The 68,143-nt window shown below is 35.7% G+C and overlaps 3 protein-coding genes across 7 annotated transcripts; all 3 read right to left on the bottom strand.

Annotated features, from left to right (window-relative positions):
• Positions 1-18,642: 18,642 nt before the first annotated feature.
• Positions 18,643-23,557, bottom strand: MYB4 (myb domain protein 4). Of its 4 annotated transcripts, XM_088223238.1 has the most exons (5): positions 23,417-23,557; positions 22,977-23,295; positions 22,725-22,847; positions 19,393-19,647; positions 18,643-19,278 (listed from the first exon to the last, which is right to left on the bottom strand). In XM_088223238.1, the coding sequence occupies exons 3-5, from the start codon at positions 22,739-22,741 to the stop codon at positions 18,681-18,683; spliced, it is 870 nt and encodes a 289-aa protein (XP_088079364.1). In that variant the 5' UTR covers positions 22,742-22,847; positions 22,977-23,295; positions 23,417-23,557; the 3' UTR covers positions 18,643-18,680. The 4 variants fall into 4 exon arrangements, with proteins under 4 accessions (XP_088079364.1, XP_088079363.1, XP_021900319.1 ...); XM_088223237.1 differs by having other exon boundaries at positions 22,977-23,466; XM_022044627.2 differs by lacking the exons at positions 22,977-23,295; positions 23,417-23,557 and having other exon boundaries at positions 22,721-22,863.
• A 46-nt stretch (positions 23,558-23,603) lies between these two features.
• Positions 23,604-29,083, bottom strand: APX3 (ascorbate peroxidase 3). The gene is made up of 9 exons (XM_088223239.1): positions 28,865-29,083; positions 28,598-28,722; positions 27,869-27,918; positions 26,624-26,689; positions 26,496-26,544; positions 25,153-25,235; positions 24,984-25,063; positions 24,778-24,880; positions 23,604-24,040 (listed from the first exon to the last, which is right to left on the bottom strand). The coding sequence occupies exons 1-9, from the start codon at positions 28,975-28,977 to the stop codon at positions 23,846-23,848; spliced, it is 864 nt and encodes a 287-aa protein (XP_088079365.1). The 5' UTR covers positions 28,978-29,083; the 3' UTR covers positions 23,604-23,845.
• Positions 29,084-29,842: 759 nt separating this feature from the next.
• LOC110816431 (synaptotagmin-1-like) lies at positions 29,843-44,547 on the bottom strand. Of its 2 annotated transcripts, none has more exons than XM_022044624.2 (12): positions 44,049-44,547; positions 43,303-43,401; positions 43,156-43,206; positions 42,926-43,049; positions 41,496-41,614; positions 41,292-41,393; positions 40,380-40,454; positions 39,288-39,364; positions 38,949-39,195; positions 38,519-38,869; positions 37,969-38,100; positions 29,843-30,247 (listed from the first exon to the last, which is right to left on the bottom strand). In XM_022044624.2, the coding sequence occupies exons 1-12, from the start codon at positions 44,157-44,159 to the stop codon at positions 30,116-30,118; spliced, it is 1,620 nt and encodes a 539-aa protein (XP_021900316.2). In that variant the 5' UTR covers positions 44,160-44,547; the 3' UTR covers positions 29,843-30,115. The 2 variants fall into 2 exon arrangements, with proteins under 2 accessions (XP_021900316.2, XP_088078049.1); XM_088221923.1 differs by lacking the exon at positions 44,049-44,547 and adding an exon at positions 43,757-43,847.
• Positions 44,548-68,143: the final 23,596 nt, after the last annotated feature.

A 68,143-nucleotide genomic window follows, 5' to 3' on the forward strand; every position in this document is an offset into this window, starting at 1 on the left:
TAGAAATATTGTACGAAACCGAAAACAAAAAGGGGCTCATTGGAGGTGGTTGTGTATTTTGTCTACAGTGGTGTCATCAGCTTTACTCGCGATTTCTAGCTCACCCACTGTTTTTTACTCTGATTTGACCATGGGGGTGCTTGGAATCAAATTTCGAGTAGATATGAGAATTTTTATCTTTCTTGGCGGTCGGAGGTGGCTCTGGTGCAGCGACAGTTGGTGATCGGCTCCTTTCTCTGGTGATTGGTTCTTCTTCTTTGGCAGTAGGCTAGCGGCTAGGGTTTGGGTTCAGTGTGATCCAAAATATTTATACTCGTCTCGTGTTAATCTAGACTGTTCATTGTGTTTGATCTCAACGTCCGATCGTATTTAAAGAAGAAATGAATCTGGATAATTCATCGCGATTTGATCTTGACCGTCCGACCGCGTTTAAAGAAGAAACGAATTTAAGCTATTCATTGTGTTTGATCGCGATTGTCCGATCACACTTGAGGAGGAAACGAATTTGGACCGTCCATGTGTGCGGGAATGCTTATGGGTCGTTCGATCGTGAGGCACGTGGATCACTAACGTGGCCTCCCACATGGCACCAAGTCAGCATGCTTTGCCATGCGGCGTGCTCTGATTCGTTGAAACTTCTGACTGGGCAGTCCTACATGGCAAAATTTTTCTTAATTACATTCTGACTCCCAGTTTCTAATTTTTTTTTTCAAAAATACCATTTGAATCCAAATTTTCACATTTTTTTAAAAAAATTTGTTTTCAATTTCATCTTCAACCTATTTTTTTATAATTCCACATTAAATTAAAATTTTTTAACTTTAAATATTGATTCTTATACATTTTTAGAATGTTACATTTTATATGCAAAATTGAGTAAGTGTGAGTTCTGCCTCGAGCAGACTACCTTACTAAGGCACATCATATCAAGGGATGGAGTGTTAGTGAACCGCGAAAAAGTTGAGGCAGTGCTTGGTTGGAAGAAATTGACATTGGTCAAAGAGATTCGTAGCTTTCTGGGAATGACAAGTTATTACCGCAGGTTTGTAGAAGGATTCTCTAGCTTACCTTCTCCTTTGGCTTGGCCCACAAAGAAGAACGTCAAGTTTGAGTAGAACGAGGACTGTGAAATGAGTTTGTCATAACTAAAGAAACAGTTGACTACTGCACCCGTGTTGGCCTTACTGAGTGGTACAGGTGAATATACAGTTTATAGTGATGCCTCATACCTGGGATTGGGTTGTGTTTTGATGCAATATGGGAAGGTCATAGCCTATGGGTCCAGACAGTTGAAAAGTCATGAAAAAAACTACCCTACCCACGACTTAGAACTTGCTGTGTTTATCCACTCCTTGAAGACTTAGTGTCATTACTTGTATGGGGAGACTTTTCAAATATATAATGACCATAAGAGCTTGAAATATATATTCACTCAAAAGGATCTCAACATGCATAAGAAACGATGGATAGAACTCTTCAAGAACTACAATTATAACATTTTATATCACCCGGACAATAGCAATGTGATAACCGATGCACTCAGCAGAAAAAGTGCAGGTATGTTAGCTCACCTAATGATTTTAGAATACAGGGTAATAGGGGCCGCACAACATATACGACTTCAGGACCTGAAGAGTTACATGTTTGGCCCACCTGACTGTTTAACCTGAGTTGATCCAGAGAATAAAGGAAGTCTAATCCACTGATTTCACCCTTGCATCTCTTAGGAAAGATGCAGAACATGGAGTAAATTCAGAATTTCGAGTCTCTACTGATGGGTTGCTCAGATTTCAGGATAGGGTGTGTGTTCCATGTGACAATGAGCTGAAAAATAACATCATGATAGAGGCTCATAGCTTAAAGTTTGTTAGGCATCCCAAAAGCACTAAAATATATCAAAGTATGCGACTCCAATTTTGGTAGAATGGGATAAAAAGAGAAGTAACCGACTTTATTTCCAAGTGTCTAGTGTGTCAGCAGGTCAAGACAGAGCATCAACGCCCAGACGACCTACTTCAGTCATTACCAATTCCGGAGTAGAAGTGGGAACACATCACGAAAGATTTCGTGACAGGATTGGCTAGAGCACACTCGGGATATGATGTCATTTGGATAATTATTGATCGGCTCACTAAGTCTTCTCACTTCTTGGCCATCAAGATGACCAATTCCTTAGACAAGGTAGTAAGAATGTATATCCAGGAGATAGTTAGGTTACATGGAGTGCTAGTGACAGTAGTATCTGATAGGGACTCCAGGTTCATTTCTCGGTTTTGGTCTAGTTTTCAGCAAGCCATGGGAACAAAACTGTCTTTTAGTACCGCATTCCACCCTCAGACTGGTGGACAATCAGAAAGGACAATTCGCATACTGGAGGATATGCTCTGAGCTTGTGTTCTTGACTTTGGGGGCCATTGGGATGATTGTTTACCCTTAATAGAGTTCGCCTACAATAACGGCTACCAAGTAAGTATCGGCATGGCTCCGTATGATGCGTTATATGGCTGTCAATGCAGATTTTCAATATGTTAGGAAGAGGTGGGTGATAGAAAATTATTCAGTCTATATCTTGTAGAGGAGACTACAGCCAAAATAGTTAATATCAAGAAGAACATCCAAACGACTCAGGGCAGACAGAAGAGTTATGCGGACACCCGGATGAGGAATTTAGAATTTGAGAAATGTGATATAGTGTTCCTCAATATCACCCCTTTTAAGGAAAGCAGTAGATTTGGCAAGAGAGGGAAACTAAATCCCTGATTTATTGGTCCATTTGAGATCTTAGACATAATTGGTATTACTGCCTATAGACTGACACTACCTCCAAAACTATCCAGAGTCCATAATGTATTTTATGTATCCATGCTACACAAGTATAACTCGAACCCCTTTCACATCTTGGCCCACTAACCCCTTTCACTCTAGGAGAATTTGTCCTATGAGGAGACACTGGTGGGCATTATAGACCGAAAGAGCAGACTACTTCGTAATCGAAAAATTCCCTTCGTTATAGTCCTATGGCAGAATCACACACAGAGATAGGCCACATAGGATATAGAATCAGACTTTAGAGCTCAGTATCCCCAACTGTTTAATTGAGTAAGAGGGAAACAAATTTGAGGAGTTAAATTTCTTTTAAGAGGGGAGAGTTGTAATACCCGGGTTCAGAATCTGGCTCGAGATTAATTTTAACATTTTAAATATATAAAAAAATTATTTTTAAATTAATTTATTTTAATTTTTGTTGAATTTATAAAAAAGAAGTTAGGGATGAAATTGAAAATAATTTTGGGAAAAGGGGGTGAAAATTTATGTTCGGATGGTGTTTTTGAAAAAAAAATAAAAAACTGAGGGTCCGAGTGCAAATAAAAAATATTTTACTACGTAGGACCGCTCAATCAACAACTTCGACGAACCAGAGCACATCGCGTGGCAAGGCACGCTGACGCTGGTGCCACGCGGGTGTTCCGCGTGCTCTGCAGGCAATTCATGTGTCTCGCGATCGAATAACACAAGATCGATTCCACGCGCGTGGAAGGTCTAGATTTGTTTCCTATTTAAACGTGATTGGACTGTTGAGGTCAAATCATGATGAACGGTCTAGATTTATTTCCTCCTTAAATGCAATCGGACGGTCGAGATCAAATATGATGAACGGTCTAGATTCGTTTCTTCTTTAGGTGCGATCAAACGATCGAGATCAAACGAGATGAATGGTCAGGACTAACGCGAGATGAGTATAAATATTTCGCATCACACTGAACCCAAACCCTAATCACCAGCCTCCCACTGGAGAAGAAGAACTAGTCACCGGAGAAGGGAGCTGACCGCTGACCGCCGCCACACCGGAGCCACCTCTGATCGCTAAAAAAGGTAAAACTTCTCCTACCCACTTGAAATTCAATTCCAAGCACCTCTGTGACCATATCGGAGAAAAATGAAGGGCGAGTAAGCTAGAAACCACGGGTAAAGCCCGGTGGCGCTGTCGCGGACAAAATCCGCAACTTCCTCTGATGAGCCCCTTCTCGATTCCCATTTCACGTTATTTTTCTACCGTTGTGTTCACTGTTCTATTTTCTACAGGTTAACTAAAAAAGTCTTAGCGGTAAGTTTCTGTTTTCTAATTTTTTTGGCCAACTAAAATCTCCTAACGTCTTTTTTCACAGGGATATGTATAAAGGCAGCTGAAACTGGCCAAAACTGGCTAGGCCAAAGTGAACCGCCGCTGTGGGCGGCAGCGCCGTGTTGGGACCAATTTTGGATTCCTGGGGTATTTCTAGGTATGTAACAAGTATTTTGGATTTCATATGGATAATTCAGAAAATTCGGTACCCATCAGAAAGCATAATAGACATCATGATGAAATATCGATCTGGGTAAAGATCTCTCACCATTTTCTCTGTTACGGTAAATTGAAGCTTAATAATTAATAATTGTATATTTTTATGAAAAATTAGAGAACCTTAAAAATAATTACAGGTCCCTAGTGGAGGCAGAACCAGTTAGTTCACAGTCATTTCAATTTCTTGTTTATTTTTATGTATTGCGTATATTTGTTTACTATTATATTGTACATAACTTAATTGGTAGTTTTTAGGGTCTTTTGGTTATTTTTCTATTTATTTCCCGTGGATTATGTGTCGGTATTCCGATCATTGGTTATTTGGCCGTATTAAACTATATTATTGTTTAAGTGAATGGTGAGTATAAAATGAGATATGGTTATTACATGGTTGATTGTTATACTGATGGAAATCTGTATGAAAAGACTTGTTAGGTATCCGAAAAAGGGCGGACATACCCGGTACATAGGGAACCTTATTGTGAACGTTACCTCAGTCGGACGGGGCTAGAAAGTTCCTTACCAGTAAGGTTTGAGAGATATAATTCACATTCATACCGGACGGGGTATCAAGGTGGTGGAATATTTGGCATCCATTACTGGATAGGATATGGGGACGACTGGTTAATTGTTTAATTGAATATTAGATTCATGAGTAGGAGAACATCTCTCCTACTCGTGAATAAATGGTTGAGAAAGACTTATTACACAAATATGAAATAAATGATTTTCTTTATAGTAAATGAATTTACATTAAATTAAGGCTCTATAGACTATTTTTCTTATTTTTACCATTCTTCAGTTTTTCGTATCTGTGATTAGTGTGATATTCTTACTGGGTTAGTGTAGCTCACCCTTCAATTAATTATTTCAGATCAAGAGGACTAAGATTTATATCCCGATCAACAAGGGAGTTGTGAATAGTTCACCACTCGGGCTCCCTTCAAGAGCTAGTAAAGATCGTCATAGGATTGCTTAGTTATTTGTCTTTCATTTATTTTTTTTTTATTTTCATTTGTTCTTTTAGAATGGATATTATCGTAATTTATTGGTCATTCTAAAGTATTGTGTAAAGAATGTAAATCATAACTCTATTATTTCACTATCGCATTTAATTTATAACTTTATTTCTATTTAAGTTTCGAGCCTTTACATTATAACGTGTTGATATTAGCAAAGAATTTTATAATTTTAGTAAAATTAAAATATTAATTTGACAATTGTATTGTTTTAAAGTATTCAAATCGGTTCTTATATTATTATTTTGTTACAATTTTGATTCTTATATTTTTTAAAAAAATTAATTTAATTCGTAATTGTTAATACATTAGTATGATAGTGGATGTGCCACATGAATATGGATTGAATACATAGTACATTTTTATTTGATCAATATTCATATTAGATGTTATGTATTCAATAATATGTCAAAAGAATCATAACTCTGAGTGAAATCATTTATGTGATTTAAGTATTTTTTTTGTTTTATATTTTTAAGTTTTAATTTCTTAAAAAATTATATTTTTCACCTCACAGTGTCACATTTTTAAATATGTAGCATCCGACACAAACATTAACCCAGCCGGAATACTACATACGTTAAATATAGATTCACGTAATATTTTTATTAATAGTGGTCAGTATACGTTAATGATCAAGAATTAAATTATAAATTTTATAAAATTACACGAATAAAATTGTAAAAAAAGAAAGCACATAAACAATTTAAATATTTTAAAATAATAAAAGAATTAGTATTTTGACCATTTAAATAATAATACTATAATATTTGAAAACAATGCGTTAATTATTTAATAATTCCTCAAAAAAAGTATTTAATTAATAGATGAAGGATGTTGAAAGGAAGTGGAAAATAAAAGAAGATCAAAACAAAGAGGACCCAGATATTGGTAGGAATTCAAGTATTATTAAAAAAATAAGGGATACCAATAAGAATTATTTGTTTGACCCTATAATACACATATATTGATAGAGATATGAGAAATTATTAATTGTAATTATTATAATAACCCACAAATTTATATTCTCCTATTATTCTCTCTTTCTCTCTCTCTATATATATATATATATGTGTGTGTGTGTGTGTGTATACATATACATATATATATATATATCCTTTAAGAGTAAGAGAGAGAGAGAGGGGGAAGAAAACAAATATAAAATAAAATAAAAATCTTATGGAAGCTTCTAATGTCTCCACCTAACACCTTTAGAAAAAGGAAAAAGAAAAGGAGTGAATTGTTGAAAAGTGAAGCTCTTTTTTATCAAAAGCAGCTACCACCCATGTGTTCTTTGGCTCTTTTTTTTTTTTTTTTTTTTTTTTTTAATTTAGAGATTAAATTAAATATATCATATATATATATATACATTTATTAATATCACCTTATTTACATTTTAGATTCAATTAAACAAAACTTAGAATTGTTTTTCTAATTTTGATTCAATTATATATAGTTTAAACTATATAATATTTTATAATTATTTCTTTAACAGATAAAAATATAATTCCGCTACTATAGTCTGAGTTGAAGATTTACAATATAGTTTAATTCTAACTCCAAAATTAAATGAATTTATCATATTATATATGACTTTATTCATACATGAGAAAAATAATAAATAAATTTACAATATAATTCTTATAAATAATTTTCCTTGGAGAAAATTCGTGCTTAATTTGTTATAATTATTGAAATTTGGCAGTGGGTGCTTAATAGATTAATTAATTAATTAATTCTAATTAGTTTACCGTCTGGATTAATATAAACCTACCGTTCTGAAAACCCACCTTTTGTCCAATCCAAACCTAATTACCAAAATTATATAAATCAATCATTAAGTTCTTGATTTGAGATATTCGTAGAACTGAGAATTTTAAATTTTACTTTAACCTCTTTATATATATTGATTAATCTTCTAATTTAGACATTAATTATTTTTATAATTAATTTAGAATTCAATTTTATATCGGGCAGTTAAACTATGAAGTGATCATGATTATAATAAAAGGGTACATGTCGTAATTGATGATATACCTAGGTATTGTTAACAACTTGCAAATATAACATACCTTAATATATATATATATATATATAGTCTTACATAAACATTGTTTATTTAATTATTTTAATCGTGATTAACAAAGAACTTGCTGATGATCAGCACATAATTAACTAATAATTAAGACTAATCCTATGACTTATTTTTTTCTTTTCAATTTTTCCTCTACCAACCAAATGACATGAAAATTTAGTTCAAATTTAAGATTGAAATAATTCAACGAACTAAATTATAAGTCCTTGGAATTTCATAAAATTCTAGAAGAGTTTTCAATTTTTTTAAAGAAACTTTGAAATGTCTAATTAATCTTAATTAAAAATCTTACTATAATTATATATTTCGATTTTCATACACTATTATTTTTAACTTTAGTGTTTGTATACATACACCCGTTTCTTAAAGTCCATTTATTTTTTATTTTATAACTTATTTTGAAATAATAATAATAATATTATTATGTAAAGTATATTGATTTTTTTTTTTTAATTTTAAGTGCAAAAAATCATTCCCAATTAGGTAATCTTTTTTTAGTATATTAATTTAATCAACTTCGCGGATCAAATCAGGCTTTGTTCAATGAACTTAATGAATAAATATAATTACAATGTGAATTATAATTAAATATACATGTTTCTAGAACTGATTTACGTCTCAATGTTTCACATTACAATTTTTGGGTTTTCCATAAAAGTCAAATAATATATATATATATATCCTCGTTGAAATTCATAGTTGAAATATTCAAACTTAAGCTACTCATATAATGTTTCTTTTTTTTAATCTTTCACTAAATCTTTAATTTACTACTTAATTAATTTCTTTTAGATAATTAATTAGCTAGGCTTAGTTTACTAGTTATGTTTCCTCTATAAAAAATAAAAGAAGAATTGATCATGATAATTATTAATTAAAATATATATTCTATAAAATTTTAGATGTTATCCATTCAAATTTTAATATACAAAAATAAGATTAATGTGATAATTTTATAACGATATACATATATTACGAATGTAACACCCGGCCCGAAATTTAGACTCGGGATAATTTAATAAAAATGAAATAAATTTTTTTAAAAATTAATTTTAATTTTTTTAAATTTTTGAAAAAAAAAATGAGTTTTGGATGCATTTAAAAACATTTTAAAAAATTAGAGTTAAAATAGAAATAAGGAAGGACCTAATTGAAAAGAAATATGAAAAAATAGAATAAAAATGAAAATAAAATTTGGCCACGTGGACTGCCACGTCAGTAGCATGGTCGATCAACGTGTGTCATGTGGCAGACACATGGACACGCGTCCGCGCGAGAAGCCATGCGAACGATCCGCGTGCTAGCAGATCTAACGACCCAGATCTCTTCCTGCATGCACAGACGGCTCAGATCTATTTTTTCTTCAAGCACGATCGAACAACTAGATTTGATCAGATCGTACGGCTCAATTAGTTTCCCAAATAAGAGTGATCCAACAACGGTGAGTGGGCCACGCGTGCCTGTACGGACGGCCTAGATCTTCTCCCGCGCGCACGGACGACTCATATCCATTTTTTCTTCAAGCATGATCGAACAACTAGATTTGATCAAATCATACGACCAATTACTTTTCCAAATAAGAGTGATCCAACAGTAGTGAGTGGGCCACGCGTGCCTGCACGGACGGTCCATATCTATGTGAAACAGATATAAAAGCATCTCATCCCCAAAACCCTACTCCTAACGACACCTAAGCTTGTCGGAGAAGAAGAAGAAGGGTGGTCGGAAAGAAAACTGACCATTGTCGCCATCACACCGGAGCCATTGCCGACACCAAAAAGATAAAATTTTCTTCCCTTTTTGTTCGGAATTTGATTTCAAACCTCTCCACACCCATATTAGGGCCTAAAATTCAAAAGGGAAGTCGAAAACCAAGAGTGGAGCTCGGCCGAGCTGCCGCGTCTGCAACCCAAAAACCGCTCTGGTGAGCCATTTCCCATTTCCCGTTCTTTTCTATTTTTCTACCGTTGTGCTCCTAATCATTTTCTGGTGTAGGTCGACTGAAAGGAACTCCTGACCGCGAGAGAGGAACGACAGAGCTGCCGTAATGGAAAGCTCCTCCGTCGGTAATGCCTCAGGTTTTTTTTTTTTTGGCCAACAGAGGTTGCCTAACCTAGTTTTATGTAGGTTTTATGCAAAACCAACTAAAACCAATCGAAAATGGCTAGGTTGAGAGGAGATGCCACCGTGGGTGTCGGACCGGCGCTAGAGCACGGCGCCGCCGCTGTGCTAGAACCCTAAACCAGCCGAAAAATTTTAAAATGCTTACACTGGTCAGTGTATAATAGCCCTAGTTGTGTTACCTGTTTATTCTATACTGCCTAAATTGCTATTATTTATTGATTTTAATTATTTTTTCGCTTATTGATTGTTTAGCTATTATTCTCACCAGTTGACTAGTTTGAAGTAAATGCTTTAATCTCATTTTCTTAATTATTTGTATTGTCTTCTTACGTGTCGTACTATTGATATGTAAATATGAAATGATTGTGTGTAATTAGTGGTTGGTTAATGACGTGAATATGTGCATAAAAAGCTTATTGGGTATCATGAAAAAAGGTGTACAAACCCAGTACATAGGAAAAATTCTACTGTAGATATTACCTCAGTCGAACGGGGCTGAGAAGTCTTATACTGGAAGGGATTGGAAGGTATAGTTCACCCTCATTCTGGATTGGGTATTGAGGTGGAGGTACATTTAGCGCCCATTACTAGACGAGGTATAAGGACAGCCAGTTAATTGATAAAATTGGATATTGGATCCACACTTAAGAAGAACCCCTATGGACCCCTAGAGGTACCGATAAGTAGGTAAAAATTCAAAAAGGTGAGTATGAAACTAACATTATGTTTTTACATTAAATGAATTCACTTTTTTAAAAAAAGAGTAAATGGCTCCATTGGTCGTTTTGTGATTTTTAACAACCTTTGATTTTCCGTATTGGTATTAAGTGTTGACATTCTTACTAGGCTAGTATAGCTTATTCCTTTTATTTAACCATTTCAGATCATGAAAACCAAGATCTAGATCCTGAACCACAGAAAAGTTGTAACTAAGAGTTGCCTCTCGCATCCCATCAGAGTTGTCTTGTGCAGCGAAGGTTAACCCTATAGGATTTTAGTTTTTTTTTCTATTTATATTATTTTAACTCCCAAAAAGGGGACATCTTCGTAAGCATATTGGGCATCCTGATTTACTGTGCAAGAAATGTAAATCCTAAATTAATAATTACTTCTGCAATTATTTTACTAATTCAAAATCTTTATTTTCATTAAGTTTTGGGCATTTACAATTGGTATCAGAGTCGCATTCCTCAAAACTATTCATTGCACAAAGGTTAGAATCATTCAATACAACTCGACACTCAACACTTCCTTGTGAAATGCAGGTACAAAGACATAAGAAGAGGGATGCCCCCACTGAAAAGACCAGCTCAAGATGGGTCACTTCGAGAGGAATCGATCGACTCTTCGAGATGCTGGAGAGACTTATTTCTACCCAAGAGGCCAGGGAAGAGAAGAGGGAGCTACCTGACCCTCCACCTCTGCCATAGTATGAGCCACTCCTGCAACGGGTAGATCCAATGCCATCTCAGTACAACCCTACTCCTATACTGTATCATCTGACACTGCCGTAGTACAATACAGTGTCCCCACTATATAATCAAGTACCGTTACAGGGTCACCCAGTCCTTACCAAGCATAATCTAGTTCCTCTTCAATAGGACCCAGTTCCATCCGTGATGGACCCAAACTACATTGAGAGGTACAAGAGACTTAACTCATCTACTTTTGTAGGGGTATCCACTTTTAAATAAGCTGAGTACCGGTTGGCAGAGAGAGAAGGTCTTCGTAACTCTCGGAGTGGTTCCCGAACAAAAGGTCATATTTGCTACTTACATGCTCATAGGTGAGGCAAGTCGTTGGTGGCAACTGAAGCATGCCACCTTATCCATTTCGGTCACTTGGGAACAGTTATTGGCAGCTTTTAATGCAGAGTATCTTTTAAAACACCTTCGATATTTGAAGGAGATAGAGCACACCTAGTCCAAGGTGATATAATAGTGTCTGAGTATACCCAAAAATTTCTGGAGTTGGATTGATACTCTCTTGAGAGCATGATGGACAAAGGCAAAAATATAAGGAAGTTTGAGTGGGGCAACTGTCCTGAGATTAGACATCAAATATACATATTCGAGCTTAACACCTACTCAACAATTCTGGACAAGACACAACTAATAGAGAGGAAGCTCCGCATCTTTCCTCTAGCAGTGGGCAATTTCAAGCCCCCGGTTCCACATCGCAGGCCAACACCTACTACACCGATTCAACAAAATAAAATACTTAGGCTTGCGACTCAATCCTTCATCAGGCCCTAACAACAGGATGCAACAGGACTTACCAGCACTATGATAAGGATCATGGGGATTGACCCAGCTATTACCTCAACAATACCTGCTGCATACGTGAAAGTGCCCAGTATTACGCGAGAGAGTGTCTGCATAATCAGAATAAGGTCAGACCTCCAATCTAGGGCAGGGCCTATACCCTCACCCAACATGATACTGAAGCCAATGCAGACGTAATACAGGATACGTACACTATCTGTAATCATCTTGTACATGTTTTAATTGATACTAGTGCTTCATATTCTTTCGTTTCGTATGCGTTTACAAAAAAAATTGAATGTGTTATCTAAAAACCTTAATTCTGTGTTGTTTATGTCTATACCTAGGAATGTGACACTATTAGAGAATGTCAGATGCAAAGCTTGTATTGTAGAAATAGCGGGTAGAAAATTGAGTGTAGACATGATAGCACTAGACATGGGGAATTTTGATGTAATTCTAGGAATGAACTGGTTAGCAGCATATCACACTACCGTGGATTATTTTTATAAGAAGCTTGTATTCAACCTTCCTAACAAAGAGCCCTTCACAAATTAATAAAAGTTTTAGATATTATTCCCTTATAATAACTGCATTGTTTATCTGATGCTTTAACCTAGTTATTCTTTTATATTTTAGGCAAGCCTAAGAAAAAATTTTGCATTCAAGAGATTTCTATGGTCTGAAATTTTTCGTACATATTCCCTGATGAACTATCAGGACTGCTGGTGGATAGAGAAGTTGAATTCATTAAAGATCTTCAGTCTAGAACTCAGTCTATTTCATATACCTCTTATCGAATGAGTCGTGTTGAGATAGAAGAATTGAGGAAACAGATCAAAGAATTGTAGAATAATGGGTTCATCTGACATAATATATCTTCTTAGGGTGCTGGAATCACGTTCGCAAAGAAAGGTGATGGATTCTTGAGGTTGTGTATTAACTACAAGGGATTGAACATGGTCACAATCAAGAACAAGTACCCATTCTCCAGAATCGATGATCTTTTCGACCAGTTACAGGATACTCAGATTTTCTCCAAGATTGACTTGCGTTCAGGCTACCATCAGGGGATATCCTCAATACGGCTTTTAAAACCTGGTATGGGCACTATGAGTTCCTAATAATATTATTCGGCTTAACAAATACACCTGCCATTTTCATGGACTTGATGAACAGAGTCGTCAGGCAGTTCTTGGATTGGTTTGTCATAGTGTTCATTAATGATATCCTGGTCTATTTAAAGAACAGTGAGGAACACGCTCAGCATCTTGCTCAGGTTTTACAGATTCTCAAGAAAAAAAAACTACATGCAAAACTGAGCAAGTGTGGATTTTAGTTTGAGCAGACTATTTTTTTAGGGCACATAATATCAAAGGATGAGGTATCAGTGAATTCTGAAAAGGTTAAGGCAATAATGGGTTGGGAGAAGTTGACTTGGGTTAAGGAAGTTCAAAGCTTTTTGGGTATGACAGGTTATTACCGCAAGTTTGTAGAAGGGTTTTTAAGTCTAGCTAGCCCCCTAACCTGACTTACGAAAAAGAACGCCAAGTTTAAGTGGAATGATGAATATGAAACGAGCTTTACAGAGCTCAAGAAGCGACTGACTATAGCGTCAGTTTTAACTCTGCCAAATGGGATATGTGGGTATTCAGTATACAGTGATGCTTTTTACCTAAGATTGGGTTGCATTCTGATGCAACACAGAAAGTTCATAGCCTATGGGTCTAGATAGTTGAGAGATCATGAAAAGAATTATCTCATCAATGACTTGGAATTTGTCGCTATTATCCATGCATCAGAGAACTAGTGCCACTACTTGTATAGGGAGACGTTTGAGAATTATACAGATCATAAGAGCTCAAAGCATATATTCACATAGAAGGATCTCAACATGCGTCAGAGGCATTGGATAGAGCTCCTCAAGGACTACAATTGTAAGATCTTATATCACTCAAAGAAGGGTAATGTGGTGGCCAACACTCTTAGTAGAAAAAGTGCAGGTATGTTGGCTCACATAATAGTTTCTTGAATGTAGGATAATAAAGGCTGCATAGTAGATACAACTTCAGGATTTGAAAATACTCACATGTTTGGCTCATCTAACTGTCCAACCCGAATTGAGTCAAAGAATAAAGGAAGTCCAACTGACTGATCCCACTCTAGTAGCTCTTAGAAAAGATACAAAACAGGGTGTAAATCCATAATTTCGAGTCTCTGCCGATGGGTTGCTCAGGTTCTAAGACATGGTATATATTCTAAATGATAGTGAAATAAAATATGATATCATAATAGAGGTTCATAATTCAAAGTTCACCATGCATCCCGGAAGTATTAAGATATACCAAAGCATGCAATCTTGATTCTAATAGAGCATGATGAAAAGGAAAATTATCGATTTCATCTCTAAGTGCCTTGTATATCAGCAGGTTAAGGTTATGCATCAACGCCCAGGCAAGCTACTTCAACCATTACTAATCCTGGAGTGAAAATGGGAATATATCATTATAAATTCTGTAATAGGGTGTTGCCTAAGGCACGTTCAGGGCATGATGCAATCTGGATAATTATTGATTGACTCATCAGGTCCTCTCATTTCTTGGCCATCAAAATGACCGACCCTTTAGACAAGTTAGTAGGAATTTATATCCAGAAGATAGTTAGACTACATGGAGTCCTGGTGATAGTGGTATCAGACAGGGACCTCAGATTCATCTCTCATTTTTTGTCAAGTTTTCAGTAAGTAATGGAAATAAAACTATCCCTTAGCATATCATTCCACTCTCAAATAGATGGATAATCAGAATGAACTGTTCGTATACTGGAGGATATGCTTAAGGTTTGTGTTCTAAATTTCGAAAGAAATTAGGACGATCACCTATCCCTGATAGAGTTCGCTTACACGTCCACATGGGCGATCCGCGTGCCAAAAGATCCAACGGCCCAAATCTCCTCCCGCACGCACAGATGACCCAGATCTGTTTCTCCTTTATACACAATTGAACGACTATATTTGATTAGATCGTGCGGTCTAGATTAATTTTTCAAATAAGAGTGATCCAACGACGATGAGTAAATCACGTCACGGACGGCCGGGATCGACACGAAATAGGTATAAAAGCATCTCATCCCCAAAACCCTAACTTTATCTGCACCTGAGCTCGCTGGAGAAAAAGTAGAAGGGTGATCAGAAAGAAAATCGACCGCCATCGCCGCCACCTCGGAGCCACTGCCGATGCCAAAAAGGTAAAATTTTCTTCCTTTTTGTTCGAAATTCGATTTCGAATCTCCCTACACCCATATCTGAGCCTAAAAGCCAAAAGGGAAGCCAAAAATTGAGAGTGGGGCTCGACCGAGCCGCTGCAATCTCGACCCAAAAATCGCTCTAGTGAGCCATTTTCCATTTCTTGTTCCCTTCAATTTTCCTACCGTTGTGTTCCTAATTTTTTTTTCTGGTGTAGGTCGACTGAAGGGAACCCCTGGCCGTGAGAGAGGAATGGCGGAGCCGCTGTACTAGAAAGCTCCTCTGCCAATAATGCCTCAAATTTTTCCTTTTCCAGTTAACAGAGGTCGTCTAACCTCATTTTTTACAGATTTTCGTGTAAAACCAACTAAAATCGGCCGAAAACGGCTAGGTCAAGAGGAGACACCGCTGTGGGTGGTAGAGTCGGCTCTGGAGCATGGCGGTGCCGCCGTGCTGAAACCCTAAACTGGCTGAAAAAATTTAAAATGCTTATTTTTTTTTTACCTTTTTGAGGTATTTTAGAATACGTGACGTGTATTTTTTATTTTCGTAGAAAAAATTCAAGAAATTCGAGAACTGCTAGGAAGTGTAGTGAAAGAGACAGTGTTTAGAACACCGATTCGGAGTAAGAAATTTTCACCATTTTCTCTTGTTACGATACATTAAAGTTTAATAATTAATAACAGTGTATTTTTTTGTAAAAATTAAAAATCACTAATTAATTGAATACAGATCACCAATAGAGCCAGTAACTGGTTAGTATGTAATTGCCCTAGCTATGCTGCTTGTTTATTCCTATACTACCTAAATTGTTATTATTTATTGATTTTAATTATTTTCTCGCTTATTGATTACTAAGTTGTCATTCTCACCAATTGACTAATCTGAAGTAAATGTCCTAATCTCATTTTCTTAATTGTTTGTATTGTTTGCTTACATATAGTACTATTGATATGAAAATGTGAAATGATTGCGTGTAATTGGTGGCTAGTTAATGACGTGAATTTATGCATAAAAGGCTTATCGAGTATCATGAAAAAGGGTTTATGAACTCAGTACATAAGAAAAATTATATCATAGATATTAACTCAGTTGAACGGGACTGAGAAGTCTCATATCGAAAGATGTTGGAAGGTATAGTTCACCTTCATACTGGACGAGGTATTAGGGCAATGATACATTTGACACCTATTACCGGACGGGTTATGGGGATGATTGGTTAATTGATAAAATTTTATATTGAGTCCACGCTTAGGGAAAACCTCTATGAACTCCCAGAGGTACCGGTAAGTAGGTAAAAATATAATATTTATTATTATTTTTCCTTTAAATATTGTAATAAATTGCTATCCTTATTATTGCCTTCATAAGCCAATTTTAAAAACTCAAAAAAGTGAATATGAAACTAACGTTACGTTTTTACATTAAATAAATTCACTTTTTTAAAAAAAGAGTAAATGGCTTCCGTGGTCATTTTGTTATTTTTATCAATATTTGATTTTTTGTATCGGTGTTAAGTGTTGATATTCTTACTGGTTTAGTGTAACTCATCTCCCTTATTTAATCATTTTAGATTAGAAAGATCAAGATTTTGATCCTGAACTGCAAGAAGGTTGTGACTAAGAGTAGTCGTCCGCATCCCATTATAGTTGCCCAGCTTAGGTTAACCTTATATGATTTTAGTTTTTTTTTTGTTTCTATTATTTTAACTCCCAAAAGGAGGACATTCTCAAAATTCTATTGGACATTCTGATTTATTGTGTAAGCAATGTAAATTCTAAATTAATAATTGCTTCCGCTATTATTTTACTAATTCAATATCTTCATTTCCATTAAATTTTAGGCCTTTACAATGTAGAGATAAAATTGTAAATATTATCATCTCAAATTGTAAAATATAAAAATAGAGTTAATATGATGATAAAATAATAATTATTTAATTGAATTTTTTAAACATAAAAATAGAATTTAATTTTGATAATTTTTAAATACAAAAATAATTTTAATAATATATATAATAATTATTTATTAAAAATTTTTAAATGTAAAAATAAAATTTAATTTTGAATTAATTATAATTTATATATTATATAATTAATTTATACAAACATACTTCGTGTGTAATACAAAATAAACATCATATAATAACAAAAAGCAAACTAAAGTTAAGACAATGTCAAAAGCAAAAAGACAAAATTTTAAATAAGAGGAAAATGTATATATAAGATAAAATTAATAAAATTATAATTTATTTTTAGTTATTGTTAAATAATCTACCAAAACTCCAGGATACATGCATGTATATATATGGTGTTATATATAAAATATAGTACAAAAGGTGAAAGAAACAAATGATATTATTAGGGTTCTCATATCTATAAACATGAAGTTGGTTGGCTCATGGCTTGGTTAATTAATGTTGGTTTGGTAGAGTATGGACAGTTGTTAATTAGTTTCCTCACACATTTATATACATATGGTGTATGTATAGATGTATAAATAAATACGTACGTATGTATGTATATATACGTGTATTGTGCCTTTATTAGGGGGTGGAAGAGATAGGTTACCCACCAGGTCACCACACCGTTGTCCTGGTTTCTCCTCCTCTCACAACTTATCCCTTAATGATTCTAATTTTATAAATTAAAATCAACTCTATCTCTCTCTGGAGCATATATATATATATATATATATATATATACACACACACACACACACATATATAATATGCGAGACAAATCCCAAAGGAATCTAAAATGTGAAACAAAAATTTACAAAACGAAATTAAAAAAAGGAGAAGAAATTAATGTTCCAAGACTAATTAATAAGTTCTTGTTGTTGTCATCATCACACGGATCAGCTCATGACGATACAGATTCATATATACAGTATAGTATATCTTTTAAAAAGATTAAAATTAAACATGTAATAACTTTGACTTTCAAATAGGGGACATGTTGAAATATATATATATATATTCATCCAGAAATTATAATAATTATATATATGTTTTTATATCAGTTTTACTAATTATTTACGTTTGATAAAATGTAATAAAAACCCATTATTTATTTTTTTTAAAATTGAAACTACATAGGAAAAAAAAAAATCTCTTTGTGGCAATAAATACATGTAAGGTGTACTTTTAAATTACTACAATATATTTAAAAATTATAAAAAGTGCAAATACTTATGTGGTCTTATTATACTCGATAACTAATAATTCTATTCTAATAAAAGGGTATTGAGTGTGCTATTGTATGTATATGTTTATGTCAAATTAAAAAATTTAACAAAAATTTGAATTATATAATTGAACTTTAGACTTGACCCATGAGTAAATACTTGTATATACATATATAACTGATATGCTATGTGTGGCATATATAGCATGTATGTATAATAATCATACAATTATATATGAGAAAGTACATCAGCAATATTAACAGAGATTTTTTGACTAATAGCAATCCTTTTTTTTTTGTTTTCTTTTTTTACTCATTTGTCTCATCATTCTGTGCAGCTACACTTGATAATAATAAAACTAAAAATTAAAAGAAAACATGAAGGATTTGATTTGATCTAATTTTCATTTCATCTCCATTAAACCTCTGTAATCCAAAACACCAGTTTTCAACCCTAAGAAATCATAACCTGTAATATTACTACTATTACTTCCCGGACTGCTTGTTCCATTCCCGCTAATTACAATCCCCATACTGCAACTACAATCCTTGCTGTTCTGCAATCCCAAACTGCAAGCAAAACAATGCGGAAACCTCTCTGCAACTGCTCCCCTCATCTTCAATGGCGGCTGATGTTGATCGTAAGACGGGAAATTTTGGTACGGGGGACTAATTCTGAGCTCCAAGTTCAAGTCTGGACACCTTTCTTGAACTGGGTTTCCTTCTTCTTTACAAATAAACCCAGTGCTCGTACTGTTGCTGCAAGACTTCTCCTTTTGATCTTCTTGATTATAATTATTACTGTTACCCGCGGCGAAGCATATTGTGGTCGCCGTCGTCGTCGCCGTCGTAGTCAAATCTTGAGAAGTAGTCTCATTAATTGACCGGTGAGTTGCAGGGTCGATCCCTCTGTTCAGAAGCTTTCTTCTTATATGTGTGTTCCAGTAGTTCTTTATCTCATTATCTGTTCTTCCCGGTAATCTCCCGGCTATAAGAGACCATCTGGAATTAAAAAAAAAAAAAAGGAAAATAAACGAACTTTCCTGGTTGCAAAACAGGAAAATAGAAAAAAAAAAAAAAAAGAAAGAAACAGAACATGTTGTTTAAGTAACTTACTTGTTACCAAGGAGGCTATGGAGTTTGATAATGAGCTCATCTTCTTCCTCGGTGAAATTGCCACGTTTAAGGTCAGGCCTTAAGTAGTTGATCCAACGGAGTCTGCAACTTTTCCCACATCGAAGAAGACCGGCGGCTTTAGGAAGCGATCGCCAGCAACCTTCGCCGTGAGCCTTGATATAAGCTATGAGACGATCGTCTTCTTCCTTGGTCCATGCTCCTTTATTCGTGTGAGCTTTTTCACAGCATGGAGACCTTCCCATTTGATGTATACAGGTATAGAGAATATATCAGTCTATATACAAACTACTACCCAACTACTCTACTTGCTATACCTCTCTCTAGATACATGTATGTATGTGTATATATATATATATATATAAATAAATGGGTGTTGTCTGTGTTTTTTAGTGTTCTAATCCAGTTTGAGAAGAAAAGGAATGGAGGGGTTTTGTTTCTTGTGTGTGTTTGCTGGAGTATTAAGGCCGGTCCCCTGTTAGAACTTGAGGTCTGGCTTTATATAGGCCTTTGACTATCATATATACATATTATATATATATATATATATATATAGAGAGAGAGAGAGAGAGAGAGAGAGAGAGAGAGAGAAAGTGAGAGAAAAGCGTAATGACGCTAATGGCTTCTAGATGCGAGTTGGTGAGACAGGTTAGAGGGGAGTGGCTGGTAGGCTCTCTCTCCATGATATTAGCATCAATCATAGTAATAAGTTAAAGGGTACATTAAGTATAGGTGACCTTCAGGTAGGTGTGAAGTAATGTATTAAAGTATATCTATATATCTATACATATAAATATATATAGTCAAGGCAATATGTGATCTTCTTTTTCTTTTTTTAATTTTTTTTCTTCTTACTTTTCTTTTTCTTTTCTGATTAGCTATATACTAAACTACTTCAATAATTAGATTAATAATTAAGTTCAGTTACCTCTCAAAATCCTCCCCAACTCACTAGACAACATATACCAGAATCCATTTCACAAAAACCCTTTTAAATTAATCAATTCTATCACCTCCTCTCTCTCTCTCTCTCTATATATACATATATATGTATATATATATTATATTTATATAAAGAAATATCACGTTGTTGGAACTAACACCTTAAGGGGTGTGGGGTTTCCAGGAAGGTCTACTGACCCTCAATATTTTAAGGCTAATCATGTTTGAACTTAAATGTATATATAATTCTGCATCTGGGTGAGATTTTACTTGCCACTAAATTCTATTATATTATATTATATTGTATATCAATTAATTTTCTATTTTTTTGGACAATTTAAAATCTTGAATCTCAAGTAACATGTCCCAGATATTCGGTTGATGATACAAATAATACTTTTTATGAGAATTGAAACGGCTATTATATATTTACATGGTGTTAGTTAACCCTGTTTTATTCTTGAAGTTAACACAATTTTCTTATACATATTCCTAATTAAAAGCTTCTTAGGTCATGCCTTTCGGGAAAGAAAAAAAAGCTCCATAGGTCATCAGTGGCATGTATATATATATATTAATAACTGATAACTTAACAATTGATATATTTTTCTTTATATAATACCTTATATTCGAATCAGACTATACTCTCATATGTTTTTCTATTTAAAGATTATTTATATTGTGTTATAGTTGATTGCATATTAATTAATTAATGATTTTATTTATTCTTCACTTTAAAAAATCAAATTCAAATAGTTAAAATATGGAATCTATCCTAAAAAAGGTGAATATTTTTAGATTTCACAGTGGTAAATATCAATAAGTAGAGTCTTTACCTACAATTACTATATTTATACATATAGGTAATTTTATCCTTAGGATATTTGTCATTTATTTCTTTATGAGATTTAAATGTATTAAAATTACTGTAATTTTTAGAATTTTATAATAAATTTATCTCATGCCATCTTGTCAACTAAACCATATATATTTTATGTATTTTTGAAAAAAAAAACTGCTTTTTCCATTAGATTTTCTAAAATTTATTATTCCACTTGAACAAATTTAATGATATATACATGGAAACAGATACCACAAAGATATCACAAATGTAAGGGATACATTCTTGTAGCATATATAGATATGCCTAAAGAGATGATGAAGATCCATGGTTTTATGAGAGAAAAAGTGAGTACTATTGTTAATTTAGTAAGTTAGTTGTGGTGGGCTAATGCGAAAAGGAAATATAATGTCGAAAAACAAGTGGGTTCTTTTTTCTTTTTTGGTGAATTCTTGGGTGTAAGTATGGAGATGGTAGTTGTGGTTCTTTATTCAATTGGTACACCAGAGAGTGTGTGAGAGGAGGGAGAGGGCTTCTAGAAGGGTTGGAGGTTGGGATTTAAGGAGGAGGATAGAAAAGGGAAGAGCATCAAAGGAAAAATTAAAAAATAAAGAAAGATTAATGAGTGTAGTTGCGGTTGTATGTGGGCTTTGGTTCACCTTCCACTTTTATTTTTTTATTTTTATTTTTTATTTTAATAGGGTTTTTAATTTTAACCTTGTGGTGTAAGTATAGGCAACAAAAGAAAAAGGGGGTAGGGGGTTAGGGATGTAGAGGTTGATTCACTCTTTTTGTTGTTATCTTCTTCTCTTCCCCCAATTTTGCCTTGTATTATTTGCTACCCACCACCACACATCCCTCTTTTTCTCTCTCTCTCTCTCTCTCTCTCTCTCTCATCATGAATTTCAAGTGGATGGTAAGAGTTAAAGATGATGGGCAGAGGTTGTTTTCCAACAGACAGAGAGAGGAAGGAAGTAGAGAGGTCCACTTGTGTAATTATCTGTGAATTTCACCTACTTTCTTTCCCTCCTCTTTTCACCTTTCACACTGTTCTTTGCACCTATACTTCAACTGTGGCCTCACTTTGATGTTGAACTATAAAAACCCGTTCTAGATTTTTATTCTCAAAGATACTCTTTCTTTTTATCTCTCTTTTTGTTGGCAAAAAATCCAGCTAAGTTTATTCATATGGACAACAATAAACCAGTTTCAATTAGGTTTTACTTTAGTATTTCGGTAGTATTATATATCTGAAATGTTTTGTGACACCTAATAATTTTATTACTTACTATATAAGATAACCGAAGTACTATAAATGATTAGGAAGTTAGTGCATAAATATGGCAACTCTGAAGCATTCTATATTTTACCCGAAAAGCCAGTGCTATCCTATCCATAGTGTGCTAGGAGAAGGAAAGGTGGTAGATGAGTTATGGTGGTCTGGCCTAAATGCCAAGCCATGATTTACCTACATAGACGTAACAAAAACCAACCAAGCACATAGATTATGATATATCAAACATGTACCTACACATATTTACTGATCATGGCTCTCCTGTTGCAATCAATCAGTTGAGTCTTTTTTATTTTTCCTTCTCTTTTTGCAATACATCAATAGGACTGCTTGTACCTAAGTTCAAATTGATGACTTCGCCTACAAAAACACAAACACAAGCACATTAGATAAGAATAAAATACTTTGGATGAGGTGGAAACTAACCAAAATCATATAATTAAGTGATTGCTTAAGGCGCTCAACTATGGCTAAGGATTGGCAAATTACCAGGATGAGGTATTGATGATAGCCAGCACAGCAACATCTGTAAGCATGTGCTTAGGTATTGAACAAGACTCGTGGGATTGTCCTAAATGAAAATACTCTCTCCTCTTTTCTTTACCTACCTCTTTTTTCTTTAGCTGTCCTCCCCATGTGGGTCTCTTTCCCTTTAACCTTAGCGCAAGGTCGGTTTCAGTGACCCACAACGAGGATAAATGAAGCTTCAAATTTGGTTGCTTGCTTCAAATAATTTCCACCTTGGTATTTGGACTCTCTTGTGCTGCTGATGGAGACACCCACTTCAGATCTTTTTTACCTAGTCATTCTTTTCAAAAGCTCTACAGTGAGAATAGCCAAGTAGAACTACAAACTAGAAGGCAATATTAATCAACATCTATTGACATTGCTTACTACAAAAAAACCAATACACAAGTTAGATAATTTACACTGAAACAGTAATTAGTATCTTGATGATCTCTGTAAAATAGCCTTCAATTGCATCTAGAAAAATATATCTTCCCCTGAAACTCCAATTGCATGGCTGTGGAGTCCATATCCATAATCAGTGTACAGAACAAATAAATAAGCTAAACACAATTCAGATAGCGGAAGTTATGTCATTCCAAATTCAGGTGGAGAAAACAGACTTTTATTTTTATCTTTCTGTTCAGACGACAATCTTCAGTACTGTCTATGGATCTTTAAATGTATCCTACTGTTTCTTTAGGTAGAAGTAGTGCCAATAGGATATAAACAATGTGTCTGAGAAAAGAAACACTATGTGGCACATGGCTAGAGTGGCACATGGCTGGAGAGGACAAAGTAGATTCAACTAATTATTATGGTACTATATGCAGCATTCAAGTTGGGTCTTTTCACTTCATTCTTTTGCGAACTTCATAGAAGTAGCTTAAAATCACCACGGCAGCAGCCACTGCAACTCCAACAGCACTTTGTGCCAATATGATACTATCCGAAGTTCCCTTGGAACCAGAGGATCTGGGACTAAATCCAAGTTCCGAAAGTTTCTTATGTGATTCTGCATAATCTCTGTAGAATGCATCCTCATCCTGACACATGGAATTAATTAAGAAGAATAAATAAATGAAAATATTATTTGAGATAATTCTGGAATGAGGAAAGAAAAAAGGAACAAGAATAAAATTGATTGGGTCTTGTAAAAGCATTATGCCACATGGTAGTTGGCAACTGACTGCATACTTTTGACCCAATTGTGCTTTATATTGGGAGCAAGCATGAAGCAACGATTTGAATGATGGCTCAAGCATTATCATCCTATTGGCACACTTGAAAGCTGAAACAAGACCCAACTAATAAACAAGGGCATCCAAACTATTGACTAAATGTTGTTTTGAAACAAAGTCAGGGAAACATCTGAAAAAAATCTAAATGTCTTGATATTATCATAAAACTTATAAGACAACAACTGGTGGGCCCAGGTCTGGTAGGTCAAATCAAAACTTTGAATCCAAAAACACATGTTTGAATGATGGTTCAACATGAATCCACAAATACCTCTAGTATTGCAAAGGTAGGGCGTACCAAAGCGCTTGTAATGAGAACAATGTGCATTGTGGAAAACTTATTATGAAATGCCACTGCTTATTAAGCAGGCAAACAAGTCAAAGAGATGATTCAGTCTAGAAACTATGTACTCCTCAGAGTGGCGCCATGCATAAAATGTGGGGAGGAGAGATTCAGTCTAGAAACTATGTACTCCTCAGAGTGGCGCCATGCATAAAATGTGGGGAGGAGAGCATTTACTCACGCTAAACTTCCATTTTACCTTTGCATAGAGCTCTACATAACGGCGGAATTCAGGAATATCCAATAAAGCATTGTCAGTTGGGAGTTTCAACAGCCCATCTGATTCACCTTTCAGCAATTCCCTGGTAAAACCATATAATATAATTTGATTAAGTTATAAGGAAAGACAGGCTCATGAAAGAAAATGTGATCACTTTTCAAGGGAAGCTTCAGATTCAGTCTTACGCAAAGTATGAGTTGTCAAACTTCAGAGGCTCCTTGGTCCAAGGGCCATCAAAACCTGACCTCTCTGGATGAGCCCTTCCCTGCAGATTCATAATCAATACTTAAAGAATGTTTATAGTGTTCCTTTATTAATTGCCAAGAAACCATGAAAATAGAAAGAGGGATTTACAAGAGTATGGCCCCCTGAAAGTGCAACAATATCCTTGTCAGACAGACCCATTCGGTAAAACACCTCTCTGAGATGCGGTACACCTACAACCAAATTCACAAGAGAAAAATGGAAAGTATAAGACCAACATGATACCATCAACAACATAAATACATGACAATGCCCACCCTTCAAACAATTCACTCGAGTCATGAGACTCCCACAAACAAGTTTATAGAGAAAAGGAGAGGAAAGCAGACATTCTTTTATCACCAAAACCAAACAAATGAAGACTTGAAAATTAAAGCAAACCTCAGTTCAGCTTTTACAGGTTTTTAAGAGCACTCCGTGTTGTCTTGCAACCTTTTTATGGCAGCACTAAGAAACTATAAGAATGAGAAAAAGATATTATAGGTTCCTTGTTTGCTTATCTCTTTCTTTTATCTATTTTTTTATTTTTGCACTCCATGTTGTCTTGCAATCTTTTTATGGCTGTACTAAGAAATTACAAGAGTGCTTGAGAAAAAGATACTATAGTTTCCTTCTTAGAAGAGATATTATAGGTTCCATGTTTGCTTATCTCTTTCTTTTATTTATTTATTTATTTTTCTTGAAGATAACTCTTTATTTATTATTATTTTTTTTTTTGTGATCAGAATTTTGTCTTTACAAAGATCAAACCCAGATCAAAAAGTTCCATTCAGAGAACTTGGAAGCATCAACTATCCCATAGGCTTGCGGGTAATTGCTACAACTGATCCTCTAAGAGATATAGCCTGCTGGCTGATGTGATGCCTACAAATGAAGATGCTCCTAACATCCAGCATAAGTGGAGGGGTAGTAAGAGGCACAGTGGCAGTTTGCTAGAGAGATTCCAGAGAATCTGCCCCGTGGCTTCACAAAGGCATGTCAAAAGATATGCATGCAAATCTCCGCTACACCACTGAGCGCCTCAATGATAAAACATTCTTAAAAAGGCATTCAGCTTATGATCAGGGAACTACGAAACCAAATGGTCATGTTTTAATCTAGTCCATGAGTTTAGGACAAATCCAGCAGAAACTGAAACTGCAGAAAGCAGCCAAGTGATGACCTGGAACTGTTGACATTAACCTAATTGAACGTCATGCTTATTACCATACCTGGAGAAGCATTCTCACACACATTTTCTACTTGGAACAATCACTACACCACAAATATGTATGTGCATCATCCAGGACCACCAAATCTTCTGGATATGTATCTTTTCAAGAGCTATGAACTAGTTGTGACACATGATATCAAGCAAAGAGAAAACTGAAAATCCTTTACCACAAACACCTTCATAATTTTAAGCTACAGACAATTCAAAAAGTAAGTATCACCTTGTTTCGCATCTGGCAATCGTCCTTCCTTGGTAGAAACCATTGAATCCTGATAAAAGAGACATGAAGTTAATATAATGCAGCAAATCTTCAGTAAATTATATTTCAAAATAGCCACAGGAACATACTCGTCTACCAGGAACAAAATCAATGGTTGGGCCTCCAGTGACCTCAACTGCAACAACACCTGCAAGCTGAAATAGGAACACATTTATAATGTATCAGCTCAGTATTCAGTTCCTAATGTAGCAAATTTATTATGTTAGCATCTGTCATTCCTCAGATACACACGGTCAAAAAGGTCTTAAGTGGATTAACCACCATACTGATGCATTATTCTTTTGATTAAATTACACCAAAAATAAATTTTTTTGAAATAAAAATTACACCAAATAAATACTCAAGTCATTAGCGAGGATCTGTTGTGGACATGAAGAAACCAAATAACAGCTCTGTTAAAAAGTCTAGAATGTCAATATGGTTTAAAGTCTAAATCAATGGTAAATCCAAAACATGGTTTCATTTAACATGATCAAATTCCTTCTTTGTTTCTTTGCAGTCATTATTTAACTGAATGTCTGGAAGTAGTTTTAGCATAAACAGGAATCTCACTCATTTGCATACAGAACAGATAACCCCTGTGCAAAATTGTACCCTTCTTTGTATAGTTGTTACAGCATCAATAATTCCTCAAAACATCATTTTTCTTACCCGAGATCATAGTAAAACTCGCAGCTTCAACATTATAAAAACATAAGACCTAAGCATTTTTCTACTCAAAAGATAATTAGTCTTTCCAATGTTTGAATTCTAGTCTCTGGATCCTACCAGATTACTCCAATTAACTCAAGTTTAGTTCGGTTCTACAGTTTAACCACCTGGAATAAGTTGTAAAAGGCCATAGTTCAGAAACAAATTGCGGAACTTAGAACACATAGCACGAAAATAACAAAGGCATAAAACATCCAAAATTTTGAAGGAACTAAGAATAAAATGATTCCATGGACTGACATGACAATAATTCAATAGGAAACCCTTCTTATACTGGAGTTCAAAAGGGCAACTTCAGCATCAGACTCCTGTAAGTTAATGTTAGACTCATATCTAGGATATGTACCTGCACCTGAATGTTTAAATGCATTGAAAAATTAATAAGAAAGATTGTTTCTCTACCAAGCATGATTTGCAAAGGCATTATACCATGGTTCCAGATTCTGTAACAGCTTTCACTTATATTTTCCATCGAAGAAATCCAAATTGTACCAGGGAAAAGAAAAAGGTATTCGCATGCTCATTATAGACGTCCTGGTTTCTGTAAGAAATCCATTAATTCGCTAATAATTAGAACAAAGAGTTGCCAATTTGGTCATCACCTGATACAGGTCAGCATATGTAATCTTAGGATGTTTAGCTTTCACTTGCTCTGCATATTGAGAAAAAGCACCATTTAATTACAAATTCAAATCAAATTAATCATAGACATTGCAAATTAATACAAAATTCCATAGGACATTCATTCAACACCACAAGCATGATGGTCCAAGATACAAAATAACCAAACTAATCATCTAACATTACCAGCCTCTCTTACCTTGCTTAGTTCTTAGACCATGGAACTTTTAATCATGTTAACAGAGAGATTTCACTACCAAGCTAAGACAAGGTGAACGTTATTTGGATATCAACCCCTCATTTACTTACCAAGGTAACAAATACAATCATTTTCTTGCAATAATGAAAACTGAAGAAAATATAAAGAACTAGGAACCCAAATGATGACTAAAATAGACATTTTATAACGAGATACCAATCTTTAATAGATGCTATCCATTCGATTCACCGAGAGAACAGAATCTAATTTTTAGTAAGCATCAATATTGCTAAGAAGCAGTTATTTATCGTATCCGCTCGGAAGCAAACTGCAACCTCGAAATGCCAAAATATTATTTAGTCAATTTTTTTATCACAAAAGAAACCGAAAAATGGCCTATATCTGAGCATCACCTATCTGTAAATTAAAGTATAAGAAAGTGAAATGACAAACATTTCGATGTGACAAAAGGGACGAAAATGAAAAGAAAGCAAGAAACAAGTAAGCACACCACAAAAATCAAGAGCGATTTTCAAGCCGCTGTTGGCTCCGTGGGAGTACTCTTCTTCGTTCCTTATGGAGCCATTAGGTCCACCAGTCTTTGTGCTCGCATCATAAGTCCCTGCATCGTGCCACCTTCATAACAAAACACAGAGCCGTCTTCTGTCATAAGCTTGCAGTATAAGCTTCAATGTCCTTGTTCTTCTTCTCCTGTCATAACTCTCCTCGGAACCAAAGAAACAAACAAAAAAAGGAAGAGTGAGTGAGAAAAACGTACGCCAAGCGGAGCATGATGGGAGCGCAGTCCTTGCAGGCGATTAGAGCACGGAGGTCGCGGCGAGCCTTGTCGATCTCCTTGAGGTAGTCCGCGTCGACGATGGGAGCTGCCATCTCTGATTAGCTTGAGAGAGAAAGAGAGAGAGAGTGAGAGAGAGAGAGAGAAGAACGGTTAGCTAATACTCAATGGTGAGGAAAAATGGTTGAGTTTGTCTTTGGATTTTGAGCCAAATGAGATGGACCAATAGCCAGAGAGTAGAGATGGGGTAGAGACATGATCCACCACGCTTTGTCTCATTTTACAATCGTGGGATTGCCTACGTGGCATAATTTCCTTTCCTTAGCGAGATGGAGATAAGTCAACGTTTAATATGGGGCTCCGTTTTGTGGTCAACTGATATAGGATAGACTGAGGTCATGAAGAGTTGAAAACTAACAGGAAGCCAAATTTACAAAGATATATAAAAAAGGCTTTCTGTTCAAAATTTAATTTTATAAAATACTTTATTAATAAATTTTAACGTCAGTGGGTATTTAATCAATTTATTTATGTATTTTTATTAATTTATATTTATAATTATTTTGACTTGATAAAAAGGAGATGATTCCATACCATTATATGTTTGTTATCGAATCATCCTCTAAATTGTATGAAAAATTTATATTCTATTAAATTTATAAATAAACATTCTCTTGTTCTCACATATTAATACACTTTTCACACTTTATATTTTTTAAAAAAAATATTATTATTTTTACTACATTAAAATAACTAAAAAAATTTAAGTAGACTAACGTGGGTTATTTGTTAAAATTTAATTTACAAAGAGAAGATGTTACATCTTTTATTTTCTTTATACGTACAATTCTGAGTGCCTCAAATTCCTAAAAGAAAACCTTTCAAACCATCCCCATCCTTCACGCAATGAGTCCCTCAAATTAAAAAAAAAACAGTAATAAAATAAAACAAAAAGGCAAATGAAACAACACATGATATGATAAAATCTCCGTGGGACACAGTATGCACAATGTATTCACCTTAATGAAAACAAGCCAAGACCTGACAAGAGTGAGCAATGTAGAAACTTCAGAATTACAATCAAATTCCATTTTTGCATACAGAATTATTGATACAATCATGTACAGAAACCACAAATTTTCGTTTTTAATGCCAGATGGAAAACCTATGAAACATTCTTCATTTCCCTGCACTACCCTGGAGCGATGCAGAATCGGATGGAAAAAATAAAGATCATGACGAAGTTCTCCACTGCAGTTCAATTTGGATCTTCCCATTCTTCGAGTCTATAAGATGATACTTCTCATTGGTACGCTTGTTGCTAACGACATCTGAAAGATTGATGTCGACATAGCCAAGAGATTCCTGATTGCAAAATCAAACCAGTTTCAGTCACATTCAACAATGCAAATTATAAAACCATAAGTTGGTAAAGGGCAAAACAAGCTATTAACATACAACTATGATTAACCGGACTATTTTTTATCAACTTAAGTTTTTAACCTCTGTAATAAGCGACTCTTAACATATTTGATATTAGATCTTCATCCCTGTTAATTAATTTCGGTACAACGTAAAGGACAGCAGCTTCATTTCTAACTATTAATTTAGGCACAAGATGTTGCATGGGACAACAACAAAAAAAAGAAAAGGAAAGACTTAGGCACAAGATGTAGGAAGGACTTGCCCGATTTGGCCTAACAGGCTTTTACCTGAGGAGTCAACTTATATATATATATATATATATATATTAAACATTATCATTTCCTACCAGTTTAAAGTTGATTTTCCGAAAAAATTGTTTCAACTCCATTTAAAGCAGGCAATAAAAGATACTTGGTATTGAGATATTTGTTATTCCTTTTTCATTGAGATAAGTAAAACCTCTGCAGCCTCTAGCTGCTGCTTTATTAAGCATGTTAAGTTCGTAAATTTTGAAGGACTACTTTCAAAATAAAGGGCCATAATTATGTATATACATTATCCATTATTGTAAAGGGGTAAACATATTCTTATCTGTGTCATAATTTATAAATAGCACGTACATTTCATGAATAAAATCACCATCAGTATTTTTTTTTCATACTTGTTCACATTGTACTTGAACAAGTATGGGAAAAGTTGAAATCCATGAAACGTAGATGCTATTTGTATTATTAAAAAGTAGAGTTCTAGTCTACACAAACATGCACATTTCTACTCTTACAAAACTTAGGTTGTATAATCCTAATAGTAAAAAGAAAAATAATGTATCACTCATGTACGTTTCTACTCTAACAAAACTTAGGTTGTATAATCCTAATAGTAAAAAAAAAAACATAATGTTAGTGATACACAAATTGTAATAGAGATGAAAATTTATCCATCTACTCCCTTCTCCCTTCCCCCAAAGTTGCGCGGAGTAACACACAAAGATTGGATCTCAAATAACTGAACCTTGCCAAGACAAGACCTTAAGTGAAAATATTAGCTAACTAATTTTGATTGTCAATATATCGTACTATTAACTGTCCTGCTTGTACTCTTGCTCAAACAAAATGAATATCTATATTCATATATGCTTAGGACGATCATAATTAATCAGATTAGAAATCATACAAGTTGCGTTGATTTTATCACATAGGAGGTTTAGACGAAGCTAATGAAGCTCCCAGCTCATCTTTTATAACCAAGATGTGTCAGAAACTACCTCAGTACTAAAACGGGAAATTGTAGTCTGCTTCTTGAAACACCAAGATATGATATTGGTACAAGAAAAAAAAATGCAATAACCCATAGTAAACTGTCAGGTATGAGAACATCCTGCCCAATCTACACCCAAATATCCAACCAATCGCATAGGGGAATTAGAGTAAAGTTGAAGACCATAACAGAGAGGACCCCCTATAGAGTGCAATATACATTTTACAACTGAAAATAGCCGTGATGAGGTTAATGTGTATGTCAGCAAGCTTAATTGACAGCAAAGGAAATCTCACGGCATGTCAAGGCAACATATTACAATGCTCCAACGATATTAAGGTATGAAGTAATATCTGAATGTATAGCACTAGAGCTTTTACCAATATGATCACAGGACTAAACAGGAGTACATACAGGCTTACAGTCCTCCATACCATGTCGATGCAATAAATTCATAGCATGCTTGCTTTGGTCAAGAAGAAGTCCCTCCTTACCATGAGAGACTTGAATGCCCAAAAAGAATGGAAGGTACCAAACCGGTCACTGAAAACTACTTTTCTAAATTCACAAGAAAAGAGTTTAGCAAATTGCTGGAAGAAGCAGTTAGAATAATTTGATCAACATATAACAAAACCATAGCCATATGAGAACCATGCTTGTAGACAAACATATGACTTGAGGTGAAGCCTTGAGTAGTAAAAAAAGATGAAAAGCATTGAGACCAAGCTCGGGGGGTTTGTTTTAGTTCATAAATAATTTTGTTCAGTTTACAGACATATAAAGGATATTTTAAGTTTTCAAATCCCAGAGACTGTTTCATGTAAACTTCGTCTTTGATAACACCATGGACAAATCATGGAGAGAGCATTCTTGACGCCAAGTTAATGAATTGGCCAGTATGAGAAAGGACAATGGATACAAACAGTACAAACTGTAGAAAGCTTAACAACTGGACTAATAAGTTTCATCATCATCGACATCAGGTTGTTGTTGAAAACCTTGAGCAACTAATCGGGCTTTATAACACTCCAAAGAACTATCAACTTTTTGTTTGACCTTGTAGACCTAGTGACATCCAACAATATTAGCACCAAGTGGTGGAGGTACAAGTTACCACATATCATTAGCGAGAAAAGCATCAAACTTAGTTGCCATCACTTGTCCCCATTGAGAAAAACTGCTAGCTTCTGAATAAGAATTAGGTCTTCCAAGAAAAACGGAGGGAGACGACAGCAGCAGCATAAAAGCTATTCTTGATTTCAGGCTTAAGATGGTCTGTGCGGCTTCTAGTCAATATTGAATCAGAATGAGGAACAGAAAAACTGGAAGAAGTAGGCTTAAAAGTATTAGAAAGTACTACACTAGTAGTGGTTGGTGATGTCTGAGTGGCAGATTTCATCTTCCTGCGAAAGTAGGTAATAAGAGGTTTCGTTTAGAGACTGTCAATTGTGATGCTGAACATGTTGTTGATGACTGGAGATGACAAATAGCCTCAGGAGTGGAAGAGACCGCGGAATTGAGAGGTGAACCAAAGACACTAGTCGATGATGAGGGTGAGAGAGTAACAGGATCTTTGGCATAGTAAAAATCTTGCTCACAGAATACAACATGCCAGGAAATGATAACCTTTTGAATCGCAACATCAAAGCAACAATAACCTTTGAGACTGTCTGAATATCCAATAAAAACACTTTTTGTAGATCGAGGACTCAATTTATCAGTAGACTGAAAAAATAAGTTTGGGTAACATGTACAGCCAAACACGCGCAAATAATCATATATAGGCTGCTTATTATACAGAAGCTTGAATGGAGTCAAATTTTGAATAAAAGAGGAAGGCAACCTGTTGATAAGATGGACAACAGTCTTAAAAGCTTCTACCCAAAAATTGGGTGGCAGAGAGCCTTGAAAAAGTAGTGCACAGACCATATTGACAACGATTCTGTGCATACATTCAGTCATACCATTCTTTTGTGGAGTATAAAGACATGACTGACAATCTGATATGCATGCCACTGCCTCGAGCAAAAGTCTCAAATTTAGTGTTGACAAATTCAACACCACCATCACATTGAAATTGTTTAATTTTGCACCCAATTTGAGTGCATGCATAATAATAAAGGTTGACAAAAATGTCAGACTAGAGATTTTCTTTGTATAGGAAATACCAGCATGAAGTGAGAGTATTCATCTAGGAATAAAACATAATATCAACAGCCAAAAAATGAAAGAGTACGAGAAGTCCAAATATCTGAATATATTATTGAAAATAATTCATTAACATGAATAGAAGACTCAAGAAAGAGCACGTGAAGTCCAAATATCTGAATGTATTATTGAAAATAATTCATTAACATGAATAGAAGACTCAAGGAAGAGTACGAGAAGTCCAAAAAAAGCCTAATGCTTTGCTTTCCAAAACAAGACTCACAATTAACAGAATTAATTTTAGAAATTATAAAGGGTTAACGAGACAATTTTTAGGTCTAGATAAAACAAAAGAATTGCAATGTCCCAAAGATGATGCCAAAGCTTGAGATTTGACTAAGTAGTGACATAGGATGGATGAATGGAAACAAGAAAAAATAAGATTGAAGCAGGAAGGGAATATAAATTGCCTGCGCACTTAAGAATAAATGTCTAAGTTTGAGGTCCTTGATATAGAAATCAAAAGGATCAAATTCTATTAAACAAGAGTTATTTTTTATGAAACGTTTAACAAAGATGAGATTGGCAGTAAGAGAGGGCACAACAAACACATTGTTTAAGTGAAATTGTTGATAAGAACAATTTTAAACAGAAGAACCAATGTGAGACACATTATGGATAGACCCATCTCCAAAGTAGAGATGGCAACAGGCCAGGTTCCAGGTGGGTTTAACGAAACTCAAGCCCTATTCGGTCACAAATAATTGAAACCTGAGCATGCTCCAGATCTGGGGAAAGTTGATAAAAAATGCATTTTATTTGCACCATCTGTGTTTGGGGTTAAACAATTCCACCCCACCCCACCGCAACTGTTTCTCCTTCCTCTCAATCAGTGGTGCAGAAAAGCTTCTGTGAGAAGCATTTAGAGCCGCAACGACATACAGTTAGATATTATATATTATATATATACTTCTATATACATATATAGCTTTATAAACACACACACATACAGTTTATATGTAATAATTAAGAGTGGCATTTTGAGTTGGTGTATTACAATATTAATAACATAATTTTTATAGCTCTAATTAAACATTTAGAATATATAATATTTTTATATATAGGTAGGTCGGGTTCGGACGAATTTTTACCTTCAAACTTGCCCCCGCCCTAGTTTGACAACAACTAAAACCTGTTCTGGACTGTCCTGCTTCGATTCAATTTCGGTTAAAATCTGGGCACGGATATTTGTGGTTTTTTTAAATAAAAAGTGTGTAGGACATGGATATATGGGTATCGATTCAGTTTGACAAGTCATAAGTTTTTTTGCCATCTCTCCTTTAAATATGGATTTACGAGTATTTGTGGGAGAAGAAGTTGACAATCAGGAAGTTTCATGGGACTAGCAGAGTTGAAGAGCAGAGAACTACCTATAAATTGAATTGTTTGAGTCAAGGACTGTAAGGAGACCTGCTTTAACAATGAGGGACATTCTTGAGCAGTATGATTATATCCCAGACAAAATTGACACTGAAAACTATAACGATCCCAGAAAAAATGGCTGGAAACAAGGAAACAAAAAAGGTGCAAAAAGGTGAAAATGAGCAGGAGCACATGGGATTGTGACGGGTGCATGAAAAAGACTGTGGAACCGTCCACAAAGGAGAACGCGAACTTAGGCTTTACGCCAGGAGACCCAAACACATGTTTTACTCCTGTTAAAGGAATACGTCATAACCAAAGCCATAGGATTATCTGTTGATTGGGGATGAAATCTTGACCGTCCGATCCTCAGCTGGGGACACATGAACATCTATCGGCAAGGATATTTTAGTTTGCAACGTTAGGATTTTTTGAGCGAGACAGATTCATTCTATCAACTAGTGTTCTTTCTGGTGGCTCCCAGGTTTTCCCAGGAGGGTACATTCAGGGTATTTTTTAGCCATTTTCTTGTACATAATCTCACACTTTCGAAGATGTAGGCATGGAATGAATTATTGGGGTATATTTTCATCATCTCCCTGAGATTTTCTATCTCTCTCTCACGCTTTCTCTATTTCTATCCTCTCAGTATTCAATTCTCTCTCAAATCCTTCTGTTCTCTTCCAATCTCCATCTCTATTTCTCTCGCTCTTTTTATCTAAAACCCAAAACACATACCTCCATATCAAAACCAGGTACCAGGGTCCAGACAAAAACCTGGGGAGAAGTCATTTGAATGTTGGGCTTCAGGAGAGTGGCCTAGAATTCACCGTGAAAATTGTTGATAAAAACCAGAAAACAGATGAAAAGTTTGATTGCAATCTCTGCCACATGGTCAACTGCATCCCCTGTATTAAAAGAAAACTACCTAATTAAAAGAAAACTACCCCCTACCAACTTGAGGAGTTCGGTTCATGGTAAGACGATTGCTGAGAACTGTTTTTGGCATCAAAGACAGAGGAATTTGCTGTCAAGGTAAATCTTTTTTGATGTTGTGCAAGTCGAACCTCTTAGAGATATGGCGCAGTCCAAAGTTCAATAAGAGGAGGGTAGCGGTTTCTTGGTGAGGCTGATGACAATATTTTCATAATCAATGGGAGGACTCCAGGATTTGAATAACCAGATCATCTTCAGAGACCTCATGACCGATTGAAACTAGAGAGTCAAACAGAGTCCTCATCTTTTAGAGATTTACATCAATTTATGTATCAGATTTAGAAGTACTATAAAATTCTGATTTGATTTGGAGAAGACAAGCAAGAGCATGATCTTTAAACAACCGTTCAATGCTACGCTAGGTGTCTCGAGCAATGAGAGAGACATTGGGCTTAAGAAGACTTCGAAGGATGTTGGAAGAGAGTTGCTCAGATCCATGAAAGAACTAGAGCATCAACTTGCTTCCATAAGATAGCATCTGGATTGGGTACCTGTTTCCCGTAATCGAAGAGAGTTTCAACCGGACATGTACTACTACGATCAATGTGTTTATGAACATTGTAGCCTTTGGGATAAAGAGCAATTTCCAGGCTAAATAATTAATGAAATCAAGTTGCTCATTAACATAATTCTTGATATTAGAAACTCAAAAAGAATGGTGAAAGCACGAGAAAGTTGAAGTAAAGAGGAAGAAGATGAATCAGCTACAGTGGAGGAAGAAGAGAATCTCATCTTTAGTAAATGAGGGTGGCAGAGGATGAGAGGAGAAGAAATTGAGGCAACCTCAGCAACTGTCACTTAAAATTTTCTGGGCAGCTGGTCAAAATTCAATGGTGCATAGATGGGCAGAGGAGAGAGAGGCAGCAGGTCGCAAAGAACAAAAGCTGCTGTTCAGGTGTCGAAAAAAGAAGCTGTCAGCTAGCAGCAGTGCACAGCCTGTGGAGGAATTGCGGTTCCAACAGCAAAACAGAGGTGCATAAAACAGCAGCTAACTGACAATCACAAAGGCACAAACTTTGCTTTGCTGTGACAGACAGTCGATCAATCAGGGAGACGCCATTAACAGAAAAGCAGATTGTGCAGTTGCTATTCTGGTCCTGGCAGAGAAGAGAAATTGGTGCCTGAGGAGAGAGATGCTTGCAGAGAGAGGTCGTCTGTTATAATGTTGATCTTGCTGTGAAAGAGAGAAAGAGAGTGATGCAAAACAGAGGCTGGTGTTGGTGCAGGAGAGAGAAACTGATGATGATAGCATGGCAGAGAAGCGAGATAATTGCAACTGAGCAGATAAAAGCTGGTCAGGAAATACTGAAATTGAGAGAGCAAGTGGGTCAAAGTGTCATGTAGTTGAGAGAGGAAGCCGGCTGCATCTCTGGATTAGAACTAAATAATACTTTTTCTTGAAGACTAAAACTAACAAACAATAGGAAGCTTGAAAAGAAATATTTGTAATATGGCTCCGGTACCATGAACAAGTATGAAAACTATTGAAGTTGATTTTATTCATGAAACATATATGCTATTTATAATCTTACAAAGTAGAGTTCTGGTCTATATGAACATGTAGATTTCTGGTATAATAAGACTTAGGTTATATCATAATGTTAGTGATCCACAAAGCATAATACAGAGGAAATTTTATCCCTTTAGTACTAAACCCAAAAATTTCAAGCCACACCAATTTTTTAATCCACAAGATCTTTTATTTGCTTAGATAACTCTTGCCAGTGCCAAACACTTAACTTCAGTAGATAGAAATAGAAGCAAAATGTTCTGCACAAACAGTTTATAAGTGACAATGATGTGAGTACAGTGGTTAAAACAATATAATGCAGTCATACCTTCGGATGCAGCAAGCCAATTCTTGATGAGGTGCTCATGACTTCCACATGTATTTTGTCCTTAGTAGGAGGCTCCTCCAGCATAAATGTGAACTCCTCTTCCCACCTGGGATCTCTGTTCTTCTTCACTTGCTACACCACCATGAAAAAAATTATTCTCAAGATATGACCAACACATTTAAAAGACTACAGCCAAATGAGGTATGGCATTTGTGAAAGACATTTCTTATTCTGCCAAATTTCTTCTACCAGAACAGATCTAATCTTGAATAAGATAAAACATGTCAGTGCAGCAATGTTCAGCAATAGCTACTGATCATAACATAGAATGGAAGGAATCCCAAAAAAGATATTTTCAGAAAATGAAAGTTGAGACTCTTCCAGGTTATCAAAGTAAATTTTCAATAACCATGGAACTCTCATTAACTTGCCATATGGTGAAAGCAGAATATAAGTTCTGAGGGAACAACTTAAGATCTTGCAAGACAAGAAGAGGAAATACTTAAGAAATCACCAGAAGAAAATGCATTCGCCAGTGTTTATGATATACCTTAGTTCTTCTCTCCTCCCCTCTAAACAGCAGCTTTACTTGTGGATTTGTATGGTGCTTCCCTTCAAGGTCTTGACCTTCATGAACTATAACTACAAGCAAACCACCATCAGGAGGTGTACCTTCAGGAGCCTTCTGCACCGTCTGTGACTCCTCAAAACCTTTTGGTATTTCATCCTCTTTGAAAGGTTTATACATTAATTCCACTTCCAGCTGACCACGTGATTTATCGTTTTGAGGATCATTTAAATCCATGTTTTTAAGGAGATCAAGGAGGATAACTTTAGGCTCCTCAGGGGTCAGATCTTTCAGAGGCACCACATTCATGCCCATCTTATCATGTTTACCAACCTGAGAAAACAGGAAAAAGTTAAACAACAGGGAAACAAAAAAGGGTGATATTTTACCCAATAAAAGTGGAATAACAAACCTGCTCCCAATCATAAACACTAAACTCGAGAGTTTGTGTACTCGGATCTTTAACCACAAAATTAAATTCCTCATTCCACTCAGGATTCAAGTTCTTGTGCTTTACAGTGGTTTTCTTTGATGGAAGCTTATCATCAGTGAGCTTTATTTTCACATACGGGTCTGATGCACCCAGAAGATCTTTCTTTTTCAACTTCATTGCCCTCAGAACCTTCACATGAAGAATGCCAACAGGTCTTCTGTAAGCTCTGCATATCCCAATTGTATTTTGTCAACAAAAAACGCAACAAGTTTAATCAGGACCACATAATATAATGTCAAGATTAAGGTTGAAAAATACTTCGCCGGGTCCAAAATTGGTACTTCTAGTGTTTTGGGCCACAAGTACATGTTGGCAACCTGATCTTTAATAAGTTCCTGACATTAGTAAGAAAAGACATAAGATACTTTTTAAAAAAAGCCAGCTAAGTTCACAATGAAAATAAGTAATTGGATGCTATAATGGAAAGGGGAGAGAAAATTGGCAACTCTTCCTATAGAAAGTTTTGAGCTTCAAGAAATTAAAATTCTAAGCCAGCTCTCACAACTTTGACCAGATGATCAAGTTGCAACCTCAACCAAAGATGCCAAAACTTAATACAACATAAAAATGACAAAAGTATTTGATTAGTTGAGAAAGAAAAGACAAAGAAATACTCAATGTAACACTAAAATGCAGTCTAATATCTACTAATACCATTGCTAGCAATCAAATCAAAATTTTTTGCTCTAGGGATAACACCTTCCACAACACTTGAACCTAGAAGAAGTGTTAGGTAGTGATGGCCACCGAACTATATGCCAGGGTCAAACATAGAGAACACATTCAGGCTACAGACTGCCAGCAAGAGAAGTAGAAAGAATCAAAAGACTCGAAACCACATAAACATCGACATGTTCAACCCACTGGACAGTTCAAGCATTTGCACAATGATCCCAACAAAACAGGCCATCCAACTTCATGCGCCTATGGACATTGAGCTCCTTTTGTTTTCAATTGAAATGTCATCACACGTTATACATTTCACTTGAAAACATAAACAGGCCATCCTTCAAATCATCAATCCATCCTTTAATGTGTAAAGACTTATTTATAAAAAAAAAGAAGGAAAAAAAAAATGTGTAAAGACAGAAGTCATCCAGGGTCATTTTGCAAAACAGCTTATCTTTTTTCTCTTCCAAAGAATATAATTCACTGCTGGAATTTAAAACATTAACAAATTGAACAAAACAAGGAGCCATGTAGCACAAAATAGGGGGACAATATGATTATTTTAAGTTGAAAACTCAGTCTATCTGATATTAGGGCTCAAATTATACCAATTCATCCAAGGCTAGAAAATCGAATTCTAGGATTATCAGGATGAGAAAGCAGAAGAAGATCAAAACATACCTGGACGAATCTGTAAAGGCCAGGTATTGACATAAGATCAGCGCCGATAAGCTTCAGTCCAAAGTCCACATGTGGCTACAAGTCAGAAGAACAACAATCAAAACAACACATCTGCATGAAGAGTTGGAATGACTAACTCAATGTTAACCCAACACCTCCAAATTTAATGTGGCAGGATATAGAATTAAAAATTTGTAATTAGATTTTCTGTTTATTGAACTTTTAAAAAAATAAATTTAAAAGAATTTTAACAGGAAATTAAATACAAATCAGTCCAATAAAAGTAAAAAAAATCAATTATGAAAATTGACTATGATTCTGCTTTATTGGGAGATTTCCTTACAGATACTGAAAATATGCAATTAAATTTTTTGTTTTCTGGATCTTTATTCATAATATTTAATTTATAACAGCTAGATATATATATAAGAGAATATTAAATTGAATTTTTATTCATACTACTTAATTTACGACAACTAGATATATAGGAGAAGATTAGAGAGAGTTTTTTTAATAGAAAACTGAGTAAAACTTAATCCCATAAAAGGAAAAGATCTTCCAAATATGGAAGTAGACTATGATTCTGCTTTATATGGAAATTTTCTTGAAGATACCAATCTGTAAAAGAATTGGACTTCTACAGTTATATCTCTTCCAAACTTACAAGGTAAAAAGAGAAAAAAAAAATCAATCTTCCATGTCACTAGACAACAGTTTATCTTGGCATTATGGTTTAGCACAGAACACCTATTACATTTCTGTTTTGAAATTCATCATTGAACAAGATGCCCGATCACCAGGCCAAGTCTTTAATCTCTGGGAAGGTCATCCACACATCAAAGCATCAATTTAACAAAGTGCAGATAAGTCCTAGCTACAACATTATATCCCGTCATTTCAAATACCACAAACCTTTTCCATGAGAGAGACCAGTATTTTGGCAAAACAAGGAAAGCTTGGAACCAGAGGCTTCAAAGTAATACGTGGTAAGGCAAAAACTTGCAAATCCACCACCTAAAAACAATTCAGATAAAATATTATTAATGACAGTAATTATTAAACTTATCTTCCATATACAAGTAATTTCAGTTACGTCCAGTGGAAGAATGTTATTACCTGGACTGTGGCCTTCAACCCAAATGCTTTAACTGCAATAGTTATGTTAGGATTTCCAGCCCATTTCAAGTAAGGTTCCATTATCAACTCCTTCTCATCAGTGACATAGACTTTCATGCCTGAAAAGAATAGAGTTCACAGAAAATGAAAAACAATAGGTAGGACATGTCAGGAAAAAAGTTGAATAAAGAAGCTAACTTCTTTAGTAAACAAAATATTACAAATTACTTTAACCTAAGGTAATATATTATTTCAAATTGCTGCTGGCATTTTATCTTATCTTTAAGTGAAAACACAGAAAAGAGTAACTTAAAGGAAAACTGCAGAAGGGGCTCTGCTATATGGTAATCATATAAATTACATTAGCTATTGACAGAAAAAGGATATTTATATATATATATATATATATATATCACATTGACCAAAAGCATGTTAACAAAAAGCAGGCACCAAACTACCCATTTAGAGGCCCAATGCACAGGCATCACAAATACTTAGGATACTATTAATTCAATAAATGGAAATAGAACAGAAAAGCTTAATGCACAAGTACTATATTTTTCAGATTATTATGCCAGATCTAAAATCTTTAATGATCTGCAAAGAGCAAAAATATGTGGTTAGAAGAATTTTCTCCAACAATAAGGATCGAGAAAGAAACTTTCTATGCACCATGCTCTATTAAATGTAATGAAATTAGGTTAGATATAAAATGATCCAGATCACTCTTTCTTCCTTCTTTCCATTCCCAAGCAGCAGAAATCTCTTCACAGCAGAACAACAACCAAATACAGTTACATTTTATCCCCCACCTTGCAGAAAAAGGAAGGAATGTAAAAAGTAAAGGGAGAGAGGAAATAGGAGAAGCCAAGAAATATAAATCACATGTAACACCTAAAATCCAGATTCTCATTGATGATATTCTTCACATAACACCCACTTCCCTTTCTCCCATTTCTATCAGAGTGACAATAGATACAGATTATTTGTTCATGCTACAAGACATACATCAACGAAAAAGTAGACCAAATGTTCTTCTTATTCCCACTTCCTTGTCAAAAATATGCACTGGCTAGACACCAGAGATTTTACGATTATTCACCACAAACCAGAAAACCAAGGCAATGTATGGATATAAAGGAAAAAGGGTCACAAAATTTCTCCATTGTTTACATCTTATCTAGAAAATTACCTATTTTTACTACATAAACTACATTAAACCCCATCTTTGTCCCCTCTCTTCAACAAGTTGTAAACTCAGACCACCAGTTCAAGGCCAAATAGTATTTCAAAGTAGATATTAATATAATGTTTAAGGAACAAAAGTTTGCATTTACCAGTCTTTTACTATTATTAACATGCCAAAAGAAAATTTCATCAAGATTTCATAAATATCAAGGCTATCAAAGAGAGATATTCCATTTACTAACCATGAAAGGTGGGAGGTAGAGAACCCAATGTAAGAGTCACAAATTCAACAGAATCAATTTTGTATTTGGGAATTTGCTCTGCTATTATGGGTTTTGCAATATCCTTTGCAGTCTTACAGATGGCCTACATCATAATAAGTTCAAAGAAAAACATATTCACAAATAAATAAGCAGAAGGGACAAGCTACTAAGAGAATATGAGCACAAGTATACATACATAGAAATCAAACCTTGTCAAGAAACGGCCACATGTGTTCAATAAACCTATTTAGCCAGTCTACCTTCATAGTATTAGAAGAAAAAATTGTCAGATAAGAGAATCAAGACCTAAGAGGTAAAGCAGCAAAAACTAAATGCCATAGACACCAATTACATACCCGATCAATGTCAGGATTTTTCACCCAAAGAGGTATCTCTGGAAGCATTCGCAGTAAACTCTCTGAGTCTTGATCAACTAATGGACGAATTTTAGGATCCTGACCATGCAGAGATATGAACCAAACAATTCATGATGCAAGACAAAAAACAATTCTCGAATTCTCACATCATATGGCCAGTATAAACCATTATTCACTAGCAAATTACTCACTCTGGCACATATCAAAAAACTTCAAAACAAGAAGCATAAACAAAAGGTTGAAGGGGAAAGTTTCAGTAAATGTAGCAGTCAAAAAAATTACCAGCCATTACAATTATCTCAGAAAACCTGTCAGATAGCCATCAATTCAACTGATGGAATTTCCCATTACTGACCAACCCACAATTCAATCATTTCTAATATGCTGCTTATTTAAAAACTTTTCTTCTGTTAATTCATCAGTTTCTACTTACAAAGGATCCCTCTGAAATTTTCTCCGTATCATCAAAATCCAAATGAACAATCTAATTTTCATCACCCACAGGCTCTCCACCAGAAGATAACCTACTAACAAGCCATTCGCCATAGCCGTTAACGTAATGCAATTGTAGTATGTGTTTTTCCTCGTTGCATTTCTCATCAAACAAACAATTACAAAAAAAGATAAACAAGACATTAAGCCAAACATCTACATTAATTTTTAGCTTACAAACAGTTAAGATTCGTCTGAACTGAGAGGAAAATGAATAAGAGAAAGAAGCAAACCTTAACATCACTAGGCTGAAAGTAGATGAAGAGGTAATACCCGATCACAAGCCCCGTTGAAATCCCAACTCCAAATCCACAAAAACCCAATATAGTACTCAAGAAACCCATCTCCGTTTCCTTCCTACCAGCAGAAAAACCGCCCCCACTTTTCCCAGTAACCAAACGGCCAATAAACGTAATTTTCTCGTTCTTTCCTCACCCTATTACTCAACTTCCAAGCAAACCCACCTTCAACGACCTCGTATTTTCCTCCAGAAACAATTCCTCCGGCATATCAAACAAAGAAAAATCACATAAGAAGCTAAAAAAATTAGAACACAAAATGACTATAACGTCCCTGGCCGATCTATTATCCTACGTGCTTTTGTGTGATTGACTTTTCGTGTGAGTAATCCCATTTGTAGATATCAATGCAGATAAGGAGGGAGATCTGAACATGCGTTACTTAATTTTTGCCTGCACAGGCGATTTTTCATTTTTGAGATGGAGAGTGACCGACAGGCAACGCAAAGTATAGTACAGTCACTGTCATTAATTTCATTTAATTAATAAAAAAATTTTAAAAAATCAATTAAAGACAAATTTAAATAATTACAAAGAAATATCGCTTCTTACGGTATTTAATTTCCTTATTTAAAAAAAAAAAAGAATTTAATAACACGTCAATACTTTATCCTTTCCTCTCTTGGGCACAAAGAAACAAAAAAATCAGATGAAGCGGCTTCACAGAAGCTTTAAGGTACACTTCCTTGTCACGTGGACGATCATCATCTCGCCACGTATGAAACTTCTCAGGTGTTGGGCGCACCTGATTATTAAACAGGAATGACGTGAGACTCAGGTGACTTAAATTGCCGACAGTATAATGTCAAGTACCGAAAATGCCCATATCTGCTGAAAGCGCAACAACTTTCTAAAGGGGGTTTATTGTCCTTTCAGATCACTGAAGGATCATTCTTTGTTTCTACTTTTGGATTTTTTTTTTTCTCTCCAATGTTTTATTTTCAGTTTTATGAAATTTTTATTTTGTTTAAATTCTCTATGAAGTCATATTTCCATGCTCAACAAAGCACTTGATGCATAATTATTTGACCGCGTAAATTATATATTATAATATTCTCCATTAAAATTATATATATAAAATTAAATATCAATATTTGATTTCAAAAAAAATAAAGATTAATATTATCATATTTAACCACATTAATATGTATTAATTAATGTTTTTAAAGTTATTTAAATTTTATTTATTTTTAGGCAAATTACACTTTGCTCATTAAAAGTTAGAGCATTACATTTAAAATTCATCAATTTTAAAATTAAAAATACATTTTAATCTACAAGTTATTAATTTTTTTTTTCATTCTTTTTACGAATGACATTCGGTATAAAAATATGTATAAAATATAAAAATTATATAATAAAAAATACAAAATTATAATTAAAATAATAAATAAAAAATAAGTTGATATATGTATTATTTGTACGTTTCAATAATTAATTTATACAACTCCAATATAATTAATAATGACAATAATTATAACATTACGTAAAATATTATTTTATATTTAAATATTTTAAAAATAAAGTTAAACTATGATATTATTTAAATGAATAAATTATTCAAACAATTCATACTATTATAATTATTATTATCGAATTTCATTATTATGAGTTAAATTTATTTTTTTACTGTAGTATTTTGTGTTTTGACAAATTAATTTCGATCAATAATTTTTTATATAATATTATTATTTTCATAAATTTAATTATTTTGATATATTTTTAGTATAAAAATACAAAATTTAAATAAAAAATTTAAAAATAAAAAGATAAAATTACATCTATAGAGAATAGAGCGCGGAGATTCAAACTTCATTTTTTTTAAATAAATAAAATATTATATTTAATTATTAACTAATAATGATTATTTTAATTAAAATAAATTTTATTTTGAAATTATTTAAAAGAATAATAGTCAAAGACAAGTATGATATAATAAATATTCCTAGCTATGATTTATTTTAACATGGTCATATTTACAAATTAATATATTTACCGTAAATCTCATTTTTCTTACTTTTTAAATTTTAAATAATTTATTAAAAAAGTTTTCAAACATTTAAGTTAGGAAAACATATTCTTGAGCTACTAAATGAAATACTAAAACTTAAAACAAAATATATTATAATAAAAAGAAATATATAAACTTCAATATTCGAGCTCAATTTTATTTCTCTTTGCCTTAGTAATTTCATTTCACTTGACTATCTAAAAGTTTATTTTCTCTCCTTAAACTATATAAAACATAGAAAATCATAATATCTACAATTTTATGAATTTAAACTGCTATGTAAAATTTAATAAAATTAAAATAATAGAGTTAAAGTTAAAATATAATACGTGCGATCTTATTATTTTAAATTACTATGTAAAAGTTTGTCAATTACATGTAACGCTCCGTTTTTTTTTCTTAATGGCGTAAGCTAAGACAATTCAACGGCCATATATGAACGCATCATTCCAAATCCACCACAAACATAGAAACCTTACCGCAATCTATTATTCAAAGTCACAATAAACATGTAACCCTACATGTAATATTACAGTGAAGGATAATCTCACAGACTCTCAACAGACACACTATCTACCATATTACTAGTTATTACACACTCAATCATGCCAAATAACGAAAACATTATTGTCATGTTCCTCTATCCACTAGGCTCGGAAATCAGCAACTCCAATCCCGACTCCATCCCTACTTCATCTGTAAATAATAAGGAGTGAGTATATACAACTCAGTACAGTAAAAATTAAGTTATAAGCATCATATACAATAATAGGGAACTCAGGGGTCCTATATGTACTCCACCTACTCAACCTAATACTTATCCTTCGTAATTTAAAAATTATGCATGTTAATTGTGACCGCCCATCGACGTTCCCTAACCGTACAAATACTCTCTCCCGTCACTAGTATCAGCGATCACCAATAAACCGTCTATCTCACGACCCCTAATAGGCCACACATATACACACATACCATTCTCACCCGTCACCAGTATCGGCGCTCACCAATAAACTGCCTATCTCTCGACCCCTAATAAGCTACACACACACACAGATTCCATTCTCACCCGTCACCAGTATCGGCGACCACCAATAAACCGCCTATCCCTCAACCCCTAATAGACCACACACACACACAGATACCATTCTCACCCGTCACCAGTATCGGCTCTCACTAATAAACCGATTATCTCTCGACCCTTAATAGGCAACACACACACACAGATTCCATTCTCACCTGTCACCAGTATCGGCGACCACCAATAAACCGCCTACCCCTCGATCCCTAATAGGCCACACACACACAGATACCATTATCACCCGTCACCAGATCGGCGCTCACCAATAAACTGCCTATCTCTCGACCCTTAATAGGCCACACACACACAGAGATTCCATTTTCACCCGTCACCAGTATCGGCGACCACCAATAAACTGCCTATCCATCGACCTCTAATAGGTCACGCACACACCCAAATACCATTCTTTTCCGTCACCAATATCGGTGACCAAACCCCTTCCCGTCGGAGTCTCCCGACCATCACCACCATTGGCGATCAACTTACTTTTTATAGGTAGTGACCACCAATATCGGCGTCCCCTAATGTTACCAACTCAAAGACCCTACTATCCCGTACTCGCTCCACCATGTTATCCTGAGACTCTCCTATTCCTTTACCCGGTATACCAACCCAACACACATCTCCTCCTAGAACACACACTAACATTTCACACACACGCTGGTAATGTTCCCTCGCCAACCATTACATTTACAGCAGCTATACCAACCTATATACAACCCACACCCTCACACCACACAACTACCAACACGCCCTTATCCCGATACCTTAAACCATGCCTTATTGGCCTTTATTTTCCATTCCCAAATTTCTAGCATATACACTCTCCTCTCCTTCTATATATACCTCTTCCTACGGTCATACCGCATTTCTCCTCTTACCCGAATCTCTTCCCACACACCAAACTCATCTTTCTCCCTCCTTCCACTGTCCACTCTAAAGACCCCTTGCAAAATCATGAACTCTACTCTATTTTACATAACTCACACCACCACTTTCCTTCTTCTTCTACCTTCCATGGCCTATTCAAAATATCACAACTCACACACTCACAATCACAACTCTCATCTCTCTCACATAACATTCACCAACTTTCTTCTTCCTTATCTCTCCTCTCGCAGCCTCCTCCGTGCACCCCGCTCGCACACACACAACGTCACCTCGCCCTCACGGATCTCACTCACTCACCGACCTCCTTATTCACTCTTTCCTCCCGCGGCCTTCACCATGTACTCACACTCATGTTACACAAAATAACCACACTCTCTCACGGATCTCTCCCACTCTCCAATCACACACTCACAATCACAACTCTCATCTCTCTCACAGAATAGTCACCAACTTCCTTATTCCTTCTCTCTCCTCCCGCGGCCTCCTCCGTGCACCCCGCTCGTACACACACAACGTCACCTCGCCCTCACGGATCTCACCCACTCACCGATCTCCTCTTTCACTCTCTCCTCCCGCGGCCTTCACCATGTACTCACACTCATGTTACATAAAATAACCACACTTTCTCACATATCTCTCCCATTCTCCAACGTCTTCATTCTCTCTCTTCCTGCGGCCTCCTTCGTGAGCACCTCTATGATTCCACCTGCCATCCACAACCGCTTGTCTCTACCTCGTAGTCTATTGCTCTACATACTAAACGGGACCTAGATTTCTCAACTTAAGATCACATATTCGAAATCACTCCACATCTATACAAGAACTCAACCGTACCTCCCGTCTCCATTTTTCTCCTTCTCTTGGCTTGCTCCGTCACCGTCCTCTGTCTCCTCCTCTCTCTCTTCTCGCTCCTCTCCGCTCCGACTATTCTCTCTATCTCTCTCGAACCTTCTCTTTCCCATGATCTCTCTTATCTCTTTTATTTCTTTTCCTCCCTTTTTTTCTTTCATCTTTTCTCTTTTATTTTCTTCTCAAAACAACGTCGTTTTTTTTTTCCAATTACTACATTACATGTATTAATATATAATTTTTATTGATTTATATATGTAATATATACATTTTTAAATATAATAATTTATCAAATTTGTAACACCCACCTAATTTTTTTTTAAATTAACAAATATAATTTTTTAATTAATTAATTTATATTTTGTTTTATTTTAATTTAATAGAAAAAATTGAGTAAATTGATAAAGGATTAAATTGAAAATAATTTTGGAAAAAATGGTGAAAATTTGGGTTCTTGTTGTATTTTTGAAAGAAAAATCGAAAACCAGATGTCAAATGCAATTTAGAAAAATTGTGCCACGTCAGACGCCTGGTCAGCAGTCCTGACTTACCATGACACGCTAAATGGCAGAGGCGCTAACGCGGGAGGCCACGCAGGGGAAGCCACGTGGGCGATCCGCGTGCGTGCGATCGAACAGTTCAAATCCGTTCCTGCGCACACGGACGACCCCAGAGTAAATTGCACACGGACGGCCCATATTTGATCACGATGAACGATCCAGATTTACTCTCTATTTAATCGCGATCAGACGATTCATATCAAAAGCGATGGACGAATCAGATCAAAATTGGACGGGCATAAATAACCCCATCTGCACCCAAACCCTAACCCTAGCCGCCAGAATCCCTCGCCGAAGAAGACAACTTAACCACATGAGAGCCGACTGCCGCCGCATCAGAACCCTTTTTGACTGCTAAAAAGGGTAAAAGTTTATCCTTTTGCACGAAATTCAATTTTAATCCCATCCGTGGCTAAATCAGAGTGAAAGAACCGGTCAATTGGCTGAAAAATACCAATGAAACCCAGCGGCGCTGCCGCAGAGAATTTCACAAACTTCCTCCGATGAGGCCTTTCCCGATTCCCATTTTGTGTGATTTTTCCACCGTTGTGATCACCGTTTTCTTCTCTATAAGTTGACCGAAGTGAAACACCCAACCACAACATGAGTCGGAGGAGCCGTCGCACCGGAGAACCCCACCATCGCTGAGTTTCAGTTTTTTGTATTTTTTCGGCCCACCAAGGTCCTTTAGCGTGTGTGCTCGTAGGAATCGATGTAAAATCAACCGAATTCGGCCGAAAACAGCCGACCAGAGGCGGATCGCCGCCGCGGGCGGCGACGCTATCATGCCGGATCTTTGAAATTGGCCGAGTAGGCCTTGGGACTGATTTTGAATTTATTTGGGACATTTGTAGATACTATAAGTGCGTTTCAGTTTTCGGAGAAAAATTCAGGGAATTCAGGGACCGCCTGTAGGCGCAGTAAACTATTTATTTTTTCGGCGTCAAATCAAGTAAGGACCCCTCACCCTATTTTCTATCATAGAATTGAAGTTTGAATAAATAATAATATGGTATTTTACATAAATTAAATAGATGTGCATAATTAATTACGAATTGCTAATGGAGCCTGAATCAGAGATTGTTGTCTGTTGATTTCTATTAATTTATTTTACAGTCTAAAAGCATTATGGTATCTGGTTTATCTACTTTGTGGTTTAAATGCATGTATTACTGCCTTACCTGACCACCGTTTGATTTTAGAATTTGAGACACGATTGCATTACCGGATGCATATTTATTTGTTTATGTGATTATGTTTGATTTGGTAATGGAGACTAAGAAAAAATAGGAAAGGGGTGTGAGCAAATAAACAGATAGAATGACAGCCTTACTAGATATTCTGAGAGATGGTGAACGGACTGGGTACATAAGGGACCCTACGGTGAACGTTATCTCATACCAGACGGGGTATGAAGACTTAGTAATTTAACGCTCATACCGAACAGGGTATGGGGATGGTCCGCTTCATCCTCATACTGAACGGGGTATTGAGGTTTAATGTCTTGGCGCTCATAGCAGACGGGGTATGGGAACGGCCCTGTAATTGAGATTGTTAAAGAAAATGGTTCACGTGTAGCGAGGACACCTCTATGATCCCCCATGGATACTAGTAGGCTGGTGAAATAAGAAAGGTTATGATTTAGTTTATTGTTAATAGATATGAATTTATGATATATTTTAGGTTGCTGATTGTTCATGAAGTTATGATCTGTATAGTATTATTATCTTTATAGGTTATTTTCATAAATTTCACAATAGTAGGTGAACGGTAAATAATTTTATGATTGATAAACGAAATAACTAAATTTAGTGTTCCATTAGTTGTTTTGATTTTCTACCAACATTTGCTTCTGTGCTGGTGATATAGTATGATATCCTTATTAGGCTAGTGTAGCTCATCTTTTATTTAACCATTTCAGATCAAGAGAACCTGGTTCCAGAGCCCGATCCGCAAGATTGCAAGTAGATGCTATATATTTTCTATTTTTCATTACTTTTATTATTTCTCGTGTTTCAGAGAATTCATTCCATAATATTTGTTTAGTACTTTTAAGTTCTTGTGTAAGGAACGTTAACCTTAACATTTTATTTCACTTCCGCACTTAAATTACTATATATTTTCTTTTAGATTTCCGGGGTCGTTACAGAAATCAACCTTAACTTTTTATTACCGCAGGTTTGTGGAATAGTTTTCTAGTCTAGCTGCTCCCCTGACTCGACTCACAAAGAAGAATATCAAGTTTGAGTGCAATGAGGATCGTAAAAGAAGTTTTTCAGAATTAAAGAAGCGGCTGACTACTGCACTTATGCTGGCCTTACCGAGTGGATCGGGGGGATATAAAGTTTACAATGATACCTTCTATCTAGGTCTGGGTTGTGTTTTAATGCAACATGGGAATGTTATGGTCTATGGATCAAGACAATTGAAGAGTCATGAGAAAAACTATCCCACTCATGACTTAGAGCTTGCCGCAATCATACACACCTTGAAAATTTGGTGCCATTATTTATATAGAGAGTTGTAACACCCACCTAAAGCTTTTATTTTTATTTTTATTTTTTTATTAATAAATATAATTTTTTAATTATTTAATTTAATTTAATTTATTTTAATTTAATAGAAAAAATTGAGTAAATTGATAAAAGATTAAATTGAAAACAATTTTGGAAAAAGGGGGTGAAAATTTGGATTCTTGAGGTATTTTTGAAAGAAAAATCAGAAACCGGAGGTTAAAACGCAATTTAAAAAAATTGTACCACGTCAGATGCCCGGTCAGCAGTCCCGACCAACCAGGACGCGCTAAGTGGCAGAGGCGCTGACGAGGGGAGGCCACGCGAAGGGAGCCACGTGCGAACGATCGAACGGCTGAGGCCCATTCTCGTGCGCACTGACGGCCCAGAGTGAATCGCGCACAGACGGCCCAGATTAGATCGCGATGAACGGTCCAGATTCACTTTCTATTTAATCGCAATTGGACAGTCCAGATCAAAAGTGATGGACGACCTAGATCAAAAGCGGATGAGTATAAATAACCCCATCCATACCCAAACCCCCTAGCCGCCAGAACCCATCGCCAGAGAAGACAATCTAACCACCGGGGAGCCGATTGCTGCCACCCGCCACCGCACCGGAACCTTTTCCGACTGCCAAAAAAGGTAAAAAAATTTCTTTTGTACGAAATTCAATTTTAAACCTACTCATGACTAAATCAGAGTGAAAAAACCAGCCAATTAACCGAAAAATACTGTCGAAGCTCGACGGTGCCGCCGCGGGAAATTTCACAAACCGATTCTTGTTTTGTGTAATTTTTTTATCATTGTGATCACTGTTTTCTTCTCTACAGGTTGACTGAAGTAAAATACCCAACCGCAACGTGAGCCAGAGGAATCACCGCACTGGAGAGCCCTGCCGCCGGTGAGTTTCGGTTTTTCGTATTTTTCAACCCACCGAGACCCTTTAGCGTGTGTGCTCATAGGAATCGATGTAAAATAGACTGAATTTGGCCAAAAATGGTCGACCCGAGGTGGACTGCCACCGCAGGCGGTAGTGCCATCGCTGGAGCACGACGGAGTCACTGTGTTGGATTTCTTAAATTGGCGGAGTAGGCATTGTGACTGATTTTGGGTTTATTTGGGATATTTGTAGGAACTATAAGCGTGTTTCAATTCCCGAAGAAAAATTCAGGGAACCCAGGTACCGCCCGTAGGTGCAGTAAACCATTTACCTTTTCGGCATCAAATCAAGTAATGACCCCTCATCCTACGTCCTATCATAGAATTAAAGTTTGAATAAATAATAATACGATATTTTGTACTAATTAAATATATGTGCATAATTAATTACGGATTATTAATGGAGCCCGAATCGGACATTGTTCTCTGTTGATTTATTTTACAGTTTAAAAGCATGACGGTATCTGCTTTATCTACTTTATGGTTTAAATACATGTATTACTGTCTTACCTGACCACCATTTGATTTTGGAATTTGAGACATGATTGCATTACCGTATGCATATTTATTTGTTTATGTGATTATGTTTGATTTAGTAATGGAGACTAAGGGAAAACATGAAAGGGGTGTGACCAAATAAACAGATAGAATGACAGCCTTATTAGATATCTTGGGAGATGGTGGACGGACTGGGTACATAGGGAACCTTACCATGAACGTTGTCTTATACCTGACGGGGTATAGAGACTTGGTAATTTGGCACTCATACCGGATGGGGTATGGGGACGGCTCGCTTCACCCTCATACCAGACGGGTTATTGAGGTATAATGTCTTGGCGCTCATACTGAATATGGTATGGGAACGGCCCTGTTATTGAGATTGTTAAGAGAAAGAATTCATGTGTAGCGGGGACACCCCTACGAACCCTCATGGATACTAGTAGGCTGGTGAAATGAGAAACGGTTATGATTTGGTTTATTGTTAATGGATATGAATTTATGATATGTTTTAGGTTTCTGATTGTTCATAAAGTTATAATTTGTAAGGTATTATTGTCTCTATAGGTTGTTTTCATAAATTCCACAATGGTAGGTGAACAGTAAATGATTTTATGATTGATAAGCGAAATAAAATATTATGGTTTACATCAGTCCCATAGCCTAAAAGTATTAATACATGCAATTTTTTAAAATTACGTTTTTACCACCGATTTCTGATTTTTCTTTCAAAAATACCTCCAAAACTCAAAATTTTGCCCCTTTTTTCCAAAAAAAAATTTCAATTTAATCCTTTATCAATTTACTCAATTTTTTCCATTAAATTAAAATAAAACAAAACATAAATAAATAAATTAAATAACGAAAAAAATTATATTTATTAATAAAAAATATTTAAAAAAATTTAGGTAGGTGTTACAACTCTCCCCCTTTCAAAGAAATTTAGTTCCTCAAATTTGTCTCTCATTCTCAATCAAATAGCTAGGGATACTGGGCTCTAAACTCTGATTTTAGCTCTCATGTAGCCTCCCTCGGTGTGTGGTTCTGTCATATGACCTTTACAAAGGAAATTTTCTAGTTACGGAGTAATCTGTTCTTTTGATCCACAATGCCGACCGATACTTTCTCGTAAGATAGATCATCCTAGAGTAGAAGAAGCTCATGGGCCAAGACATGAGAGGGGTCTAGATTGTACTTGCGTAGCATGGATACATGAAGCACATTGTGGACTTTGAAAAGTTATAGAGGCAGTGCTAGTCTGTAGGTGGCGGTACCAATCATGTCTAAAACTTCAAATGGTCCAATAAATCGGGGGTTTAGTTTCTTTCTCCTGTTGAACCTACTGATTCCCTTGAAATGAATGACCTTAAGAAACACTTGGTCGCCTTTCTCAAATTCTAAATTTTTCCTATGGGTGTCCGCATAACTCTTCTGTCTGCTCTGAGTTGTCTGAATGTTCTTCCTGATCTTAACTATTTTGGATGTAGTCTCCTTTACCAGATCTTGGTCGAACAGTTTTCTATCGTCTATTTTTTCCCAACAAATCAATGATTTGTATGGGCGCCCATATAACACCTCATACGGAGCCATACCAATACTTGTTTGGTAGCTGTTGTTGTAGGCGAACTCTATCAGGGGTAAAATTGTCATCCCAATGGTCATCGGAGTCAAGAACACAAGCTCGGAGCATATCTTAAAGTGTACGAATTGTCTTTTATGACTGTTCATCTGTCTGAGGGTAGAATGCAGTACCGAGGGATAGCTTCGTTCCCATGGCTTGCTGAAAGATATTCCAAAATCGAGAAGTGAACCTGGGGTCCCTATTGGACACTACTGTCACTGGCACTCCATGCAATCTGACTATTTTCTGGATATACATTCTTACTAACTTGTCCAAAGGATCGGTCATCCTAATGGCCAAGAAGTGGGAAGACTTGGGAAGCCGGTCAACAATTACCTAGATGACATCATGTCCTGAGCGTGCCTAGGTAATCCTGTCACGAAGTCCATTGTGATATGTTCTCACTTTCATTATGGGATCGGTAATGGCTGAAGTAGCTCACCTGGGCATTGATGCTCTGCTTTGACCTGCTGACATATTAAACACTTAGAAACAAAGTCAGCTATATCTTTTTTCATCCCGTTCCACCAAAATCAGGATCGCATACTTTGATACATTTTAGTGCTTCCGGGATGCATGACAAAATTTAAGCTATGGGCCTCTGTCATGATGTCTCTTTTTAACTCACTATCACATGGAACACACACTCTGTCCTGCAATTTGAGCAACCCATCGGGGGAGACTCGAAATTCTGAGCTAACTCCCTATTCTGCATCTTTCTTGAGGGCTACTAGGGCAAAATCGGCAGACTGAGCTTCATTTATTCTCTAGATTAACTCAAGCTGAACGGTCATATGACCCAAACATGTGATTCTCCTCAAGTCTTGAAGCCGAACCTGTTGTGTGACTCTAATCTGCCTGTATTCTGATCCAAGAATTGTCTGAAGACCCTGTTTATCAGATCCATGAAGATGGCTGGGGCATTGTTTAGCCCAAATGGCATGACCAAGAACTCATAGTGTCCATACCTAGTTCGAAAAGCTGTCTTGGGGATGTCTTCTGTCTTGATTTTCACCTGAACGCAGGTCTATTTTGGAGAAGACCTGCGCACCCTGCAACTGATCGAAGAGGTCATCTGTAACACCCACCTAATTTTTTTTTCATTAATAAATATAATTTTTTAATTATTTAATTAATTTATTTATATTTTGTTTTATTTTAATTTAATGAAAAAAATTGAGTAAATTGATAAAGGATTAAATTGAAAATAATTTTAGAAAAAAAGAGTAAAAATTTGGGTTTTAGGAGTTTTTTAGAGAAAAATCAGAAATCGATGGTCGAAACGTAATTTAAAAAAATTGTGTCATATTAGACGCCCGGACAGCAGCCTCAACCAACCAGGACGGGCCAAGTGGCAGAGGCGCTAACGCGGAAGGCCACGCGGGGGGAGCCACGTAGGCGATCTGCGTACGCGCGATTGAACGGCTGAAGTCCGTTCCCGTGCGCACGGACGACCTAGAGTAAATCGCGCACGAACGACCCAGATTAGATCGCGATGAACAGTCCAGATTCACTCCCTATTTAATCGCGATCGAACAGTTCAGATCAAAAGTGATGGACGGTCCATATCAAAAGCGGATGGGTATAAATAACCCATCCGCACTCAAACCCTAACCCTAGCCACCAGAACCCCTCGCCGGAGAAGACAACCCAGCCGCTGGGGAGCCGATCGCCGCAACCCGCCACCGCACCGGAACCCTTTTCGACTGCTAAAAAATGTAAAAATTTCTCTTTTTGCACGAAATTCAATTTTAAACCCACATATGACCAAATTAAAATGAAAGAATCGGCCAATTAGCCGAAAAATACCGACAAAACCTGATGGCGCCGCCGCAGAAAATTTCACAAACCTCCACCGATGAGGTCCTTCCCGATTCCCGTTTCATATTATTTTTTTACTCTTGTGATCACTATTTTTTTTCTTTTCTGCAAGTTGACCCATGTTTTCCAAATTTTTTTTCAAATAGGTCCTCTCTATATTACATTTATGCCCAGATTTCTGAAATTATTTTTAAAAAGTTCCAAAATGAATTCCCTTACTTATTTTTTAATATTTTTGTGATGAATTAATTTTATTTACTTATTCTAAAATAGAATAAAATAAATAAATAAATGGATATAAATTCATAAAATTAAATGAACGAAAATATTTTTATTAATTCAAAATTAAATGGGTACATTTCAAATCCGGGGTGTTATAACTCTTCCCCTCTTAAAAAAATTTGGTTTCCCAAATTGCTATCACTCCCTGAACAGTTGAGAATGTCTAACCCTAAAGTCCGACTCTATCTCCCAAGTAGCCTCGTCCTACGAATGATTTTGTTATAGGACTTTGATGAAGGGGGTTCTCTTGTTGCAGAGTACTCTCTCCTTTCGGTCTAAGATGCTGATGGGTATGTATTCGTAAGAAAGATCCTCTCGAAGTGGGAGCGATTTGTAGGAAAAAACATGCGAAAGATTAAGGTTATACTTGTGCAACATTGACACATAGAAGACATCATGAACCCTAGATAATTTTGATGATAGTTCTAGTCTGTAGGTTGATGTTCCAATTTTGTCCAAAATTTTGAATGGTCTAATAAACCGAGAATTTAGTTTTTTCCTCTTTCCAAATCTAGTGATACCTTTAAGGGGGGTGACCTTAAGTAAGACTCGATCACTTGTCTCAAATTCCAAATCCCTCCTTTGGGTGTCTACATAACTCTTTTGTCTACTCTGGGCTGTTTGAATATTTTTTCTGATTTTAAAAATCTTCACTTTGGTATCCTTTACAAGGTGAGGACTAATTAATTTTTCCTCACCTACCTCCTCCCAATAAATAGGTGATCTACAGGGTCGACCATATAATACTTCATACAAAACATACAGATATTTATCTAACAACTATTATTTTAGGTAAACTCTAATAGGGGTAAATGATCATCCTTGTATCCTTCAAAATCGATGATACAAGCTTTGAGTATATCTTCTAGTGTTCGAACAGTCCTCTCTAATTGCTCGTCCGTTTAAGGGTAGAATACCACACTGATTGATAATTTGGTCTCCATTGCCTGCTGAAAACTGGTCCAAAACCTATAGGCAAACCTAGGGTCCCTATCTAATACCACCGTTACTAGAACTCTATGCAGCCTGACTATCTCTCAAATGTAAATTATAGCTACCTTGTTTAAGGGGTCTGTTACTCTAATGGCTAGGAAGTGAGAGAACTTAGTGAATCGATCGACTATTACCCAAATTGGACCATGACCAGAACGAGTTTTGGGTAATCCTGTTACAAAATTCATGGTGATATACTCCCATTTCCATTAGAGGACTAGCAATAATTGGAGTAGACTGCCTGGGCATTGATGTTTGGCCTTAACCTTTTAGTATGTGAGACATCTTGAGACAAAATCAATAATATCCCTTTTCATCCCATTCCACTAAAATCAGAACCACATAATTTGGTATATCTTGGTACTTCCCGGGTGCATGGTGAACTTCGAATTGTGAGTTTCTATCATGATATCTCTTTTTAAATCGACATCACTCGAAACACACAACCTATATTGGAACCTGAGCAACCCATCAACAGAAACTCAAAACCTTGGATTCAACCCTAGTTCTGTATCCTTTTTTAGGGATGTTGAAGTATAATCGGCCAGCTGAGTCTCCTTGATCCTCTGGATTAACTCGGGTTGGACTGTTAAGTGGGTTAGACATGTGGTTCATTCTAAGTTTTGGAGTTGTATTCGATGTGTGGCCTTTATCATTCTGCACTCAAAGACCACCATATAAGCTAATATACTTGCATTTTTTATACTGAGAGCATCGACTACTATGTTTCCCTTGTCTGGGTGGTACACAATCTTACAATCATAATCCTTGAAAAGTTTTATCCAATGCCTCTAATACATGTTGAGGTCTTTCTGTGTAAATATATATTTTAGGCTCTTATGGTCTGTAGAGATTTCAAACATATCTTCATACAAGTAATAACGTTAGGTTCTTAAGACGTGAATAATTACGGCAAGCTCTAAATTGTTAGTGGGGTAATTCTTTTCATGGTTTTTTAGTTGCCTGAACCCATAAGCTATGACCCTCTCGTGCTGCATTAAAACACAATCTGAACTCACGTAGGATACTGTGTACTGTATATCTGCATGTTCCATTTAGTAGAGTCAACATCGGTGTAGTAGTCAATCACTTTTTGAGTTCTGTAAAGCTTCTTTTGCATGTCTCATTTCACTCAAATTTGACATTTTTCTTCGTGAGTCGTGTCAAGAGAATTGTTATGCTTGAGAATTCTTCCATAAACCTGCCGTAATAACTTTTCATAACTAAAATTTTTTTTAACTTTCTTAACTATAGTCAGTTGCTTCTAGTCCGTCACTGTTTTAATCTTGTAGGGATTCACTTACACTCCTTTTTTCAATATTATATGTCCCAGGAAAGAAGTTTGTTCAAGTCAAAATCCACATTTACTCAACTTTACGTATTGTTTCTTTTCTCTGAGAATCTTAAGACTTGTATCAGATGTTGAGCATGTTCTTTCCTATTCTTAGAGTAAACTAGGATATCATCAACGAAAACTATAACAAACTAATCCAAAAATGATCTGAAGATCCTATTCATCAAATCCATAAAGATTGTAGGTGCATTAGTTAATCCGAACGGCATGATAAAAAACTCATAATGTCCATACCGGGTTTTGAAAGTTGTCTTAGGGACGTCTTCTGCTTTAATCTTCACTTGATGGTATCCTGAACACAGATCAATCTTAGAAAAAATCTAGGCACCCTATAACTAATCAATAAGGTCATCAATCCTGAAAATAGGGTACTTGTTCTTAATTGTGACTCTGTTTAATTCTCTGTAGTATATGTATAACCTTAAAGTCCTATCGTTCTTTCTTACGAACGTAACTCTGGCACCCCAAGGAGATTTATTGTGTCAGATGAAACCATTGTCTTGTAACTCTTTGATATGTTTTCTCAGTTTTTCTATTTCAACACGGCTCATTCGGTATGGGGTAACCGAGATAGGTTGGGTATTAGGTTGAAGATTAGTGGCAAATTTTATTTCTCAATCTACTGGCAACCTTATTAATTCATCAAGAAATACATCGAGAGAGTTTCAAACGACATGAATATCTTAGATATAAATCTCTTTCTTGGGTTTGTTTATCGCATAAAATGAATAATTAAGTCAATAACATACGATTAAATTCAATACATTACCACTATACGCTAACAATATCTAAGATTTTATTAATTAGTAAAAGGTTTTTCATTAAGGATGTTGAATACAAGTCTCCTGTGGTAACAATCAACGGTAGCATGATAAGTTTCTAGCCAGTTCATCTTTGAGATTACATTAAAATCCTCCATATCTAATGTTATTATATATATGCTCAGTTTCCTTATCGTCACTTTTATGATACAACATTTATATGTAACATTTTCTAGTAATGTTCTATTCCCAGATATAGACATCAATAATATAAAATCAAGGTGCTCAAGCAGTACATTTAATATTGAGTAAAGTATATGAAACAAAAGAATGTGAAGCACTAGTGTCAATTAAAACATGTACAAGATCTTTACAGATAGTATACATACCTTGAACCACATTTTGGTTGACTTAAGCATCCTATTCAGTGAGCGCGTAGACTTTGCCTTGTATCGAGGGTCTAGACTAATTCTGATTCCTTGGGCACTCTTTTCACGTAGTGTTGATCACTCCCGCATATACGATAAGTGTTTTTGAGACAATAACAAAATCGGTCCCTATGATCCTTACCACAGTGCTAGCAAATTTTACCATGTCCTACTATCGGGGTCAGGGGAGGAACCTGAGGTGTGGGCCTTGGCCTTTTATTTTGCTAGTTTGGTGCAGTGGGTGCTGGTCTGCAATGCAAAATCGGGGGCTTGGAGTTACTCATTGCTGAGAAAAAAATACAGATGTTCCTCTCGATCAATTGTATCTTGGCCAAGACAGCCGAATATCTGTCAAGCTCAAACACATATAACTGTTACTTGATCTCAAGATGGAGACCCCATTCAAACCTCTTTGCCTTTTTACCTTCATCTATCATACTGTCATGGGAGTATCGACCTAACTCTATAACTTTCTGAGCATACTTTGCTACTGAAAAATCTCCTTGGATTAGTTGTGCAAACTTCATTTCTTTCAGATGTTGGAGATATTCCTGAAGGTACTCAATATTAAAGGCTACCAAAACTATTCCCATGTAACTAGAGTGGGCAGAGTAGTTTATTTGAGTTACCACCAATGTCTTATCTCACCTACAAACATATATGTGGCAAGGACAACCTTTTGTTCGGGAATCACCCCAAGTATCACGAAAGTCTTCTCTATCTTTGCCAACCAGTACTCAGCTTCCTCAAAAGTAGATGCCCCTGTAAAAGTAAATCGGTTAAGTCTCCTATACCTCTCGATGTAGTTCAGATCCATCATAGGTAGAGCTGAGTCCTACTGGGGGGAAACTGGATTATGTTGGGGAAGAACTGGGTGGCACTATGGCGGCATCAGATTGTATGGTGAAGATATTGAATTGTATTGTGGAGGTATTTGATGGTATTGTATAGGAACTGGGTTGTACCATAGGGGTATTGGATCCTCTCGATGCGGATGTGGCACATATTGTGGTAAAGGTGGAGGGGGATCAGACAACTCCTTTTTCTCCTCCCTAGTCTGTTGGGCAGAAATCCACCTCTCAAACGTTTCGAATAGTTGATTAACGTCCTCCCATAGTGATTCCTCCCAGGTTGCTATATTTAGTGAGACTTTCCTCTTCTCATATTTATTTACCTACATTACATGACAATAGTTTGATATTAAAATTGCATTAAATTCATTCCAAACCTATGTGCAAGGATATTTATAAGGAATGTGGTTCTAATACCAACCGTAAAAGCTTAAGCCCCTAACAAGGATTTCAAGTGTTTAGCCTAATCATAATAATAATATAATAGTAATGAAATTTTTATGAGCAGGAGAATTAAAGGTTTTTAAAGGTTACATTCCTTTCATTTTTACTTAAAATGTCCAAATAGGAGCTAAAAGAATGTTTAGAACTTAAAATGAGAAAATCACTACAAGTAATTATTAACCTCAATTCGAATTTGGCAAAGTGGAAAGAGATAATGTTCTATATAGTCTCTAACTGTTTGAGAATCCGAGTCTTGGTAGTCCTGATCTGAAATAGTTAAAAAGAAAGGGGTGAGTTACATTAGTTCAGTAAGAATATCAATACTTTGCCACTGACATATAAATCAAAAGATTTATATAAAATATAAAACGATCGATGGAACATGTTTTTAATGAAATCCGAATGTTAATGCATTTTTTGTTCGTTTTACTAAAAACGTTAATATTTCCTTCCCCAACTAGTAGTCTATCAAACATAATACATTATATGAAATCAGAATGATGATTTAATCACAACAAGTATATTTTCCAATAAACATGTAACGTTTAGTTCTACTATTTTGCCTGAAATCAAGTTTTTTACCATACCCATTCATGTCTTACTATTTTTTAGTTTTATTTACCGGTATCGCTGGGGGACATAAGGATCACTGCGATGCATGGATTCATAACATTTCCTTTGTAAATCATTGGTTGTCCCTATACCCCATCTTGTGATAAGCACTACAAACTAAAGATTGTCTTAATCCTCCATTCAGTATAAGACTTTTCAACCCCGTACAGCTGACGATAACATCTATAGCAGGGTTCACCCTATGCACCAAGTCTGTACATTCTTTTTCATTACACCCAGTAAGTCCTTTCATTCAACAACATTAGTTTTCGCTTGGCTTTTCATTACACATAAGACTTTGACCCCAAACAACGCAAGAGTACGAAATTCATATTTTAAAATTCGTAAGAGAATAAAATCGTAAATAAAAGTGGAATAAAATGGCATAGTAGAATAAGAATTTTAAACGTTTTAATATGATGAATAATAAATGAAACGAATAAATCAAGATGAAATTAAGCAAAGTAATTAATATATTGATTCAAGATGCGTAATTAATATATTGATTCTAGATAGATATAACAAAAGAAGAATGGAAACAGATTAGACCAACTGAAAGGAAATAGACTAAGATAAATTAAAGTGAAGTAAATTAAAATATAATGAAATAAGAATAAATAGATAGAATAAAATGATAATAGAACTAAAAATAATGAATAGATAACACAAATAAACCAGTGACGAACATAAATAAATTGATTATTAGCTCAATTGGCAACTTATATTTAATCATCAATGAATCACAAAACTATTTAAAACTGTCGTTTATTATCGTTTTAACTTTAATTTACCTGGCCTTTTTCAACTACGTTTTGTGGCGATTCCCAACTCTCAGATTTCTTGGATTTTCTGGTATAATTAGGAAATACACATTAAAATAACGTGGAAATACGTAAAGAGTGGTGAAAACGGGAAGAGGAACTCACCGGGGTTGTGTCGGGGTTCTGGCACGGCAGTGCCACCAGGCTTCGCCGTTTGGTTCTCCTTCTTCGGCGCTCTTTTCTCGCGGCCAAACAGAACTTGGCGATCTCGTGATGAAAATCATATTAAATAATTGAGAGGAGAGTCTTTTACAGAGAAAGGACGGATATTTTGGCCTTACCAGTCGAGTTTCAACTTTCGCTGCGGTAGCATAACCGTGCTCCACCATCCAATACCCTCAACAGTTTGACTAATGAGAGAGCGGCAAATTCGAAGAACTAATTTTTTTCTTAAGGGGTGAGAGTTGTAATACCCGAGCCCAAAAAGTGGGTCTGAGATAATTTAATAATAAAATAAAATAATTTAATTTAATTTTAATTTTTTATGAATTTTTGAAGAAAATAATGTTTAGATGCATTTGAATTTTTTTTAAAAAATAAGGACCTATGTAGGAATAAGGGATGACTTTTTTGAAAAGAAATCTAGAAAATTGGGATAAAAGTGAAAATAATAAAACTTTAGCCACGTGGACTACCACGTCAGCAATGCGGTTGGTCGTCGTGCGCCACGTGGTAAATACATGGGCGCGCGTCCACGTGGGTGATCCGCTTGCCAACAGATCCAACGACTCTGATCTCCTTTCACACGCACAGACGACCCAGATCCGTTCCCTTTTCAGGCAGGTTCAAGCAGTTAGATTCAATCCGATCGTGCGATCCAGATTTATTCCTCGAATAAGAGTAATCCAACGGATGAGAGAGGATCATGTGTCCCTGCACAGACGACCCAGAATAATTCGAGGTGGGTATTTATACGTCACATTCCAGGAAACCCTATCCCTAGCCACACCAGCCCTCGTCGGATAAGAAGAAAAAGGGCAGCCGGAAAGGAAATTAATCATCGTCGTCGCTGCACTAGAGCCACTACCGACGCTGAAAAGGTAAAATTATCTTCTATTTTCATTCAGAAATCGATTTTGAACCTTTCCACACCCATATCAGAGCCTAAAAGCCAAAGGATAAGCCGAAAAATGTGGGTTGAGCTCAGTTGAGCCTTCGCGGCTGCGACCTGAAAACCATTCCGATGAGTCCTTTTTTTTTCCCGTTTCCTTCGATTTTTCTATTGTTGTGCTCCTAAGTAGAGCCACCACACTGGAAGACCTTCCCCCCTTCCCCCCCCCCCCCCCCCCTCCTTTTACAGGTTTTCATGTAAAACTAACCAAAACTGGTTAAAAGCAGTCAGGTCAAAAGGAGACGAGCCGTGAGCGGTAGAGTCGGCACGGTGCCGGAACCCTAAACTAGCTGAAAAGCTTAAAAATGCATATTTTTTACCTTTTGGGGTATTTTAGACTACGTGACGCATTTTTTTTTTATTTTTGTGGAAAAAAACCAAAGAAATCCAAGAACCACCAGGAAGCGCAGTAAAAAATGTGGTGTTTCGAACATCGACCCGGGGTAAGAATCCTTTACGTTTTTCTCCTGTTACAGTAAATTAAAGTTTAATAATTAATATCGATGTATTTTGTAAAAATTAAAAATTCCTAAATTAATTATAGGTCACCCGTGAAGGCAGAACCGATAAGTGTATAATTGTCCTAACTATGTTGTCTATTTATTCCTATACTGCCGAAATTTTTATTATTTAATGATTTTAATGATTTTCTCATTTATAGATTGTTTGGCTATTATTCTCACATGATGACTGATTCGAAGTAAATGTCATAATCACGTTTTCTTGATTGTTTGTACTGTCTATTTACATGTCGTACTGTTGATTTATAAATATAATATGATTGTGTGTAATTGGTGGCTGGTTAATTATGTGTATATCTATAAAAGGCTTATCGGGTATCTTGGAGAAAGGTATACGGACCCGGTGCATAGAAAAAATCCTATCGTATATATTACCTCAGTCGAACAGGACTGAGAAGTCCCATATCGGAATGGGTTGTAATGTATAGTTGATTCTCTTACCGGACGTGGTATTGAGGTGGTGGTATATTTGACACCCATTACTAGACGGGGTATGAGGACCACCGGTTAATTGATAAATTGTATATTGGGTACACGCGTAGGGAAAACCCTTATAGCACCCTAGAGATACTAGTAAGTGGATAAAAAGATAAGTTTATTGTTATTATTCCTTTAAATGTGTAATAAATTACTATCCTGATTACTACCTTCATGAGTCGGTTTTGGAAAACTTGAAAAGGTTAGTTATGAAAGTCACGTTTTATATTAAATGAATTTATTTAAAAAAGAAAATGACTCCATTGGTTGTTTTAATAATTTTTACCAACCTTTAGTTTTTTGTATCGGTGTTAAGTGTTGACATTCTTACTAGACTAATGTAGTCCATCTCCCTTATTTAATAATTTCATATCAAGCAAACCAATATACAAATTCTGAACAGTAAAAAGGTTGCAACTAAAAGTTTACCTCCCGCATTCCACCAGAATTGCGAAGTGGAAGTTAATCTTATAGGACTTTAGTTATAAATTCTTTATTTTCATTATTTTCAGTTTGCTAAATGAATATTCTCGTAGCCCTATTGGGTATCCTGATTTATTATGTAAGAAATGTAAATCCTAAACTCAAAAGTGCTTCCACTATTAGTTTATTAATTCAATATATCTATTTTCAGTAAGTTTTGGACTTTTACAGTTAGTATTAGAGTCAGGTTCCTCAGAACTATTCCTTTCACAGAGACTAGAATCATTCAATACAATTTGACACTCAATCCTTTTTTATATAAAATACAGGTATAAAAATATGAGAAGAGGAAAATCCCCACTAAACAGAGTAGCCCGAGAAGGGTCGCTTCAAAAGAATTTTGATCGGCTCTTCAAGATGCTTGAGAGACTCATCTCTACCCAGTAGGCTAAGGAAGAGAGGAGGGAGCGGTTTGACCCTCTACCCCTGCCATAATATGAGCCACCCCTACAGTGGGAAGATTTAGTGCCACCTCGGTACAACCTGCTCCTCCACCGTATCATCCAACACTGCCATAGTACAATCTGATGCCCCAATCATGCAACCAGGTACCGCCACAGAATCATCCGGTCAATCCCCAACATAATCCAGTTCTTCTTCAACAGGACCCAATTCCACCCGTGAGGGACCCAAACTACATTGAGATGTATAAAAGACTTAATTTATCTATCTTTGGAAGGGCATTCAAGCTTACAGAGACAGAGAAGACCTTCACAACTCTTGGGGCAGTTCATAAACAGAAGGTTGTATTTGCTACTTACATGCTCGTGGGTGAGGCCGGTCGTTGGTGGCAAATGAAACACGCCACCCTATCCATTTCGGTCACCTGAGAACAATTCTTGATAGCTTTCAATGCAAAGTACCTTCTATAACACTTTTGACATTTTAAAGAAATAAAGTTTGCACAACTGGTCCAAGGTGATATGACAGTGTCTAAGTATGATAAAAAAAATTTGGAGTTGGGTCGATACTCTCCTGAGAGCATGATGAGCGAAGGGATAAAGATAAAGAAGTTTGAGTAGGGTTTGCATTCTGAGATAAGATAACAACTATTTTTATTTGAGCTCAGCACTTTCTCAGAAGTTTTGGCCGAGGCACAGATAATAGAAAGGAACCTCTGCATCTTTCCTCCAACAGTGGAAAATTCCAAGCCCCAGTTCCACATTGCAGGCCAATACCCACTGCACCAATCAGTAGAATAAGAGACCTAGGTCTGTGACTCAAGTTCCTCCTCAAGCCCCGGCAACAGGACTTGCCAACACTGTAGTAATGATCATGGGGACCGACTTTGCTATCGTCTCAACAATATATGTTGTATATATAGAAGTGCTCAGCACTATACGAGAGAGTGTCTGCGAAATCAGAATAAAGCTAGACCTTTAATCCATAGTAGGGCCTATATCCTTATCCAGCAGGATGCTGAAGCCAACCCGTAAGTGATACAGGGCAAGCCTAAGAAAAAAATTTGTATTTAAAAGATTCATGCGGTCTGAGATTTTTCAGACATAATTCCTAATGAACTATCAGCACTACCAGTGGATAGAGAAGTTGAATTCATCATAAATCTTCAGCTTGCCACCCAGCCCATTTCAGTTGTCCATTACCAGATGAGTCATATTGAGATGGAAGAGCTGAGAAAACAAATCAAAAAATTGCAGGACAGTGGGTTCATCCGACATAATACATCTCCTCGGGATGCTGGAGTCACATTTGCAAGGAAAGATGATGGGTCCTTGAGGTTGTGTATTGACTATAGGAGATTGAATAGAGTCACAATTAAGAACAAGTATCTCTTCTCCAAGATCGATGATCTTTTCTATCAATTATAGGGTGTTAAGATTTTCTTCAAGACTGACTTGCATTTGGATTATCATCAGGTAAAAATCAGGACAGAAGACATCCCCAAGATGACTTTCAGAACCCCGTTAAGGGCATTATAAATTTTTGGTCATGCCATTCGGGTCAACCAATACACCTGCCATTTTTATGGACTTGATAAATAGATCTTTAGGCAGTTCTTGGATTAGTTCGTCATAGTATTTGTTGATAATATCCTAATATATTTAAAAAATAGAGAGAAATACGCTCAACACCTGACTCAAGTTTT

Source organism: Carica papaya, chromosome 6, assembly GCF_054855325.1.
Source record: "Carica papaya isolate Zhongbai chromosome 6, ASM5485532v1, whole genome shotgun sequence".
In the NCBI taxonomy this organism is placed as follows: Eukaryota; Viridiplantae; Streptophyta; class Magnoliopsida; order Brassicales; family Caricaceae; genus Carica; species Carica papaya.

What these genes read in the sequence shown, in the direction of transcription:
- MYB4 (XM_088223238.1), bottom strand. An exon ending in CATAGCCTCCTTGGTAACAA is followed by an intron (nt 19,279 to 19,392) that starts GTAAGTTACTTA and finishes TTTTAATTCCAG; the next exon opens with ATGGTCTCTTATAGCCGGGA.
- APX3 (XM_088223239.1), bottom strand. Translation starts at nt 28,977, where the DNA reads ATGGCAGCTCCCATCGTCGACGCGGACTACCTCAAGGAGATCGACAAG. An exon ending in ATTGCCAGATGCGAAACAAG is followed by an intron (nt 25,236 to 26,495) that starts GTGATACTTACT and finishes ATTTGGTTGTAG; the next exon opens with GTGTACCGCATCTCAGAGAG. An exon ending in TTTGACAACTCATACTTTGC is followed by an intron (nt 24,881 to 24,983) that starts GTAAGACTGAAT and finishes TGGTTTTACCAG; the next exon opens with GGAATTGCTGAAAGGTGAAT.
- LOC110816431 (XM_022044624.2), bottom strand. Translation starts at nt 44,159, where the DNA reads ATGGGTTTCTTGAGTACTATATTGGGTTTTTGTGGATTTGGAGTTGGG. An exon ending in TTCAGCCTAGTGATGTTAAG is followed by an intron (nt 43,402 to 44,048) that starts GTTTGCTTCTTT and finishes CTGCATGGTCAG; the next exon opens with GATCCTAAAATTCGTCCATT. An exon ending in TGGTCTCTCTCATGGAAAAG is followed by an intron (nt 40,455 to 41,291) that starts GTTTGTGGTATT and finishes TCTGACTTGTAG; the next exon opens with CCACATGTGGACTTTGGACT.